The sequence below is a fragment of the Convolutriloba macropyga genome, unplaced genomic scaffold (genome assembly GCF_964194025.1).
Source record: "Convolutriloba macropyga unplaced genomic scaffold, txConMacr16.3 SCAFFOLD_321, whole genome shotgun sequence".
NCBI lineage: Eukaryota > Metazoa > Xenacoelomorpha > Acoela > Convolutidae > Convolutriloba > Convolutriloba macropyga.
Window position 1 is genome coordinate 97,267 of NW_027450301.1, and position 70,734 is coordinate 168,000.

General features: G+C 35.7%; 1 protein-coding gene across 1 annotated transcript; it reads right to left on the reverse strand.

Moving 5' to 3' along the window:
* Nucleotides 1–17,353: 17,353 nt before the first annotated feature.
* LOC142355778 (uncharacterized) lies at nt 17,354–55,544 on the reverse strand. The gene is made up of 5 exons (XM_075407836.1): nt 55,531–55,544; nt 48,312–48,402; nt 27,888–27,952; nt 17,984–18,202; nt 17,354–17,412 (listed from the first exon to the last, which is right to left on the reverse strand). Exons 3-5 carry the CDS (start codon nt 27,922–27,924, stop codon nt 17,354–17,356), a joined length of 315 nt encoding a protein of 104 aa, XP_075263951.1. The 5' UTR covers nt 27,925–27,952; nt 48,312–48,402; nt 55,531–55,544.
* Between the last annotated feature and the right edge of the window lie 15,190 nt (nt 55,545–70,734).

The following is a 70,734-nucleotide window of genomic DNA, read 5'->3' on the forward strand; positions in this document are numbered from 1 at the left end:
TCAAATTTCGGGCTCAAAAAATTGATTTGTGCAGTTTCATAAAAAGCGACTTTCAATCTAAGCAAGGACTTGTTCAAATGAATTGAGGGCCTACGTAGGAGTGTCATAGTCCTAGTGGGTTCTACTGGAGGGCTAATTGTTGATCTAGGTTGTCTGAGGAAAAAGTACTTAATACGTTGTCAAATTTCGAGCTCAAAATTTATTCTTGTGCGTTTTCATAAAAAGTGATTTTCAATATAGCCGAGGACTTGTTCAAGTGAGTTGAGGGTCTATGTAGGAGTGTCTTAGTCCTAGTAGGTTCTACTGGAGGGCTAATTGTTGGTCTAGGTGGTTTGAAAAAAAAGTACTTAATACGTTGTCAAATTTCGAGCTCAAAAGTTATTCTTGTGCGTTTTCATAAAAAGCGACTTTCAATCCAGTCAAGGACTTGTTCAAATGAATTGAGGGCCTACGTAAGAGTGTCATAGTCCTAGTGGCTTCTAAAAGTGAGCTTATTTTTGATCCAGCTGATTTACGAAAAAAGTTCTTGATACGTTGTCAAATTTCGGGCTCAAAAAATTGATTTGTGCAGTTTCATAAAAAGCGACTTTCAATCTAAGCAAGGACTTGTTCAAATGAATTGAGGGCCTACGTAGGAGTGTCATAGTTCTAGTGGGTTCTACTGGAGGGCTAATTGTTGGTCTAGGTGGTTTGAGAAAAAAGTACTAAATACGTTGTCAAATTTCGAGCTCAAAAGTTATTCTTGTGCGTTTTCATAAAAAGCGACTTTCAATCTAGTCAAGGACTTGTTCAAATGAATTGAGGGCCTGCGTAGGAGTGTCATAGTCCTAGTGGGTTCTGAAAGCGAGCTTTTTTTTGATCCAGCTGATTTACGAAAAAAGTACTTAATACGTTGTCAAATTTCGGGCTCAAAAAATTGATTTGTACATTTTCATAAAAAGCAACTTTCAATCTAGTCAAGGACTTGTTCAAATGAATTGAGGGCCTACGTAGGAGTGTCATAGTCCTAGTGGGTGCTAAAAGTGAGCTTATTTTTGATCCAGCTGATTTACGAAAAAAGTACTTGATACGTTGTCAAATTTCGGGCTCAAAAAATTTATTTGTGCAGTTTCATAAAAAGCGACTTTCAATCTAGGCAAGGACTTGTTCAAATAAATTGAGGGCCTACGTAGGAGTGTCATAGTCCTAGTGGGTTCTAAAAGTGAGCTTATTTTTGATCCAGCTGATTTACGAAAAAAGTACTTGATACGTTGTCAAATTTCGGGCTCAAAAAATTGATTTGTACAGTTTCATAAAAAGCAACTTTCAATCTAGTCAAGGACTTGTTCAAATGAATTGAGGGCCTACGTAGGAGTGTCATAGTCCTAGTGGGTTCTAAAAGTGAGCTTATTTTTGATCCAGCTGATTTACGAAAAAAGTACTTGATACGTTGTCAAATTTCGGGCTCAAAAAATTGATTTGTACAGTTTCATAAAAAGCAACTTTCATTCTAGTCAAGGACTTGTTCAAATGAATTGAGGGCCTACGTAGGAGTGTCATAGTCCTAGTGGGTTCTAAAAGTGAGCTTATTTTTGATCCAGCTGATTTACGAAAAAAGTACTTAATACGTTGTCAAATTTCGGGCTCAAAAAATTGATTTGTACAGTTTCATAAAAAGCAACTTTCAATCTAGTCAAGGACTTGTTCAAATGATTTGAGGGTCTATGTAGGAGTGTCATAGTCCTATTAGGTTCTACTGGAGGGCTAATTGTTGATCTAGGTGGTCTGAGGAAAAAGTACTTAATACGTTGTCAAATTTCGAGCTCAAAATTTATTCTTGTGCGTTTTCATAAAAAGTGATTTTCAATATAGCCGAGGACTTGTTCAAATGAGTTGAGGGTCTATGTAGGAGTGTCATAGTCCTAGTAGGTTCAACTGGAGGGCTAATTGTTGGTGTAGGTGGTTTGAGAAAAAAGTACTTAAAACGTTGTCAAATTTCGAGCTCAAAAGTTATTCTTGTGCGTTTTCATAAAAAGCGACTTTCAATCTAGTCAAGGACTTGTTCAAATGAATTGAGGGCCTGCGTAGGAGTGTCATAGTCCTAGTGGGTTCTAAAACGAACTTTTTTTTATCCAGCTGATTTACGAAAAAAGTACTTAATACGTTGTCAAATTTCGGGCTCAAAAAATTGATTTGTACAGTTTCATAAAAAGCAACTTTCAATCTAGTCAAGGACTTGTTCAAATGAATTGAGGGCCTACGTAGGAGTGTCATAGTCCTAGTGGGTTCTAAAAGTGAGCTTATTTTTGATCCAGCTGATTTACGAAAAAAGTACTTGATACGTTGTCAAATTTCGGGCTCAAAAATTGATTTGTGCAGTTTCATAAAAAGCGACTTTCAATCTAGGCAAGGACTTGTTCAAATGAATTGAGGGCCTACGTAGGAGTGTCATAGTCCTAGTGGTTTCTGAAAGAGTGCTATTTTTTGATCTACTTTGTTTTGAAAGTCCGATCAATGATGTTTTTGATTTGGAAAGGTTGAGCTGGGTTAAATTCGGTCTGGAGCGTGTGATCAAAATACAATTGGTCTGGAAAATTGATAAGATTTTTTGATCTGAACCGCAACCTTGCTAGTAAAAGTGGCAGTATAAATAGCAGTATAACTCAGCGGCCTGAAATGCGGCTTTAATTTTGGTTCGACCATATTTAGGAAACCTGTCTGTATGCAAACTTTTTATTTTAAGATTTTTGATTTGACAAAAATGCCGCGAAATTACGTTCGCAAAACGTCCAAACCATTTCAAGGATACCGGTTTGATCTTGCTGTCAACGCAATAAAAAATGGCTGTACAATAAGGATGGCGGCGCGAAACTTTGGCGTTGCGTACACAACGTTGTGGAGGCATCAGCAAAGAAATGTGCCCAATTATGCTTCAGTGAAAGCTGGCCGCTCATCTCTCTTCACTGACTACCAGCAAAGAACGCTTTTCAAAGCCCTCTCCTTTCATACGTTCTCCTTTTCTCAACTGCGCAAGAAAGTGTTTGTTTTTGCCGTTAATATGAACGTAAAGTTGCCTCATAATTGGAAGAGAAATCAGATTTCTGGTATGGATTGGATTCGATCTTTCGTGAAAAAGTTCCCTAGTTTGAGCTTATTTGTGAAGAAGGGTAAAAATTATCGCCAAATGAATTTCACTTGTGTCAATTGTGTGCGGTTGCTTTGTCGAAGCTTAGTTAAGTTTGTATGCGAAAATTGTTGCTTATGTACATGCAAGACTTGTTTCAATCGTAAAGGATATCGTTGTTGTGCAGATGAATAACAAAAGCTATTATATTGTTGAAGTTCAATATTGCGTTTAACTTATCTTTGGAATTGTTTTTGTTGAGCTCTGAGGAGTTTGGGGCCTTTTTATTCAAATATATCATAATGCTCTATTGTTTCAACTTCTGTTTTTTAATTTCAGGTTTGATTTGATTTTAACTTGCGTTTTAAAAACTCGCAGAAGAAATTGCCTACTTTACATCAGTTTTCAACTGCTCTACATCAAGCTTCAACACCTTCATTCAATCAAGTGAGTTTTCTTTTACTATTCCGGTCCTTTGAGAACAATTGACTTATTTATTGATTTTGACTAGTTCTCTGAAGGACCAGTTCTGAACCTTATATTTGTGTTGCTCCTCGCGGTAGTGCGGTGGAGTACGTCTTTTGTTTTTCTTTCAGTCCGTGGTAGCACGGGTTGGGTTTGTTGTTCTACTCGCGGTAGCGCGAGTAGGTTTTCGATGCGTCCTAGGTTTTGATAAATTAATAATCTGAAATATTTATACCTGTGTTTGTGCTTTAGCTCGCCAAAATGAGGTAAGAATTGTACTTGGGCTGTTATTGGTAGCAATAGCAAAAACCAGATAAGTAGGAGTGCTTCTATTTTTCATATACAAATGAACTGATTGAGAAAAAACTTAGATCGGAGAGCACACCTAATAGCAGCAGTGTCTTGGTAGCTTAATAGCCGCGAAGCGATAGCTGGGGCTTTTATTGGCCTTCTCTTGGTTTTTTACAATTCAAAGAATATTAATTTTAATGGGGTGTGGTCTTATTTTAATGATCTGTTCACACATTTTCATGATTTTCTTAGGTCAAATTGGAGTAGTGATTTTGGTCACGCCGAAACAGGAAATGGAGCGAAAAAGCGAGTAGTTTTGCGGCGTGAATTTTTTCCGCTCTTATTTTAAAGTGATGTAAGGAAACGGTGTTTGAATAAAAGTTCGCTTTCTGGCTAGTGATTTTTTGTTTTATGCGGTAATTTCAATTTGATTTTTACTGTTTTAGTCGATTTTTTGGATTGGATTTTTGTAAGTGTTTTTCCCAATCTACTCACAGTCCGTTATAAGTCTAGCTTTCTGTTGACGTCACAATCACTTCAATTCTTCTCTTTGTTCATTCGTTCATGCAGTTTCAACTGAATTGCGTGCGTGACGTCATTGTTCACTCTTATTGGAGCGAGTTTGCTGTTCATTCGCGTGATTAAATGTTCGGTCACGCATAAATTACCTCACACTATAAATGGCTTTCCTTCTTGACTTTTATGTACTTTAAATCAAAGAGATAAGGTCAAGTGATTTGGTGTCCCTCTAATTAATGAAAAAACTGAATTTCTTTATAGTCGGTCTTTTTTACTTTCCTTCTGGAGACTGCGGATTTACGAAGATTTTGTGGCTATTTCTGGCAGTCTGCCAGCTATATTGCTTTTATTGGTTTCATTTTTTTGGGCTTTTCAATAAAAAAGATTTTGATCTGATTTTTTATATTGAACAGTTTTAAATCAATATAAGTCTTACAATTAACCTTATTTAGAATGAATACTCAATCGTCTCAAAACGTCCCCAAAAAAGCTCCCAGTGTGCGACCAAAGTCAGCTCGGCAGGCTTCGAAAATTGATCCAATCGATTTCCCCGCTAACCATGCTTTTCTGGTTTACTTCAATTGCGATGGAAATTTCTCTTTGGTAAAGCCAGATCACTCTAGCTGGCCCGCACACCTTCGCAGCTCTGACAAACTATCTATGCACTATACTGATGTTGATTTCAAGAGCGCTCTTAAACCCGGAACTACTGTCAAGGGCAAAGTCATAACCAATGGCCCAGCGAATGTAATAGAACGCGTTGGTGACTATATGAACCTCCAAATCAACCTTGGAGTTCAAACCGAGGACATGAATTTAACTATGGTTTTCCGAAAAGTTTACGAGGAAATTGAGAGAGAAAAAGAGAACGAACTACCGGCAGCTAAACAGAATGCAAAAGAATTTCGAAAGCAAGCGAAACCAGATGAAGCAATTGAATGTAATTTAGAAAGCCAAAGAAATCAGGAGGATGAGATTGACTTTTTTGATGAGGCATCCGAGATGTCGAACGAAAGTGATGATAGAGCGGATGAACCTGTTTTCCCGAAAGATAAGAAAGTTGGCAGTGAGGAAAAAGCGTCCTACGTTACAACTGCTCAACTGGTTAATCATTTTTAAATTTTAAGAAATTTTAAATCTTGTCTAGAGAGTTCAAAACTTCAGTCAGAAAAGTTATTCAAGTTGTTTTGGATAGTGCTAATATATCTACTACTGGAAATGATGAAAACATCTTCATTTAATCTTTGTGATACGGAAACGGTTTAATTTGAGGGCTGTTCATTCTAGTCGGTAGCGACTGGTCTTCTTTCTGTAGCTTTCTAAGTCCGTTTGCAATATTTAGGATGCGTTGGTGAGTCGCTTCGAAAGGGTCATGGAGAGGATTGAGGCACGAACTGATAAGAGTGATAAACTGCTCGACGATATGACAAAGTATGCGAAGCGATCTCTTGACGAAATTTACCGATTCTCGGAAAGCGCAGTCCCTTTAAAGAGACGAGGAGATCTTGTGGATCAAGAGGTTGAGAATGAAAATCAGCCTGAGTTGCTCTACGGTAACATAAATCTGCTGGCACTAGGAGGAGCGACCGCAACTGATAAAGTGTATAACATTGCTAAAGCTCTTTGGACTGAGGAGGAGCGGACAAAAGTGTGTATAGACCCAAAACGAACGCTCTGCGCAAAGTTTAATAGGGAAGCAGCTGACGAGGCAAGGACAAAATTATACAGAGAGGCCGCTGAAATTGTTCTTGGTGATGAGTTTTCCGAAAAATTGTATAATAAAACTTTGAGATTGGTGGATCAAAGAATGCGGGAAAAAAGGTGTAAATCTTTGGTTTCCACCGAGTAAGCTTATACTGTTGCATCGGCAATTGCTGGTTTGTTTTGGATAGTTTTGTTCAGTGAACTTTTCAAATTCAATATACAAATCTGATTCTTTGCAAATTCACACGTCTTGTTGATTGTGTGTATTGATTGAGTGTCTTGAAATGTTTTTTATTTTCTTCCTGTACTTCAGGTTAATATGAATAATATTAACGAAAACTTGGAACGCGTAATTCTGGCTTTCGAGAGTTTCGAATCAAATTTGCGAAAAAGCAACATCGTCGAAGTTGATGCTATAAATAGACTGCGCCAAGTTTCTGAAGGTCTTAAACATTTGGTGAGTTAAGATTTCTTTGATATTTGTTTTTGTTCAATTTGTGAAAATTGTCAATGTTTTTCTTTAAATGCTTCATTTAGAACGATAAACGGTCAAGAGCAGTGAAAGGTAACGGTAGCACATCTCTCATCTATAAAGGTGTAGACCTTCTAGATTATAAGGGCCCAAACAACTACGCATCTGTTGGTCGCTTCCTCTCTCGAAAGATGCTTTCAAAAGAAGAAAGAATAAAGACCTGCTGGTTTGGACAACGTTCAAACGCCATGTACGCAGGTCGCGTAATGGCGAGCGCTGAAGATGAATATTATTTTAAAGGTTGATTTTTTAGTTTTTTATTATTAGGACTGTTTTAGAGTTTTGTTAAAGAAAAGTAATTTGGTTGTTTTAGAGGCTGTCCGACGTTTATGTGGCGATAGCTTGTATGCTTTGCGAAAAGCGAAAGATGCGGCGAACTCTCTAGGAAGACATGAGCGCAGTCGTATGACTGCTGAACATTAGGTCTTTGATTGCGTCTTGGAGAATTATATTTTTCCGATAGCCATTTTTTTTCTTAATTTTTGTGACGTTTCTTAAAGGAATTATCAATCAAATTTTTCTACTTCAAAAGTGTTTTCAGAAACAATATGTCAATTCTTGACCCTAAAAAATTCAAAGTTTATCTTCCTGTTGCAAAACAATTAGATCAGCTTTCCCTGAACTGGCGCGAAGTGGCTTTTCTTGACAAACGGCTCACAGAAAAGTGGCTAAATTCATATGATGTTGTGGCTCATTGTGTTTGCCTCGATGACGTAGCAGAACAGAGTAGTAGTAAAGACCTTGAAAACTTCTTGGGAGCAGAATATGGGAAAAGTCTACGGTGGGTTAATTTTAGTAAAGTTGGTTACCTTGGAAGTTTAAATTACACACCGTTGGGTGTGTTTGCTAAATCTGATATAAATCATCGCGATGAGATTCCTGGTCTTATTGGATACCTGGCCGAGATAGAACAAGAGGAAATAATTGAGGGTTTTAACGACTTTTCCATCATTTCGAGCGCAAGAGTTGGTGTAAATTGGATGATGCTAGGCCCAATCTCCTTTATAAATGCGTCCTGCAAACCTAACGTAGCTTATGTTTATGTAAGAAAACTTATGGTGTGTGTGCCTCTAAGGGATATTAAAGCGGGGGAGGAACTAACAGTTTTTTACGGCAAACATTATTTTGGGATGAATAATAAAGAATGTTTATGCCCTTATGCAGATAAGCACGGCGATCCTTTTCCGGAAATACCTCCAAAACGAAAAAAGTTAAACAAAGCGTCATATGAGCCTGTTAAGGAGCCAGAAAGACTAAGTAGACGTGATTTTCCTTGCAGAGCTAGAATGGTTTTTCCTGAATTTGAGGAACCTAAATTGAATGAAAAACTTTTAACTTATGAGCAAATTTTTGGGTCCTTAGAGGTTCCCGATTTGATTGGTCCTGAAAAAGCGGTGCCTAGGCTTAATTCAAGTGCCGATGCGCATGCTGTAGAGCCTGCGCAATCGGATAATAATAACGATAACGACTTGACGTTGAATTTAGGTATGGAAAATCCAGGAAATGTAGATTTCACTGAATGTAAATGTTCATCTCCTATTCCCGATAAGAAAAGTAAATTTAGTGACTCGCTTTTGGGCTTTGATAGAACGCCTTCAAATGATATTTTTAATTTAGATTTGTACGAAGGATCGGATATTGCTTACGACAACTTTATGAAAAAATTTGAAGCCATGTGTAACCAACATAAATTCTCTCAAGCTGCGCGAAACGATGTTTTGAAGATGTTTGCAACTACTTTGCCTCGTCCTAATAAGGTTTTCGCAGAGTTGCCTGTAAGCAATATGCCCCTTGTAACAGTCAAAGTTTCGGGTGAAAATAAATTTGTGACTGTTGACCTGCTAGCTCAATTTGAACGTATTGTATCTAGAAACGCAGATTATATTCAAAAATCTTGGTCTGCTGGCTGCTCGTGGGAATTCTCAACTGACATTTTTCTGAAAGCTGAAATCCAGCTTGTCTTAAGTACCGATGGAGCTCCTATTTTTAAGTCTTCGAAATTTTCGATATGGCCAGTTTGGGTTCAAATTTTTAATTTGCCTCCTGTTTTGCGGTCAAGTTTTTGTAATCTTTGTTTACTAGGTTTATGGTACGGTGAAACAAAACCTAATTTTACTGAAATGCTGTCGTGTATATTTTTGGAACTAAATAACGTTTGTAATACTCAAGTTGAAATTAGAGGTCTTGGTTTTGTAAAATTTAAAGTAAGGTCAATTGTCTGTGATATGCCTGCTACTGCATATGTTTTGTGTATGAAACAACATATGGGCTACAACAGCTGCCAACACTGCTTTATCAAAGGTTATTATAAAAATAGAAGAATGCTTTTCAAAATTAATAAAGCTTTCATCCTTCCAGAACGAGACACGTTCGAAAAGTGCGGAAAATTAGCTGACGAATTAAAAGAGAATGTTCTAGGAATTAAATCTTCGACTCCACTTAATAAAATTCTTTCTTTGCCATGGGATTGCCCTATAGACCCAATGCATCAGGTTTTCTTAGGTACTGGTAAAAAATTGTCAAAAACTTTGTTGAATCTTTTGAAAGGAAACTTAAAGTTAGAAATCGAAAAACAAATTCTGAGTTGCAAGGTCCCCTTTGATTTTTTACATCGTCCAAAAAAAATTGACGAATTAAATTTTTGGAAGGCTCATGACTTCAAATTTTTTTTTTTCACATAGGTATTCTGGTTTTTCTGCGCTGCGATTCTTTCAGTTCGTACTACACTAGTTTTTGTCGGTTGAGTATTGCTGTCCGATTACTTTCAGATGCATTTTACACTGAAGAAAGTTTAGAAAAATCAGAGGCTCTCATTAAACTCTTTTTTTCGAATTTTGTAGAACTTTACGGAGAAGACGCGCAATCATTCAATTTCCACACAATGAGGCATTTAGTTGAACAAGTTAAAAGAAATGGTCCTCTGTGGCTCTTCTCTGCCTTCTGCTTCGAATCAGCTAATCATAGTCTACTTTCAGCCGTCTCAGGAACCATTAAAACTCCTGAAAAAACTGTCGAAAGGTTTTTAAAAAATCAGGTTTCATATGACGAGTTCTTAAGCTCTGAAAGACAACAAAAAATGGCATGTTTAACAAGATTCACTCGAGTATCCGAAGAAATTTATAATTTTTGTAAGGAACAAAACGTTGAACTTTTGTTTAGCAGATACCAAGGTGATAGAAAATTTTGCTCGCTCTCCTACACACGGCTAAATGACAATCTAGGTGAATGTATTGTGATGTTGAAAGATGGTAATTTTGTATTGATTGAATGTTTTGCAAAAAAATCAGAATATTTTGCAATATGTAGAGCTTTTAGAAACGTTGTTGAGATCGACCTCGATATTTTAGGAAATCTGCTATCCGGGTCCTATATTTTTAAACTGAGAGATGCTGGTTCTCTGGACATGATAAGCGTTGAGAAATTGCTGTTCAAAACAATTGTGATAACTGAAAATAAAACGCATCTGGTGAGTGTTATGAGAGAAGGATTTGAGCACAATTAATAAATCTATCCAAAAATGTTTCGTTTTTTTTAACCTCCGATCAGCTCAGATTTTAACGTTCGGTGTAGTAACCCGTCTTTTGCAAATTTTTTTATTCTGAAAATGTGACTAGTTGCAATTTTTCTCCGCTAGCCAAGAGCTTGTAGGAACTAAAGATACTGCTCCAGTTTTGTTATTAGGTGTAATCAAGATGTGCACAAGTGTGGCCATTAATCTTTGATTATCTTCAAAAATCAGGTAAAATGTTTTTAATTGGTGTGTTAGTTTTGCGACTTTTGACAAAATTTGACATTTGAATTGTTGCTCCTACTTAACTTTTTGTCTGGTTTTTGCGCTGCTACCACTTTTGCGTTTTGACTGTGCTTAGAAAAATGACTGTTGACCTAATTTTTAGCTCAATTCTTATAATTGGAGATTCAAACGTTAGGAGAATTCGAGATGAAATCGTTAACGACCAGCTGTTGGGAGAATTTGACATAACATTTCTGGCGTTTGGAGGATTGCGTTCCAATGAGTTGGGTCCAATGTTCAGTCTAGCGGCTGCGCAATACGATTACGTTATAGTTGCGTGTGGTAACAACGATTTGGCTCCGTTTCGTAACAGACCTGCCGCAAGTCCTCTTGATGTCTGCGCAAATTTAGCTTCATTTGCCAATGTCTTGAAATCAAAGGGAGTCGAGTGTGCTGTTTTTGGAATGGCCAGAAGAGGCGATAGTGAAATAGTAATTGTCCAAGAAACTAATTTTTTACTTCATTCGGCTCTTGGGAACCGCTATGTTCCTTGTAAACTCAAGATAAAACACATGGAAGAAACTGATGATGTTCATTTTAATTTTAACGGCCGACGTGATTTTCTTGCTCTCCTTTTGAGAGTCATTAAAAACCGCTTTGGCCTTTAATTTCTTGAATGTTGAAAGTCGTTACTTGCCATTTCTTGAAGTTTGTAAGTCCATTACTTCTTAAGTTGAATTCATTTTTAACTTGTTATGCCCTGCTTTTTTGAATTTGAGTATCAACTTTTTGGGCTGTCTAATTTTGTGAGCGACCTTATCTATCTCAATATTTTGAAATCCTTTTATATAGTATTCTTCTGAAAACGGGTTCTTAATTTTAAATGATTCAATGCCTGTTGCATGCTTTATCCCGTTTAATTTTTTAATGTTAAGTTATTTTGTTTGTCAATAGTTTCCTTTTGAGATACCTGTAGAGGTATTTCAACATCCTTCCTTGCTAAAGTTGTTGTGATATTGCTGAAATGGGTCGTTGTTTTTTTTCTCGTTTGCTTTTCATTGTCAGTTTTTACATGTTTATGACGTGCTGTGATGAATCATGATGTACTTGAAACAATGTTTTTTGTTTGGTAATTGGCTGTTGTTTTGTTTCTACGGCCTCAGATTTCTACTTTTCCTTTGCTATATCTTAATTGTCACTGTTTCAATGTTTTTGTTGGCTGGTAATTTTGATTAATTTATTGCTTGGTAGTTCTTTGAAATTCACTTTGTTTTTAAAAAGACGCGCTGTGATGAATAATTTTTATAATTTAATTTTGTCTAGTAAAATCATTGTGCTTTTTAATTTGAAAGGGCCATATGATTTTTGCTCCTCTCTTGGTTGTGATTAAAAACCGCTCTGTCGTTTGATTTCTTTGATGTTGAAAGTCATCACTTGTCAGCTCTTGATGTTTAAAAGTCCATGATTTACTAAATTAGTTCTACTTATAGCTTTTTATGCTCTGGTTTTTGAAGATGAGTTTTAACTTTTTGAGCTGTCTTAAATTTAGTGCGAACTTATATAACTCAATTTTTCTGAAACACTTTAAAAAATGAATCTGTTCCTCTTGCTTGATTTATCCCGTTTTGACTTCGAAGCTTAATTTGTTAAGTTGTGCTGTTCACTAGCTTGCTTTTGAGCTACCTGTAGAGGTAGTTCAACTCCTTCTGCTGATTTTTTTTGTATTATTGAGATGGGTTGATTGTTGTCTTTCATTTATTTGTCTGAATTTTTCATGTTAATGACGCGCTGTGATGAATCACTTTGGTCTTGCTAAAACACTGGCTCAAAATTTAGTTTTGGTTTCGGTATTTATTTTGTTTGATTCCTTTCACCTCGGGTTTCTACCTTTACTTTGATATGTTGCAATGTTTTTGTTTTTGCGGGATTTTCTTTCTTTTTAAATGATTGTAGTTCTTTTTAAATCATTTTTCCATGTTTTGTTTGCCGTGACGCGCTGTGATGAATAAACATGTTTCTTTGGTTTCTTGTCGTTCGTTGGTTTCTTGTCGTTGGTTGGTTTCTTGTCGTTCGTTGGTTTTTTATCGTTCGTTGGTTTCTTGTCGTGTTCTTCATCTGAATTTTTCATGTTAATGACGCGCTGTGATGAATCACTATGGTCTTGCTAAAACACTTGACCCTCTGAATTTATGAAATGCGAGATTTTTTGAATATCAATTGAAATTTTTACTTGATTCTTGTCTTTCACTTGGTTTCTTGTCACTTGGTTTCTTGTCACTTGGTTTCTTGTCACTTGGTTTCTTGTCACTTGGTTTCTTGTCACTTGGTTTTTTTGTCACTTGGTTTCTTGTCGTTCGCTGGTTTCCTTGGTTTCTTGTCGTTCGCTGGTTTCCTGTCGTTCGTTGATTTCTTGTCGTGCGTTGGTTTTTGTCGTTCGTTGGTTTTTTGTGGTTCTTTGGTTCATTTCTCGTTGTTTTGTAATCTCTTTAGCCTTTGTTGTTAGGGTTGTTTGGAACTGAATGTTTGATTTGATCTCTCAAATTTGTTTTCTGCGGGTGCTAATGATGCCTTTTGTATAGTTTTCTCATCTGATGTTGGGATTTTTTTATTTTTTTGATTTGTCCTTCAAAATTGTTGTCTTGTTCCTTTAGTTTTTGATGTTCCCTTTGTTTGTGCTGAAGTGTGATTTCTCTTTGATCTGTTTTAGTGCTGATAGTATTTTAATTTAATTCTGAGCGCGTCATTAACTTTTTTATTGTTTCGACTAGCATCACTTGAGTTCTCAACTAGTCTTAATTGTTGGCTCGTTCTAGTTTTGTTGTGCTACGCTGGAGTTGTCAAATCATTAATGCTTTTGTTTTCTATCTCGTTCGTAATTTGCTTTTGAGTCTTTGTTTTTGCGTTTTCTTGTCTGAATTTGTTCATTGCAATCAAATATCTGTTCTGAGCGCGTCACAATTTTCTGTTACTTTTCTTGGATATTTGCTTACATTGTGTCATTTTGATTCTATTGATGATTATTTATATTTTTTTCATTTTTTAACCTTAACGACAGAGAAGTGCGGTGATGAATTTAAATTTCTGAGCACTGTCTTTCAAATGCCTTCTTTCTCACTTTTTTTCCTTTGAAAATTGGTCTATTTCGTCAGGTCGAGGAGTTGTCCAAATTGATCCAAACTGGGTATGGAGTATCCCTTGTGTACCTAGAGTCAAAAGCAAACAGAATTTTTGTATACCATTCTAATTAGCTACGATTCGAATTAGTTGCGATTAAAGAATTTTGAAAACAGGCCTTTTTCATCGGGTCAAGGAGTTGTTCAAATCAAAACAAACTCGGTATGGAGTATGCCATGGGTAACTAGAGTGTAAACAGAAAAGAGTTTTTGCTATAGCTTGCCTAGGAAAAAAGTTAGGTTTTCATGCGTAAATTTCCGATTAGTTCGAGTAAGTTGCGATTAAAGAATTTTAAAAATAGGCCTTTTTCATCGGGTCAAGGAGTTGTTCAAATCAAACCAAACTCGGTATGGAGTATACCATGGTTACCTAGAGTGTAAAACGAAAAGAATTTTTGCTATAGCTTGCCTAGGAAAAAAGTTAGTTTTTCGTACGGAAATTTGGGACTATTTCAAATAAGTAATTTTAAAAATAAGTGTTTTTGATAAGGTCATAGAGCTGTTCAAAGTGAACCAAACTCGGTATGGAATATCCTATGTGTATTTAGAGTGTAAAACAAAAAAAATTTTTCTATAGCTTGCCTAGGAAAAAAGTTAGGTTTTCATACGTAAATTTCCGATTAGTTCGAGTAAGTTGCGATTAAAGAATTTTAAAAATAGGCCTTTTTCATCGGGTCAAGGAGTTGTTCAAATCAAACCAAACTCGGTATGGAGTATACCATGGTTACCTAGAGTGTAAAACGAAAAGAATTTTTGCTATAGCTTGCCTAGGAAAAAAGTTAGTTTTTCGCACGGAAATTTGGGACTATTTCAAATAAGTAATTTTGAAAATAAGTGTTTTTGATAAGGTCATAGAGCTGTTCAAAGTGAACCAAACTCGGTATGGAATATCCTATGTGTATTTAGAGTGTAAAACAAAAAAAATTTTCCTATAGCTTGCCTAGGAAAAAAGTTAGCTTTCCAAACGGAATTTTGCCTTATTTCGAATAAATAATTTTGAAAATAGGTCTTTTTCAAATAGCCAAAAAGTGATCCGGATCTAACTAAACTCGGTATGGAGTATTCCCTGTATATGTAGGGTCTGAAACAAAAAGAATTTTTGCTATAGCTTGCCTAGGAAAAAAGTTAGTTTTTCGTACGTTAATTTCCGATTAATTCGAATAATTAATTTTGAATAATTTTCAAAAATAGGTCTTTTTCATCGGGTCAAGGAGTTGTCCAAATCAAACCAAACTCGGTATGGAGTGTGCCACGGGTACCTGGAGCGTAAAACAAAAAGAATTTTTGGTATAGCTTGCCTAGGAAAGAAGTTAGTTTTCCATACGGAAATTTGCCAATTTCGCAAATAACGAATTTCAAAAATAGGTCTTTTTGATCGGGTCAAGGAGTTGCCCAAATCAAACCAAACTCGGTATGGAGTATCCCCAGTGTACCTAGAGTCTAAAACAAAAAGAATTTTTGCTATAGCTTGCCTAGGAAAAAAGTTAGTTTTTCGTACGTTAATTTCCGATTAATTCGAATAATTAATTTTGAATAATTTTCAAAAATAGGCCTTTTTCATCGGGTCAAGGAGTTGTCCAAATCAAACCAAACTCGGTATGGAGTATCCCCAGTGTACCTAGAGTCTAAAACAAAAAGAATTTTTGGTATAGCTTGCCTAGGAAAGAAGTTAGTTTTCCATACGGAAATTTGCGAATTTCGCAAATAACGAATTTCAAAAATAGGTCTTTTTTACCGGGTCAAGGAGTTGTCCAAATCAAACCAAACTCGGTATGGAGTATCCCCAGTGTACCTAGAATCTAAAACAAAAAGAATTTTTGGTATAGCTTGCCCAGGAAAGAAGTTAGTTTTCCATACGGAAATTTGCGAATTTCGCAAATAACGAATTTCAAAAATAGGTCTTTTTGATAGGGTCAAGGAGTTGTCCAAATCAAACTAAACTCGTTATGGAGTATCCCCAGTGTACCTAGAGTCTAAAACAAAAAGAATTTTTGCTATAGCTTGCCTAGGAAAAAAGTTAGTTTTTCGTACGTTAATTTCCGATTAATTCGAATAATTAATTTTGAATATTTTTCAAAAATAGGCCTTTTTCATCGGGTCAAGGAGTTGTTTCAAAGCGACCTTACGGTTATACTAGACTACTAATACCCATTAGGTTGTCAGACGTTGGTATTTTTTAGCCTCTTTGGTCTTGAAAAAAAAGTTGTAAGACTTTTGGGTTTTTTTCTCGAAATCGCCAAACCTGTTTTAAAATATAGTTGTTTTCATTTCGGTCAAGGAGTTGTTTTGAAGCAACCATACGGTTTTACTAGACTACTAGTACCCATTAGGTTGTCAGACGTTGGTATTTTTTAGCCTCGTTGGTCTTGAAAAAAAGTTGTAAGACTTTTGGGTTTTTTTCTCGAAATCGCCAAAACTGTTTTAAAATATAGTTGTTTTCAGTTCGGTCAAGGAGTTGTTTTGAAGCGACCATACGGTTTTACTAGACTACTAGTACCCATTAGGTTGTCAGACGTTGGTATTTTTTAGCCTCGTTGGTCTTGAAAAAAAGTTGTAAGACTTCTGGGTTTTTTTCTCGAAATCGCCAAAACTGTTTTAAAATATAGTTGTTTTCAGTTCGGTCAAGGAGTTGTTTTGAAGCAACCATACGGTTATACTAGACTACTAGTACCCATTAGGTTGTCAGACGTTGGTATTTTTTAGCCTCGTTGGTCTTGAAAAAAAGTTGTAAGACTTCTGGGTTTTTTTCTCGAAATCGCCAAAACTGTTTTAAAATATAGTTGTTTTCAGTTCGGTCAAGGAGTTGTTTTGAAGCAACCATACGGTTTTACTAGACTACTAGTACCCATTAGGTTGTCAGACGTTGGTATTTTTTAGCCTCGTTGGTCTTGAAAAAAAGTTGTAAGACTTCTGGGTTTTTTTCTCGAAATCGCCAAAACTGTTTTAAAATATAGTTGTTTTCAGTTCGGTCAAGGAGTTGTTTTGAAGCGACCATACGGTTATACTAGACTACTATTACCCATTAGGTTGTCAGACGTTGGTTTTTTTTAGCCTCGTTGGTCTTGAAAAAAAGTTGTAAGACTTCTGGGTTTTTTTCTCGAAATCGCCAAAACTGTTTTAAAATATAGTTGTTTTCAGTTCGGTCAAGGAGTTGTTTTGAAGCAACCATACGGTTATACTAGACTACTAGTACCCATTAGGTTGTCAGACGTTGGTATTTTTTAGCCTCGTTGGTCTTGAAAAAAAGTTGTAAGACTTTTGGGTTTTTTTCTCGAAATCGCCAAAAGTGTTCTAAAAATTATTGCTTAGTTTCGCCCCCTTCCTTTCTAGCGACTCATTTAATCAAAGTGCTTTAGTTTATTATTGTTTTAGCTTCTTTATGATGTATATTGATGTGTAGTTTTGTCTCAGATATTTGTTAGAAAAAAGAGCCAAAAAAAACTGGTACCTTTTTAGAAATCCTATAAAAAATCTCGAAATCGATTTATAGGTTTCTAATTGGTACACATAGTTACTGAGCTCACGAACCTTGCTTGCTGAGACAATGTTTTATGTGTTATATGTTGTTTAAGCCCCTTATGGGCATTTTGAAGTATGTTTGGGGGTCATTTTTTACGTTTTAGAAAGCTTTTTATAGCTATGTTGGTCTTGCAAGAGCGTTGTTTTTCTGTCTGGAAGCTTTCTGGAGCGACGGATGCCTGGCAAGAGTCTTACAAAGTCAACGGTTATCTGGTAAGAATCTTATAAGAACAACGGTTATCTGCTAAGAATCTTGCAAGATTAACGGTTATCTTGTAAGAGTCTTGTAAGAGCCCTTACAAGATGATGCATAATCATACCAGAGTCTTACAAGAGTCTTGCAAGATCTTAGCAGATAACCGTCCCAATTTGACTAGGGCACGGCACAAATTAATTCATTATAACTATATGTTAATGTCGACAACGCTTTCGACAAACCAAGGAAAGCAATGAATTTGTTTCGGTTCATTTCATATCGTAGGTTCTCAGTTTTGAACAGAAAAATACTATTAGACCTTCTTCAGAAGTCAAATTATCAACTATTTTAATCTAAAGTCAGATTGCCGGCAGTTTAAATAGTCAAGACTCCGTATGAATTGAAATTGTAAACTGCAGACAGCCGCAATAATGGCTACCAAATCAATTTTTTTGGTTGGGTGGGCTATTTTACGATTGATAACTTCACTTTTGTGAAGGAGCAATAGGCTATAGGGATATTGTGGCAATAAATGACCTAAATGACGGAGCAAGCCTTGCCAAGACAAGGGGCCAGCCAGACCTTTGGCCAGACCGAAATTTGGCGTTGTTTAGACGGAAGGCGCCACCCGAGACTTAGTCCACTCTAATATACTGGGTCGTACTAGATCCCCCTTGTTTGCGACCCAAGTTTGACTGGCCAATACTTGTCTTGGGTTTGAGATATCATCTTATTTTGGTATGCGTACCTCCAATCTTGTCAGTGCATATATTGTGCTGTTCGCAAAAGTGAAGGGGCTCAAGAAATGGAATGTATCCCTTTTTCAGGAAGCTGATTGTGAACAGTGCTTCCTGTAATGTGGTACGAAAGAGCTCCTTCTCCCTGGATATGGACCCCATTCCACAAACTCCCATCAAGTCTCCTTGGCGACCGCGGGTTTCACAGATTGGAAGCTGCTTATTTCTATCTGTTTAACAAACAACAAAATCACAGCGAATATTACCAGTTGACACTTAAGAGTTCCAATCATCCAACTTAACAGAGCCGTGAAAGTAGACTTTTGCGTAGCATAAATAAATCATTAAAATCATTTATGTGTCTTATGTAATAATGTAATAAATTTATATAATAAACTTAAAAATCATCCGCACTTTGATGACGTAAAGCACTTCACTCAATATGATGTCTGTTATTGTTAGAAAACCTGATAAGTAGATAAATTTTAATAAAAAAACGTCTCGATGGTACACTGTAGTTCTTGGTTCTGATAAGTGCCAACAAACTCCAAATGAGCCCTGTTCAGAACGGAACTTCTGAACGGAATTCTTTTTAGCTCATGGTTGCGCCAACTTAGATCTCTTTGCCATAAATCTCAAAAAGACAAAAAATGATTGTTTAAACTTGAATGATCAAATTTTCGTGTGCTTCAAATAGATCAGCGTCTGGTCAGGAACGGAGGTATCCACACTCTGTACTTTCTCCACCTGTGAGCTCGAAAATGTCTGATCTCAACTCTCTTTATGAACTTAACCTGGTGTCCTAGATGAAAAGAACAAGCAAAACAGCAGAAAACTTAACCTGAATAATTTTTTGAATCTGTAAACAATAAAAAAAGTTTCATTAGGCGCAAAAACTCGTTTATTATTAGAGCAACTCTTATGCTCGTTATGTTGATTCAATGTCAACACCTTTATAGTGAGAGTAAAGTTTGGGACCTATGTGGGTTGCGACCCCACAATCTCTGAACTGATTGCAATCCTGTGCTCTCTACTGAGCCAACTGCTCCACATTGCGAGAGTCTTACTAAGCTCTCTTAAATTGAGCTATCATTTCAAGCTCCATCTTATGATCACAACTTATTTACTAGAGTGTATACTCTAACATTTATGATTTGAAAATTCAAAAAAAAGATTATGGAGCATAAAGGTTTCGGCCAATTTTAAGTTTTTGAGACAATCTCGCCACTTTTCGGGCTCAATTTTGACCTATTTTGGCTGATATTTTCCTTTGCAAAAAGAATATTTCAAATTTGACAATTAGTACTCATCAATTACTAAAAAAACTGATTCAATTGCTCTAATCATGGCCACATTGCCAATAAATTTGACAATTTTTTTACACAAAATCAAAAACTTCTTATGTAATGTGACGTACCCTAATGTTTTGCCACGATTTCGAAACGAAATCTATAAATAACCTAAATCAAAAGCCATCACTACAGGAATGAGAATTTCCTGCAAAGTCTGGATATTATATGTGTTGCCACAGCTTTCGTTTTGTTCTCAATATTTGAGCTAAAACATACAAAAAATATGCTTAAAGTATTCAATCCTTCACTGTCGAAATTAACTATTTTTATCAATTGACCTTCGGGTAGAAGGTGTATATGTTCGGGAAGCCGCGATACAATCACCTCTATTTGAAATTATGTCTTTCACTTAGAATAACTATGTAACAGAATAGGGTATCAGATTGGTTAAATGGTGTCTCATTTATTTAACCTCGTGCAGTAAGCGTACTACCCTTAAATTGATACTTCATTCTGCTAGTGTATCGTTTTATACAACAGACGGTAATTGAATCTGTCCTTTTATACCTCTTTCCCATGAAGTAAATTATTTAAGAACGAGAGAATATCAAAAAGATTTTTTGAGTCGAAATTAGAAATCTAAGGGAGAGATCTGAATAGTTGATTAAGATAGTGATTTGGATTAGTGAGCCGAGGAAAGCTCAAAAATTGTTCGTCTATACCCATTAACTAAAACAAATCTATATAAAAACCCAATCATATCAGAATCATTTCTAGTGGGAGTCATAAGTCTGATTGATCTAAAACGGCATGTTTATTAAAGGTTGAATTACATCTTTGAATCTATTCTGTTTCGCCCCCCCCCCCAGCTTAGTCGGCTTACATTTTTTACGCCCCCAGGACACGCGCTAACTTTTTACACAGTAACGTGCTATATAACATCATATAATTTGTAACTGGGGGCGTAAAAACCACTGGAGGCCGAAACAAAATAGATCCACATCTTTATACGGAGCAATCGTAACCATAAAAACACTTAAAATGGGGATCAGAAAACTCAATATCAGATAATTAAAGCTATTCATAATTATCTAAATAAAACCAAATGGCCAGATTTTGATCTTCAGAGCTATGCCTAGCCTGCCTCACTTCAATAAGTGAATCAACTTTGTATGACAATAGCAAGGACAGTGAAAGTTTTTAATTTTCTTAAGTTTACGTTTCTATCTCTATTTCAAACAAAATGACCTTCACTTTAGCTGATTGCCTACAGTCTGCTCCTATCCAAACTGATCGTTGGGACTCCATATTTGATAGAGACAATGATTTTCCAAAATATACCTGAGTATGGGTATACCAAAGTTTGGGTAAGAACGTAGTAGAAGGAAATAGTCCTATCTTCTGCATTGTCTGGAAATAAGTGAAATTTGGACCTGATGTATTTGCTCCTATTGTGCATGACCAGGCACTTGCAAAGGTTGATACAACTTCTTCATCAGAAGGCTGTCTTCATCAGAAGCTAACGGGTGCATCTGGCTAAGCCAATCTCCAGCAGGCGCTGTCTTAGATAAAGTGTTTCCAGAACTGCTGCAGCCATGCCCAAGTTTTCTGCCTCTGATGAAGACGTTAAAATCCCGGCCTGTTTTTTGGATATCCCAGCTGAAGGCTGCTCCCAAATTTTTAAACGAAGTGGGTGCCCGTCTTTCTGTCTTCTACATCTCCAAATCAAACTTCGTCACCTTCCCCACTAAAAAACAACAAGCTTCTTCAGTATAGGTAAGTTGCATCTCTTTAGAACCTTTTAGATGTTGTAATGTTAGCTTTTTTACCGCCGGTTTTGTTGTTTGTTATATTCAATTGGCTCCAAAAAATATTAACAGAGAACTTCATCACTGACTTCATCTGTTACGCAAAATGTAATCGTATTAGTCTTCTGTGGATTCTCTGATCTACCTTTTTGTCTCCACCCGCTGTTGACTGAATTCATGGGTTCAAAACGGCTGGAGTACTTGAAAATTTGCGCTCAAGTGTTGTCAATTTTTTGCGCAGCTTGCGCTCGACTGTAAGTTTGCCCTCTTCTTTCCTGAACCGTAGGCCCTGAAACCAAACAGGATTCCCTCTGCCTTTCATGTAGGAGCTGCTTTTTGCGCCATTTCTTGTTTCGGTTCTCAACGCCACCGTAATGCCGTCAAACCATACCATACTATATGTGCGGCTCTTTGTTTTTGCTCTCGCCAAACAATGATTGTTCCTACGTCTGGTGAATCCATGTCGGTAGTAAATTCGACAGCTCTTTGAACAGTTGTATTTTCAAAACACAAATTGACTTGTTTAAACGGCCTGCTAATTTGTCCTCTTCTTTTCTGGTAAAAAAAATTTTTTAGAATGCTCGGTGTACACTATTATTTTAAAAGTTGAATTGGAGAAAACTGTCTTGTCATCAATATTGTCCATAACATTGCCTTCCCTTGCTGAGAGCTGATTTCGCAGGCTGCAATAATAAAGCAAACGTCTCAAAATCAACCTGCTTATTCTGTTTGAAAATTTTGGCCGTATATTTTGCTTGGTACTCTTCAACTTGAATACTAGCTCCCAGTTCTTTTTTCTAAACCCATTTGACCGGAATAAAGACTTTGTCAGTGGGTGGTCTTAGTTGGTTCGAAATGTGGTTGTCTTGCATGGCATTGACTTCGTACTTCATTGACCCGTTGCCATTGGTCGCACATATCACTTTACTTGGCTTTTTTGACCGATCTCAACTCTACATACTCAAACTTAGGTACAAAAAATGGGTATCTATTGAATTGCAAAAGGTTTCTTATTTGTGTCCCTCGTCTTGGCTTACTTCTGTCCGTGTGCTCTTCTGCTTAATCACTGAAGCAAACCGCCTCAAAGAATGAAAAGTTATCTGCACCACTGCCTGCAAATGATCTTGCGGTTCGTGAACTCTTGATAGCTAAAGATATTTTGTCTACTAGTTGCCTCTCAACGTCTGAGCTCTCTCGTTGGTGATCACAATTCGAACGACAATCAAATTGCGTGATTTGGGTGTATGTACCAGGTGTTTTTTATTCCCAGTATGTTAAAGCACATTCTTGGTTTCATTTTTGCTGGCATCTGCATCATTCACTTCTTCATGAAGACTACGTAACCAAATATAATACCATGTCTAGATTAATTTTCGAATCTGAAAATTTGGTTTTCGAAACTCTCATCACTTATGCGGGGCATCTTTCTTCTCCCCGTCTCTCAATCAACTTCTGACTCTGGCTGCATGGAGATTTGCTGCTCCCTACATCATTTTGGAAAGACTGAATCGATGAGCAAACAACTTTCCAAATCCAGCAATCACCTTCTGCACGTCTCAGCTAACCCATTTTGTTGCAGCGTTTTGGGTATGTTCGTCTTCTGTATAACGCCCCGTTGAAACAATTTGTTTGGAATAGTTCTAAGAAAAACTCATTGTACTGTCTCAGGTTATAGGGCGTCTGCACACTATGAAGCAGTATTTTCAATCTGGATAGTACTTCGCTCCTTGCTTTCCGCAAGTCCACACAAACAAATTTTGTCTACAGATCTGCAAAGAAGATACAGAATCGGAATCTTGACAGCAACTCAACTCAGAAATGTCTTCTCTCATCTTTGAATACGTTCTCAATTTTTGTTTGTCTGCTTGAATCTGTGTCATTGATGTCTATGTTCTTTTGGCGCAAAATTAACGCATAATTCCCGTATGTCCCCCATTATCCTTGGTGCACTCCTGATCTAAATCGTTTGATTCAAACGAGCAATTTATTTGTACTACTTCCTGCACTTTTTTTGTCAAGCTGTTGAAACTCATCTTGATTTCTATAACGCTGAAGAACAAACAAAATAAATCCACCTCTTGTTTTTGTTTTACCGAGTGTGCTTGTGTTGTGGAGTTTCTCTTGTGTGAGGTGGTTTTAGGAGTTTCAAGCAGAGGCTTCCTTTCTGGAAAGTGAAGCCACGTCCCCACTCCTTGCATCCTGACACTGAGCAAATATTCGAAGAAAAGTCAGTACAGGAAGAGTTTTTTAAAGTTGACATTGGAAGTCCCCTCTGCTCTGATATTTATTGATCCTCAAACAGCCTCTGTCCGCTACTTTAGGTAATTCCGCTTTAGTTTTCGAGCACACATTGAGTGGACACGAAATCCATGATAGCATTACTGTTTGTTATTCTGCGATCTGTTCAAATACTGTCCATTAGTATTCCCTCTGTTTTCCAAAGAGTATGAGTCGCCGGGTACTTCTTGCTAGATGTATTCAGTGTGAGTCTCTTGTAGCAGGGGAAGTTAGACACTCCCTTGCCACTGACTCACGGTCAATAGCTCCTTTAAGCTTTTTGCATGCTTTTTCTAGGCGTTCGTTTTCATAACACTTGCGGCATTGTGATCTTTCTATCCTCCAGATTGCAAATCTTGGCAATGTGGCTGGAGGTCTGAGACACCTGGTAACGTCCTTGCTTGCTTCTTTCATCATGTGACGCTTCACTGATCGTGACAATGAAACAATCTGTCTCTGTCGTCTCTGTGCTTTGCTCTCATTGAAGTTCTGCAAATTTTTCTGTAACTCTTTGAAGTTTTTTGCACAGTTGAAGCTTTCTTTAATGACGAAGCTTTCATATCACCTTGGCAGACCATTGAGCAACAAAGCGTTGAAGGGGGACTCTGAGACTGTTTCTCCTGCTTCTTGTATCCAGACAAGCAGTCTCTGATCTTTCATGAAGAAGCTCTCTAAATCCCCAGATTACTCTGGTTGCAGTCAAGTCACTTCTGAGCATTATTTCCACTGTCGTTGTTTCCACACTGTGAAACTCTCTATCAAAAAAAGTCCAAACATTTGAATCAACTATAAGTCCGCCATCTCCTACATAGTCAAATCTCATTCGCATGAAGGTTGTTGAACGGCAGCACACCATGCTTCCTTTGTCCCTGATTTCTGCAACTTCCTGCTCATATGCATATTTCCTCTTTCTTTGGGCATTCCTATCTTCGTTTCTGTTCTTTGACAGTAGCTCGGGTTCATCGAGTTAATCCTCTTTCCTCAGTACTGATTTGTTGTGCCCCTTCTTCTGCATAATTGCCACAACTTTTCCGGTGTAGTTCACCATTTTCATTGTCTTTTGGTGTATTGTGAAACCAGCGTGCAAAATAATTTTGGGAAAGAAAAGAACACAGCAGAAAAAAATTGAGACAGACAAGAAACAAAAAAAGGTTTCCGAATTTACTTTTTTTACTGCTGACCATTCACTGTTGGTATGCGAACTTTTTAAACTGAGTTAGAAAAAGATATTTTTCGAGAAAGAAAAAATAACAGAAAAATTTAGAGGTCTATAGGTGAAAATCTGAATACTCGATGCAGAGAGCGATTTGATTTGTGAGACGAAAAAGGCCGATGAACAGCCTCTGTTCTTAACCTTTATCAATGAAAACTACCAAGATGTAAATCGTACCAGAGCATCATTGTTTATAGTGAGAGTCCTAAGATGACTTAATATGGTAATTTTTCTGTGAAATGCCAGAATTAGATGTTTTTCAAGAGATATTATTCATCAAAAAAATTTACAGCTATATATTATTCTGTAATTCAGTTCGCATGAAAAAATTATTGATCTTTAGATTGGTTCATTTCAATATCATTGTTTTTTTTTTAATTAACCGCGTCTAACTTTGGTTTTGAAACTGACAATTCCGAGGAATCCGACGCTCCTTACAACATTACCGACGATTTCAACAAAAACGACAAAAACTGCCAAAAACCGACGCTTCTTACAAGAAAAACCGATGAAACCCGCAAAAACCGACGCTTCGTACGTCATTATCTCCGGTCTGTCTCAACGCGAGGACCTTAGGATTGAAAAATATTGAATTATCTTCAATATATTTGGGTACAACTTCTTTTGTGCTAGATAATTTAGTTGGGATGCAGATTGGCTTGTCATTTAAGGCGCAACTTTCGAAATACTTTTTCTAAACAATCACAGCGAATTTAATTCTCATTAAATTCTTAACGAGATAGCAGTTTTGATTGTGCAACTCTCGCGAAGTCAAAAATGACCAACTTATTTGAGAAATCAAATCTCTCAGGAAAAATTTTGCACAATAAAACACACACGGGCATGTGAGCTCAACAAATGCTTTAAATTTCCTTCAAGATCAATAAATTTTGAATGCGCAGAAACCCTGGTCGCAATTGAGTTGTTTCAGTTCATGATAACAGAAATGTTTTGTAATTAAATGCTACAAAGCTTATTTTTTTAAATTCGTAATAAGATCCGTCTTTGTTTGGGTACTCATTCAATCCTATGTTTCCAATACTGAACTGATTTATTTTGTTTTTAAACTATCCATATGCACACTATAATTCGTGAATAGATGAGACAATAATGTGGATGAGTGGGTTCGAAACATTATACGCAAACGCGCATTACCTTGGAAGAGGATGAGCCTCCATGTTGGACTGTCTCCGAGGCTGAGGTCCCAGACCGAAATGACCTCTGATCAGACCGTCTCAGACGAAAACCGCCTCTGCCCGGGTCGAATGTCCTCCCTAAAATCCTCCCATTTTGATGTAAGAATGGGGGGTAATTTGTCTATGGGGGGTAAATTGACGTAAGAGTGTGGGGTAATTTGTTCAGAGGGGGTAAAATGATGTAAGAGTTGGGCTGCAATGGGAGGACTTTTAAGGAATTACCCCCCCCCCTGACTGAAATGTAAGAGTGGGCTGCAATGGGCTGCAATGGGAGGACTTTTAGGGAATTACCCCCCATGACTGAAATTGCCATGTAAGAGTGGGCTGCAATGGGCTGCAACGGGAGGACTTTTCAGGAATTACCCCCCCCCCCCCCGACTGAAATTGCCATGTAAAAGTGGGCTGCAATGGGAGGAGTTTTCAGGAATTACACCCCATGACTGAAATTGTCATGTAAAAGTGCGCTGCAATGAGTTGCAATGGAGAACTTTTCAGGAATTACCCCCCATGACCGAAATTGTCATGTAAGAGTGGGCTGCAATGGGCTGCAATGGGAGGGCTTTTGAAGAATTACCCCCCTGACTGAAATTGCCATGTAAAAGAGGGCTGCAATGGGCTGCAATGGGAGGACTTTTAAGGAATTACCCCCCTGACTGAAATTGCCATGTAACAGTGGGTTGCAATGGGCTGCAATGGGAGGACTTTTAAGGAATTACCCCCCTGACTGAAATTGCCATGTAAGAGTGGGCTGCAATGGGCTGCAATGGGAGGAGTTTTCAGGAATTACCCCCCCCCTGACTGAAACTGTCATGTAAGAGGGGGCTGCAATGGGCTGCAATGGGAGGACTTTTAAGGAATTACCCCCATGAATGAAATTGCCATGTAAGAGTGGGCTACAATGGGCTGCAATCGCAGGATGGGTGAAAATGAGGTAAGAGTTGGGCTGCCAAGGGGCGTAAAATGGTGTAAGAGTGAGGGGGTAATTTGTTCAGAGGGGGTAAAATGATGTAAGAGTTGGGCTGCCAAGGGGGGTAAAATTGTGTAAGAGTGAGGGGGTAATTTGTCCAGAGGGGGTAAAATGAGGTAAACGTTGGGCTGACAAGGGGGGTAAAATGATGTAAGAGTGAGGGGGTAATTTGTTCAGAGGGGGTAAAATGATGTAAGAGTTGGGCTGCCAAGGGCGGTAAAATGGTGTAAGAGTGAGGGGGTAATTTTTTCAGAGGGGGTAAAATGATGTAAGTGTTGGGCTGCCAAGGGGGGTAAAACGATGTAAGAGTGAGGGGGTAATTTGTTGTGATGGGGCAATTCTAACAATTATTATTTATATATATATATATATAGACCGTCAAGAGTTGGACAAGCATCGATGGTCTGGAGGATAAGGCGACGCAGCTCAGGGTACAGAGGTTGTGGGTTCAAGACTGGCAGTCTTCAGGTATGGGGGCTAAAAGAGTGAGGGGGTTAAATGATGTAAGAGTTGGGCTGCCAGGGTGGGGGGGGGGGGGTAAAATGATGTAAGAGTTGGGCTGCCAAGGGGGGTAAAATGACGTAAGAGTGGGGCTGCAATGGGAGGATTTTTTAGGAAAATGCAGCTCAAAACTCTTACTTCTTTTTGGGCTGCATTGGGCTTCCAAGGGGGGTAAAATGGTGTAAGAGTGAGGGGGTAAAAGACAAATTAACCCCCCACTCTTACATCCTTTTTGGTCTGCCAAGGGGGGTAAAATGGTGTAAGAGTGAGGGGGTAAAAGACAAATTACCCCCCAACTCTTACATCGTTTTACAAATTGGCAGACCAAAAAAGATGTAAGAGTGGGGGGTTAATTTGTCTTTTACCCCCTCACTCTTACACCATTTTACCACCCTTGGAAGCCCAATTCAGCCCAAAAAGACGTAAGAGTTTTGAGCTGCATTTTCCTAAAAAATCCTCCCATTGCAGCCCCACTCTTACATCATTTTGGGCGGAAAAATTCAACCCGGGTGATCAGACTATCCTGCGTTCTTGAGGTCGCCAGATCAAGAAATTTTAACCTCAGAATGTACAGGTGTGAGCTCGACTGAGTCTAATTAGAAGTTGTTCCGGTCTGGGACCTCATTTTTGGTTAGGCTAAATCAAATATGTCTCTACTTACCTACGATGGGCATGCTGAGCCGTAGCAAGGCAACCATGTTCACATCTCCTCGTGAATCACCGTAACTGAAAAAAAATTGTTTTCCTAGAAACCGTTTTCTGCTGATGAAACACCTCTTTATTGAACAACTCTGCCATCGAACAATGAATGTCATGAGCAAGATTTGCTGATTTGCAAGATTTGCAAGATTCCACAATGAGTGTTTTTCAGAGTGTTAGTTCCCACGCAAGTAGTAACGTTTACACCATGGAAGATCGGGGGGGTTGTCATCCCATGTAAGAGATAGGGTTGTCCTGAGGACAACCCTACCTTTTGCATTGGGAAGGACAACCCAACCCGATACATGCGCTATGACAACCCAACCTTTTGCATGGGATAGGACAACCCAACTTTTACATGCAGGGACGACATAACTTTTACATGTAATAGCCGAATTATTATCCAAACATTTTACCCCTTTATTGAGGGAGACTTGACAAAGGGATTAAGGGGATTGGGTTACTGTCTAGAAATTACCATTTCTGAAATAGTGCGCGATGACAACAATTGCTACGGTGGATTTGGATAGGATTCATGAGATATACAAGAAAGTGAAAAAAGAATATTTGCAATACGGTGAAAGATTTTTGTATATTTTAGCAACTTGCTTGTATTTGGATCCTGACCTCGATTTGGAAATTGCATTGAAATTGAGACCGTATGGTGGATTGATTGGGATTGACAATTCTTCGTTAGACGTTTATTTCAAAAATTTTAAAATTTTAAGACTACATGCAATTCTTCATGATGCTTGTGGTTTTGTTTATGAGTACAGTGAAAAGGGACCCGGTTATTCATACGTTTTACCCTGTCCAGTCACAAATGAATATGTGGGTCATGTGACTGGTATTGCTTTTTATTTTTACTTAAAGACTTTCAAAAACCGTTTATTCAATCGATTGGAATGTTGACTGCAAGAGTGGTTGTTCTTGACTTTGAAGGCTTAAAATGAAAGCAAAAAATCTGATTTTATTGTGAAAGAGCTAGCCATAACTTGCAATAACTACACGGATACAAATTCATTCTCACCTCCGCACTCATTCAATTCTCTTACTTTGAGTGAACAAAAATCTTATCAGTGGGTTTCAAAATACCTTCATGGTTTGGATTGGGAAAAGGGAGATTACCCATATTGCTATTTAAAACAAATTCTTCAAAGTGTAGTGCTTCAATTTCCTCTATCAGATTTTTATGCGAAGGGTGTAGAGAAAACTGATACGTTGCAAAAATTGCTTCAGAGAAAAGTTACAAACCTTGAGGATTTGTTATGCCCCAAAATTGAACATTTGAATTTCTATCGGGAGACCCCAATTTGTGACTTGCATTCAACAACTTGCCCAAAACGACAGAAAAACAAACACTGTGCGAGGAAAAAGGCCCAATTGTTCTACTACTGGCTGATCCATGAACAACCGTCGATTAGAAAAGACAGCACCGTCTGTACTCCAAGTGAATTTGTCTCCAAATTTGATCGTTTACAGTTGCTTAACGGCTGAAAATCAATTGACTGTTACACTAGTCAAGGAGGAAAAAATTGACAGTCGGGGACAAACTGTATTGAGGAAACAGCAAGTTGTTTGCACTGGAGCCGAAATAGAATCCTTCAAAAAATATCTTTCACTCTTAGAATATTTTCAACTGTATCATGTCTATGAAAGAGAAAATGCAAAGAATGAATCTAACCCCTTTACCTATGCCCAAGCGGTCAGTTCCAGTGCAAGTGCCTCTGAACGATGACAATCTGCCTAAGGAAATTAAGCAGCTTGTAGAACAAGGATGTGTGGATTCAGTTACGTATTACGGGATGGAGTATGGCATGAAAGCAAGCTACACAGTTGTTTACAAAAAAGAGGGCAAAAACTCTCATTATACAACTTATGAATTTTTTATAGTAGACTAACAATATTCATGTTGATTTTTAAATTTAATTATTTTGTTTGAAATCATTTTTGAAAAAAAACGTTTTCTCCATGAGTTCCACTGCGGATCAGTTAGATTCGGGAGGTGGCATAACCGATTTGGTTTTTGATGAGAATCAACAGGAAAGGAGATCTTGGAGATTTTGCAATTCAAGAGTACCACGATCAGAAGTTGTTTATTTCACTCAAATTTTCATTATAGTTTTTCTTATTGCAGTATCTCTTATCAAGTTGGTATTTTTTCAATTGGATTGCGAGGAGTCAACATTTTGGTTTTCACTCCTCTCTTGCACAGTCGGCTACAAACTTCCAAACCCAAAGCTATGAATAAAATTATTTCAACGAGCGATCGACTCTTTATGGCAGTGTCTGGTCCATCTTGCTGTGGAAAAACTGAGCTGATTTTCAAAATGTTACTTCGAAACACTTTTTTACCAAAATTTCAATCCATTTTTTATTTCTATCAGCATGAACAACCAAAATTTGAGTCCTAAGAGAGAAAATTGAATATACAGTTTACAAGTTTTGAAATTATCTCAGAGTTAGAAGACTGTCTTCTTGTTTTTGATGATTCATGCGAAGAAATTTTTAACGATAAAGAGTTTTCAAAACTTGCGACTGCAGGTCGTCACAAAAATATAAGTGTTATTTACGTTAAGCACAATTTATTCCAACAAAGCAAGTGGTCGAGAACAATCGACTTGAATACAACACAAATTATTTTATTCAAATCACCACGTGACGTTCAACAAATTGGTTTAATTGGTCGATAGCTCAACAACACACAATTTCTTAAAGAAAGCTACGAGCTAGCTACCAAACAGCCTTTTGGTCATTTATTAATTGATTTAGACCCAAAGACGTCGGACGTTTTGCGATATTGCTCAAACATTGTGCCTCCAGGACCATCAATTTTCTACTTACCGTCTGCGAAAGCTGTAATAACAAATCTAACAAATGAAACAGAGAGAACTATGTATGCTGCGGCAAATGCTTCAGTCAAGCGACATCAACTTAAAAAAACTGATAAAGACAGCTTCTAAAAACTCTATTCGATTTCTCTGCGAATGTTTTCTCAACGTAGTCAACGGTAATGTTGAAATTAATAAAAAAAACTAATCGAAAATCACGAAAAATCATTTCGAAAAATATTATCCAAACAAACAGGTTTGAGGGAAAAGAAAAGAATTCTTGGCAGAGAATCAGAACTGTTAAAAATCTTTGGTCTTTCCTGTTATTTCTACTTGATGAAATCATAATGCATACAGAAGAGTTCATTTTAATTCCAAAACGAATGTTTATAACAAAGCAACCCCAAAAGAGCGAAATTATTGAAAACCCACAATATAAAAACAAAGCTAATCAGTTATCACTTATGCAACGAAACAAGCTAATAAATGACGAGAATGTAGAACAAACAGATAGAGTGATCCAAACAGATCCAACAAATATTGAACGAGATGTAGATAAAGCAGATAGAGTGGTCCAAACAGATCCAACCAAATTTGAAGATGAAAAAATGGAGGCTTCTAGTGATGATAGTGAAATGGATCCAATTGTTACAAAAAAGCCTACAGTTGAATCATTTGAGTCGATTATGAAAAACGTTAAATTAAAAGAAGCTCACAAAATCAAACGTGCAGAAATAGTACTTGATTTTATTCTCCAATCAAACCAAATCACTATTGGGGAAGAGAGCCAATTAATTTACATTGACAATAAACCCACGGATGTACAAGTTTCATCTTTTTTGTATGATTTGCAACAACCAACCAAGAAAATTGATCAAGAGGCATCTTCAAGAATCTTGTTAGTTCATCGACTTGAGCCTGATCTCGTCTCAAACACTTACGCCAAGCAAATATTGGAAAGCTATGAGAGCGAACAAGAATTTTTCCCAACGCAACAAAGTCTGCAAACAGGACGCGGTACTTCAAAACGAACCACAACAGAAAAAAAGAAAACAAACGAAACGACAAAGCAAAAAAAGGCCAATCATAAAAAGTGGTCTCGTTTCGTCTTCTGAGAGAAAAACTTTAGAACAACTGTACTCGAGAGGTCCTGCATCGTTTGGAAGCTCAAAGCGATTACAAAAACACAGCAAAATGTCATTAGCAAAAGTCAAGTCTTATTTAGATACCAAGCCGTCCTTCACAAAATACCGCTCGCATCGAATGCAATTTCCCAGACTAAAAGTGATTGTGAAAGATATCAATGAAATTTGGTCATTGGATTTAGCATATGTTGACAACCTTGCAAAATACAATCGCGATGTTAAGTACCTTTTGGTAGCAGTTGATTGTCTGTCACGGTACCTTAGAGTAGAGTCAATGAAGGCAAAATGTGCAACAGAAGCAGCTAATGCATTCAGAAAATGCTCAAACATAAACAACCCGAGAAAGTATGGGTTGATGATGGAACAGAATTTCTCGGAGATTTCAAAAGACTGTGCAACTCACGAGCAATTCATTTATATAGCATTTTTAGTGAAAAAAGACTGTTTTTGCCGAACAGAATATTCGTTCACTGAAAAATATCATTCATAGGTACCTTGAAGAAAAATGGACATATTCCTACATTGACCAATTAGACGACTTTGTGAAAACAATAATTTCACGTGTTAACCGGATAACTAAGCTTGCACCAAGCAAAGTTACAAAAAAAGACGTACCACGGCTTGTGTCCTTGAGCGCTGAAACAACTGTTTCCCAGAAAACTCGTTTCTTTGTTGGAGATTTTGTCAGAATTGTCAAAAAAGACAAAGCTTTCAGAAAGGGCTACGAACAATCGTTTACTGAAGAAGTTTTTGAGATAACAGATATTCCGACATTATTTCCGCCATCATATTCCCTCATTGATGCAAACAAAGAACAAATAGAAGGAAAATTTTGTCAATCAGAATTGCAGCTTGTTCTTGTAAAGGAAAATGAGAAATCGTTTTGACGATGAGTTCACTGTGCATGTTATTTCATCCGCTTCTATGCAAATATTTGGGTCAAACACTCTGGTTTCTTTTCGCAATTTTTTCAATGATGAAATCCAACTCTCTGGTGACTGGAGGGTGGCTCTTAGTGAAATAATTTTTCCGACAAAAATTGAGCACGTCGTGAATGGAGATTTAATAGCATACAGTCTTAAGGGATACGAAAACTCGCAAAAAATTCCGTCTGATGCTAGTGTCATTTCTCGGCCTTACAATGGAGAAAAACTGTCCTTCATGACTGGTAATTTTGACAATATTAATCAACTTCTGGGTACTATCAAGTTCGAACAGTTGGATTACCCAATTTTTCGTTTCGAGAAATCAAGAGTACTGGAAAATACGAAATAATTTTTGGTAAATATGAAGGAATCACTTTTCCTAGTTGATGAAATACCTAGCATTGTGGGCTTTACTGGAATTCCAGATGGACGCGGTGTACATATTGGTTACAAAATGGATTCAGTTACATCAAACAGATTAATGAAGAGTGATGAGACAAAAGCATACTTTGGAGAATTTCCTGCTGATCTTTGCGCGGGAAAGCACCTAATGTTCATTTACACAAACATTATTGAGTATCAGTATGTGGGTGACGCAAAAGCTCCGTTATTGCGTGTCATTGATTCAAAACAACGTCTGAAAAACGGTAGCGTTTGCGAACTTGAACCAACACATCGAATTGTTTTTTCAAATTTAGACTATGAAAAACTGTTATCAAACACTATACAATCAATTTCAATTGAGCTTCGCACTAAGACAGGACAATTGGTTTCTTTTTCGGGAACAGGTAAAGTTATTTTAACTTTACAATTCAAGAAGTTTTCTGACTAGCATAGATTCCTATTATGCTAATCAGGTAACATCATTGCCGCACTTCTCCGGACACTATAGACAAAGGGGAAGTGGGTTTGGGGCTTTAGCAGCGGGAATTGGACGCGTTGCTTTACCATTGGCTCGACGTTTTATTTTACCGGCTGCAAAACGTATCGGGAGAGAGCTTTTAAAACAGTGTGTTCCCGAACTTGTAGATGTAGTCTGAAAGAAAAAGTCACCAAAACAAGCCTTGAAAAACACAGCCTCAAACACTATCAAAAAACAAACAGGTGGACGAGCGCCACAACAACAACCAAGGAAACAAATTGGAAGCCGTTCAAACAAGTTAACAAAACAGCGTAAAACCTCGTTCATTTCAAAGTCAAGAGCTCCAAAAAGAAGTCGATCAGATTTTTTTGCAAAGGTGAAAGATGATCGCTAATTTATTACCATCTGAGGCAACTCACAGTTCCCTCGATCTGTTCGAGAAACCATCCCACTTACTATCATTTGATGGAAGTTTTTGTCAAAAACTGGGCCCGGTTTATAGCCCCAATGGTCCAATGTTGGAATTTGAAGTTGCTGGCGATAGAAACAACTTTATTGATTTACAAAAAATATTCCTCGAAGTCAAATGTAAAATTGTTCAGTCGTCCGAAGCAAAATTAAAATATGACGGTACAGCTGCTGCAGATGTGACTAAAATAGACGCTCCCCACTTTTGCAATAATGTGCTGCATTCACTGTTCTCTGACTGCACAGTCTCAGGCAACGGACTAAAAATATCGAATGCAAATGAAAATTATGCTCACAAGTTTTACTGAGACTGAGTTTTCACACAACAAAGACGCAAAAAACACTTGGTTAGCTTGTCAAGGCTATTCGTATGAGGAAAATCCGGGAGCCTTATCAACTACTGAAGTAAATAGAAGAAAAGCTTTAGTCAGACAGTCAAATGAATGCACGTTTTACAGAAAGGTTGCAGTCGACTTTTTCACATTGACAGGCATCTAATGAGTGGTGTAACTCTTCGGATTGCTTTTCGAAGATCAATTGATGACTTTGTTTTTATGTCAGATGATGCCGCTAAGCATTATAAAGTGAAAATTGTCGAGGCAAATTTGTATGTGCGCAAGATGACTTTGAACGATGACGTCGTGTCGGCCATTGAAAAAACCTTGCTTTCCAGCCCGGCTTCCTATCCGTACCTTGAAACCCTAACAAAAACATTTTTGGCTTCTACTGGTCTGCACAGTTGGAAACAAGAAGACATATTTGCCAGGGAACCAATCCGAAGACTAGCTTTATGTCTGAACACAAACGAAGCTTTTCTCGGTAACAACAGACAGAATCCATTTCATTTCCGAAAATTTGATTTGGAACAGATTTATATCTATCGAAATGGAATGCCAGTCGCTGATAGTCCAATATCAACAAATGATGACAAACGTCTTTACTTCAATACAATATCAGACTTAGCTTATATTGACAATGGTCAAGGCATAAGTTTGACGGACTACACGAACCATTTTATTATGGTTTTTGACTTGACCAGTACTCAACAAGCTTCTCACGATTTTATTCATCCCGAGCTAACAAATTGCTCAATTTCGATCGAGCTGAAATTTTCGGCTGCCTTGCCCAACAATATCGAAATATTCATTGTTGGCGAAAAAGCTAGCACAATTTTTGTGGATTCTGCGCGCCGGGTTTCAAAAAATCACATTTTAACCAACTAATGGATGAAGATTACATCAATGACCTAATTCAAAAATGTAGAAAACTGAAATACAAATTTTGTGGTGTATTCGCTGCCAACAACTTTCCCCAAAAACAGTTTTCTCATCGTAAATGCTTCACCCTCGAACAACCCTGGTACACACTGGCTTCTTCTATGTAATCGAAACAAAAAAATTATTTTTGCGGACCCCTTGGGACAATCGATTATTGCCTATAGAGACTTATATCGCAGACTCTCTGACACTAATGCACAAATATGTCAATTTCTCGAACATCAACCAATTCAGAGTCAAAACTCAGAACTGTGTGGACTTTTTTGTATTTATATTGCGCATATTATATTTAGCAAAAGACAAATTGTAAAAATTAATGATGTTCAATTGCTTCGCTTTGCACTTCATATGATGTTTTAATATCTGTTGAATAAAAATTTTTTTTTTCAAAATTTTATTTTTTCTTCAAATACAAGACGAACAAATAGTAACTCAGAATCAACATCTAATTTTCCATAACCACTCACAAATATGTCCATAACTTTACAAAAAGCACCAGAATGAGGACCACTTAAAATGTTTTCAACTCGTTTTAAAGTTTCTGTACAAATTTGATCAGTTTGAGTTTGTTCATGGCCGGTTTCTGCTGAGATGGTATTGTGGATTGTTTTCTGTGCGATTCCTGTAGTTTTTGTGGCCGTCGTTTTTGTCGTCGTCAACATCTTTGCTGTGTTTGAAATTGGAAGACGCTTGTGAACCGTTGCTGGGTCAATTTTTTCTCCTGTTTTGTCATTGAAGTCAACGGCTAACTTCAACTTTGTAAATACTTCTCCATTCGTTTCCAGTTTTGAAGAAATTGAAAATAGGTGTTTGAAAGTGGTGAAAAGACAGGGGACAGCAAAAGATTTGTTTTGCTTTGTACAGCCAATATCAGTTGAGCTATCAATCAAAAGGTGAAAATGGTTAGTTGCTATTTGGCAAAACTCAGACTCAAAGTGAGGACAAACTGCATAATTATTCAAACTCGTAATGTCTGTTGGCTTTTGATCAACAATTTTGAATCTAAATTGTTTCTGAAATTGTTTGAAATAACTTGGAGAACGTTCATACATTGCTTCCATCATCCTTGCTCTCGAGCTTAGGCCTTTTATTTGGTGGCGGTTTTGTTGAACAGTCTTTTGATGATTTTTCTTCTGATTCAAGTATCTTCTCTGCCGTATTGACCAAACTCCCAAATTCTTGCAGAGTTAACGAAATTCTCTGTTCAAACTCGTATTCTTCTGCTGCTTTTTTTAAACAAGTTCAGAAACACATACGATCCTGTCTTTTCGTAAGTTTTCAGCGTTGCCCTTATTAAACGCTTATCAGTTTTGGAAATATCAAAATAACAATCTCCAAATTCTGTATCTTTAGTGGAAGTGAAAGGCATAGTGTGCAACTTGTTTTTATCACTTTCAGGTACTCTAATGTGTAAAGATTCAAACTAATGGCGGCGGCAAGTTGGGATTAAACCAGTGTAGTCATTTTGTCTCATTAAATCCAGCTGACATGTGAATACAGAGTCAAGTACGCCTATGGCGTACTTGATTCTGTCTCTTGCATTCACATTGGATTGCATAATTAATTTCAGATGTGACCTTAGATAAGGTTTCCCTACTGAAATGGTTGGTGGTACCACAAAAACTGAAACAGATGTGACCCTAGGTGTGACGACCACAGGTTGAATTTAGCGTGAACGTGCAGAAAATTCAAAACAGATGTTAAACTAGATAAGAATTGAAACCAATATAATTCAACTGGTTATAACGTTATAACACATGAAAATTAAAAACAGATGTGACCCTAGGTGTGACGTGAATAAAACGTTGAAATTACTGGGAACGTACAGTATTAGTAATTCAAAACAGTTGTTAACCTAGATAAGAAATGCAATGCAAAGTTAACTTGGTTTCTACGTTATATTAATTAGAAATTAAAAACAAATGTGATCCTAGATAAGCGGTGTGTTAAAAACGTATTTGCACCACTAAAATTATTGCGTTCATTTCCTTTGGTTCTTCTTGCTAAACAGTCAATCTCTACTTGAAACCTTTTGGTTCCTCTTGCTAAACAATTTCACTCTCTACTTGAAACTAGTGTTATATTTTGATCCTTATAATGTCTGTAAAAATTCTTTCTGAATCTGCAATTTCCCGAGAACGAACTCTTGTTTATCAGACATTGTACGAAAACTTTGTTGTCTTGATTCAACAGAAAAAAATTGGCGATGTTTGGACAGTATACCAGCATTGTCTAATTCCAAAACTCTTTATCAATGCAATTTCAGCTCTACCTAACAAAACGGAGCCTTCTGAGAGCAGCATTACTACTTCGGGTGGGTTATTGCCTCCCAAAACTACGCCTGCTTTCGAAAATCACGATGTTGATACCTTGACAGACGAAGTGCGGAGGATATTCTATCGCTACGATTGTGAGTGTGTTCCACTTTGTGAAAATCAACTCGGAGTTTATCGAGCATGCGACGAATTAGCAGATATTTGGGGACTCAAGTCTGCGCCCGATTCTCCCACCAGTCTCACAAGTGTGCCAGTGACGCCTGCAGTGGACCCTAGTCCTACAGTTACACCGACTCCTAGCCCATCCCTGTTTGCGGAAATCAGTAAAAGTTATCAAGAAAAGTTTTGCAACGGAAATCAAGATTTCGACTTGAACATTTTATCCGGGACAAGCTTTCATACCCCACATCAATCGAATTCAGCCCTATTTGAAACGCCGGAAAGCGGTGAGACACCGCAAGTTTGTGCTGCTCCTAAAAAACGAAGACCAGAAAGCAACCTGATGGATATATTTGAAATTTAAAACTAAAACTATAAATATATGCGTGCTTTAGATTGCTCAATAGTTGTGTATATGACATTCATTCAATTGTGTATCTGACATTTATTCAATTGTGTTGATTGCCATTGTACAATTTTTGATATAGACTTAATTCACAAAAAAGATCTTCAACCTTTTCATAAGGAATTGAACAAGTTCAATCATGTCCCAAAAGAACACTGCACTTTGAAGAAATTGTATATGGTTGAGCAAGGTCATTAAACAAAAAAAATAGATTTCTACGGCTCTTTAGTTATTAGACTTGTCTATTTAATGTTTTAAGGTTTGTTCAAATCATAGTTCAAAAAATGAAATTTTTTGAAATATTTCAAAAAAATGAAGAATTTACGAAAACGATAAATATTAAGAGAAAGAACAATAATTAATCAGGAAACCGAAGAATACCTTTGCTTCAATTAGGTTTGCAGTGAAAAGCTCTTGTTTGGAGGAAAAGTTTGCAAAAAAAAACTTTGAATATTAAGAGCGAATCTAAAATTCAACAAAAAGTGGTTAACAACTGAAATTGTCATTCTGGTGGTTTTGTGGTAAAACAAGGAGCTTTTGCCAGCATTGAAATTCCAGTGAGATTGGTCCAGTGTTTGTTCTTTTACTGTTTTCACTAAACAAAAGTTTAAAACTTTCAAACTTGTGTTCTTTGCATAAATATTTTGACCGTTTTCTTGAAATCAAAAAAACTTTTTTTTTGCTTTATATCAGCTAAAACTCATGATCATCCAGAACGAGAGTGACTTAGCGATGATTCCAATGAGTAGTGTGCTATTGATCGCTGTAACAGGTACCATATTTCTATCAAAAACAGTCTTTTTTTCAACAATTTTTACAAAAATAACAAAATTTTTTTTTTGTAATGATCCGAAAGCAATGAAAAATTTATCTCAAATGAACGGGGATAGGCTCATACGATGGACAATTGTCCCCGCTATCAAAGATCTCAGAAGTTCCAGGTTAAAAATGTTACTGCAACATGGTTTTTTTGCATTTTTTTATTTGTTATTTTAGTTAATCCCTCTTAATCCCTAAAAGTGAAAAAATGCCATTTTTTAACATGAAGGAGACATTTTTACCCTTACTAAACAGAAGTTTTTCTGTAATGGGAACTTGTTTGAGAGCTGATGAAGTAACATGCGTATAACGTTTTTCTTTATTCTTGGAGAAAAAGCCTAATCCCCTTAATCCTTTTGATCAAAAAAATTGAAAAATTTAAAAAAAGTGATGTTTTCTTTCAATTGTTTACACAAAAGTTTCATATAGGAACACTCCATCAATAAAGATGTCCTCCTGTGCTTCTCAGTCATATTTGCCAACACATGAACCCCTGGTAAAGTCCTTTATTTAGAGGTTAAAGTCTTCTGAAAAAACTCGGCTTTCGATGCAGTTTCAACTGATGTTTCCTGATAGCCTTGGTGACTCCAGGACTTGTTTTCTTGTATGATATACCTTAATATAGACCCTTATTGTAGATGCCTTTATATGCTCCTTAGCATGCATGCTTCCGCGACATGTAACAAGAACTTTATCAATTTCGAAATTTTCAACTTTTACTAAAGTTATTTTTAATTGTATATTAAAACCATAAAAATGGAAGGTACGTTCAATCTGCATGCTTTTTAAACCATTTTTTTGGTTGTTTAACTTCTGTCTCTGCTTTGACTGAGTGATAGTCATTTTTAAGCTGGAATTTGATTTTTGGCGCGCTTTCAATTTTACTTCAATTTGATTGGCTAATTTCAAATTCAAATTTGCGCGCGCAAACTTTCAAATTTTGCACAGCATAACAGTGAGCTCAAATTGAAATCAGCCATATTTGAGAACTCTTGCATTGAGAAACCGTTTATTCAAACTTATCTTGAAAATGCCAGAAAAGTGTAACTTTTGTGACAACGTTTACAGCAACAAAAGTAACCGTGCTCGTCATGAACGCACTGTTCATGCTGATGAGAAAGGTATACCCGTATACCGCTGTTCAATTTGTCCAGCTACTCGCCGTCAATTATCTGAAATTCAAATTCACCTCTCTGACTGCCATGGTGGATTTACAAATCTTTGTCATTATTGTAATCTTGCTTTCAACGACAAAAACTCGTTTAACGAACACATCAGAAAACAACACGTGTTACCTGTTCTTGACAACTCGAGAGTTGTCAATCCAATTGTGCATCAACAGGGACAACAACAGCAACAACAACAACAACAACAACAACAACGAGGTACCCTCACAGAGTCAGCCTTTAGAAAGAGTCTCCAGTCTTATCGTATTGTAGATAGTAACAACACCGTTGGCCTTCTCGATTTCATGACTGCTCAGAGAGATGAAATCAGTGACATTATAGAACAAAAAAACATTGAACGAAGGTCCACAAAAAGTTCAATTCAGTGCGAAACTATCACTTCATAAAGAAGCGCGCGACAGCGGAGAAGCATCGGATATTGATATCTACGCCAATTCTGAAATGACCCCTGTTCATCATCGATTGTCTAACGAAACGTTTTTTCACATGGTGGAAAAAATGCTTACTGTCCTCTTCGTGTTCGCATCTAATGGAAGTGGTTGGATTCTTCAAAAAATTCTGCGGGTTGATTTAAAATTCGCTAAATTTTCGCCACTACGTGGTTCATCTTTTATTGAGCTGCCCCTCTGTCTTCGCAATCAACGGTATTTACTGAATATACGCAACCATGATGATTTCGAATGTTTCAACTACTGCTACACCGCATGAAACCACGAACTGCATGGACCAAACTTAGCTGACCCTTCCCGAGACATCAGAACACAATTGACTAACCCGGCTACATATAGGAAACCTGAGGCTACCAAACCCCGTGGTGAGTTTTCTATGCCCATGGGCTTTCACGATATACATCAGTTCGAAATCATGAATGACGTGCAGGTCAATGTGTTTCAATTTTCAAAAGGAGACCTCCTTCCTATGTACATTTCTAATAACAGAAACATCGAACCAACGATTGATCTTCTACTCCTGTTTAACGAAGATGTACATCATTATGTTCTTATCAAAAACCTCATTAAACTGGTATGCACTGTGAAAGAAAAACAGTTCACAAACAGCTTGCGTCTGTGCAGGAACTGTTTTGCTTTTTCCCACTCTGAAGAGCAACATCAAGTTCACGATGATGCATGTCGAAACCATGCACCAGCAACAATAAAGATGCCCGGCGATGATAAAAATTCTTTCCGGTTCAAAAATTTTAAGGCCCGATGGTTTGCTCCATTTACTATTTACTTCGACTTTGAGTCGTTTCTAATGCCAGTCTCATCTTGTCCAGCTAATCCGGACGCGTCTTCAACTGAAGTTATCGAACAACACATACCCTTCGGCTTTGCTCTAACTTTGATTGAGAACGGTTTTTCAACACCAAAAGAATTCGTTATCGACAGCTCCAAAAACTGCATGACAAATTTCATTAAAAAACTACATGAGATGGCGCGAGAAGTATACTATTCAAAGAGACGCTTTCCGATATATTTGGGACAACAAGTACCAAATCGAAGTAGTATAGTTGACTGTTGGATATGTGAAGAACCTTTCGGACCCGAAGATACAAAAGTGTTGGACCATTGCCATCACCGCGGGGATTTCCTTGGTTTTGCACATGAAAAGTGCAACTGGATAAGACGCACAATCAATTTCACTCCCGTAATTGGTCACAACATCGCTAACTACGACCTTCATCACGTATGCTTGGCACTTCGAGAAATTGAGCCATCAACAACAATTAACGTCATCCCATCTACAGATGAGAAGTACATATCGATTACATTCGGTGTCCTAATCAAAACAGTCACGGGGAGAGATGGAAAAGTCAGAAAAATTTACGAATATTTACGTTTCATCGATTCTTTCAAGTTTTTAACTACTTCCCTTGAAAAGTTAGTTGCTAACCTACCCGCTTCGGCTTTCGCAATTTTCGATTCAATGTTCGATAGCGATCAGTCAGTTGATGCTCTAAGTTCGATTAAAGAGAAAGGAATATACCCCTATTCGTACATGACTGACCGTTCAAAGTTTGCAGAAACAGAACTTCCCCCACTCGAAAAGTGGAAAAACAGCTTAGACAATGGAAAATTGCAAATTACAGAGGAAGAACTACAAAAAACAAAAACTGTTTTCGAGACTTTCCAATGTCGTAACCTTGAAGACTACCATAACTTATATCTGAAGTGCAATACACTTTTGCTTGCGTGCGTGTTTGAAGAATTTCGGAGACTGTGTATGAACACCTATGGACTGGACTGTGCACATCACTACAGTGCCTCAAACCTCGCTGGTGATGCATTTCTCAAAATTTGCTGGGCCAATATTCAATTGTTGACAAATCGAGAACATCTGGAAATTGTTGAAAATATGATTAGAGGAGGTCTCGCCTCGGTGTACGATGAACGTTACTTCAAGGCGAACAACAAGTACATGGAGAATTATAACAGTGCGCTCGAGTCTACTTTTGGTTTCATGGTAGATGCTAACAACCTGTATGGTGGCATCATGAAAACAGAACATCTACCCGTTGGTGACTTTTTGCTGGTGGAAGTCCCACTCGAGCAGGTACTCAATACACCGACTGATTCTCCCATAGGTTACATCCTTGAAGTAGATTTGACGTACCCACACAATATACGAGACCTCCATCGTGATTTCCCTCTCGCGCCAACAAAGGAAATAGTACCCGATGAGTGGTTGAGCACTTACCAGAGAGAGTTGAAGTTCAATGTCAGCATGCCGCGGTCATCTGTCCCCAAGTTACTACAAACCGTTACGGACAAAAAGCGGTACACGCTCCATTACCGGAATCTTCAACTTTATGTACAACTTGGTCTGGTTGTTGACAGAGTACATCGCGTGCTCCAATTTTCACAAGAAAACTGGATGGAGCCATATATCAGATTAAACACGGAAAAAAGACAGACCGCGCGGAACAAATTCGAAGAAAATTTGTTCAAACTTATGAACAATAGCGCTTATGGTAAAACCTGTGAGTCAAAAAGAAGGAGAATGAAACTTACCTTAGCGCAGAATGCAGATCAAGTGCTCCAGAATGTCTCACGCTTTAGCTTCAAGACATTCAAAATTTTCGGCGAAAATTTAGCTGCTATCACGCACGAGCCAAAGAGAATCTTTTGGGATAAGCCAACAATTGTTGGCGCGACAATTCTAGAATTAGCTAAATTTCAAATGTATAGGTTTCACTATAAAATATTGAAGCCGCATTTTGATTGTCGCTTGCTATATTCTGACACAGACAGTCTTTTATATAAAATTCGATCTGACGATTTCTACAAGGAATTAGCAGCAAAACCCAATATTTTGTCGGAGTTTGATTTTTCAAATTACCCTAAGGAGCATCAACTTTTCAACAACAACAACAAACTCGTCGTTCTCAAATACAAAGATGAATTCGCCGGAAAACTCATCGACGAGTTTGTTTCGCTGAAGCCGAAATTATATTCCATAACTTCAACAGGTAAAACAGATTTATGTTCATTTATAACTTTTGTGTTATTATGGTTAGTCATTATCACACATACATCACACTAAACTTTAAGAGAAGCAAGCAAGCATTTCTTTGAAAAACTTTCTGAGGACAAATTGATAAAACTTCTCGCAACTTTTTTGTATTTAGATTCCCGAAAAATCTCTGCAAAAGGTGTTACCAGAGCTGCCAGGGAACAATTAACGCACCAGAAATACAAAGACGCTCTGTTCCTCTCATCTACACTACGAACACCGAACAACAGATTTGTGTCAGACCGTCACGTTCTACAGACTGTTTCAATTAATAAATTGTCCCTGAGTCCCTTCGATGACAAACGTTTCATTCTTGAGGGCGGTATAAAAACTTTGCCGTACGGTCATGCCGACGCACTGATCTTGAAAGTGATCCAGAGTGGGATGCACCGACGCGAGATGAAATCGAGGATCTCTTTGGGGAAGAATGGGAAACGGATAATGAGTCGGACAGCACGCTCCCTGCTTCTACTGAAAGTTGGCAGCTACCCGATCCTGCCCTTGAAGGTTGGGAGCCACCTGATCCCGGATTCAACAGAATAATAAACGAATCGGACTTGGATAGTAACGATAATGTCGATTTCGAGGCAGTAATTGACGAAGAATCTCCAATCAATTGTCCATTCATAGATTATGAAGCTGTTGAATCTGAGGACGGAAGAGAAATAACCGATTCGGAGGAGGAAGAAGCAATACCACCGCGTAAAAGGGGTCGACGCACATAAAAAACAGCAATTTTCAGCCTTAATTTTACGTCTGTATTTGTTAAGATTGTGTTTTATGATTTATATTTCAATTAAAACTGTTTAACCTACTCTATTTTATCCCCATTTGTATATATTTTCCCTATGACACTTCAAAAGATTTAAATATTTGCATTTTTTCGTTCATTTCGTGCTAGTTTTGTTGTAATTTTTCGTTAAAAATGGATCAATTTTTGTTCAAAACCCATTTCAAAACTCTAACCTACCCGTGCTTAACACTGGTTTCAGTAACAACGCGTTTTGTCGTGATTTGTAACCTTTCGATTGTACAGATTTTGTGTTCAGTTTTGGTTCAGTTTCTCAACCCAAGTTTGTGTTGTTTAGCTAAATTTCAATTGCTAGATTTGAGCAAATTGCGTGGTTTGGTTCTACAGTAAATTCACAGTTTATATCCAGTCTTTCTGATAAGTCTAAATATTTCACTCTTTGATAAGAATAAATAATTCCCTCAAAGGAGGGGGGAAATGTTTGGATAATAATTCGGCATAAACTGAATAATTCCCTCAAAAGCGGGAAATGGAGGGGGAATAGGTTTGGATAATAATTCGGCCGGAAGGGAGCTGTCCCTGCATGTAAAAGGTTGGGTTGTCCTATCCCATGCAAAAGGTTGGGTTGTCATAGCACATGTATCGGGTTGGGTTGTCCTTCCCAATGCAAAAGGTAGGGTTGTCCTCAGGACAACCCTATCTCTTACATGGGATGACAACCCCCCCCCCGATCTTCCATGGTGTAAACGTTACTACTCACGCATTAAATTTTTCCGGGAATACTAGTTACAAGTTGTGATACTTTTTATAAGCTATAAGTAAATTTTACAACGTTTCAGGTAACTACTATATTTCATCTTTGAAATAGGATATGAGATGTTAAAAGAGGCACCAAATTTTGTCACTCGTATCCAACACAAGAGTTGTTGAAATTGGTCTTTTCGAACATTGCCCACCTAATAGAAATTGCCTATATCCAGACTTTCGTGCGCTAAAAAGTTCTTGTGCAAATTTTCGTGTGATCTTTTAGTTACCTGATGATCTAAAAATGTTAGGTTAATAAGGTAAATCAAGATCATTTTTTGTATTTGAGCCGACAATCCACTTTGCAAAAATTTAGGCACATCATATCTGATATAAATAGCGTCTCCATCTTTTCATTTAATCGTGCGACAGAAAAAAAATGCCTTGACAAAAACTTCATTTGGGACCATCTTAACCTTATCAACAAATTGTCAATTTATACTCATGAAAATTGTCGCTATGTTTTTTCCGTGACGTAAGTTAGTTTTTAAATGTATGAAATTGTCGGTATGTATGGTTTCGTTCGGTTTGAATGCAAGAAACTGTTAGTGCGTACGTTTGTAAACTTCAGAAAGCTTCCGCAGGTTCAGTTTCAAACACCAAGAAAACACCAAAACTTGTGAATGCGAATTGGTGAACATAATCGTCATCAGTGTTCAACAAGCATGTTACATTTTCGATTTTAAAAACAAACGAGCAATATATGTTTCATTAACCAGTTTTGTCAACGAATTGAAAAAAGACTTTCAACAATTTTGCAGATTCTTTCAGAAATTTTCCCTGAAAAGCATGTTTAAAATTTCTGCGCAAAGAACGCTATCACAACGTTACATCATAAACAAAAACTCAAAACTGACAGTTGCGCTTCAAAAAACAAAAATGCTTATACGGAAGTGCAATACGGAAGCTTTCTTACGTTCCAAGCAAATACAACCAACAATTTCCTACAAGTACAAACAAACAAGCAGAAAAAATTGAGCACACCGACGATTTCTTACGTCGCGTTCATTCGGCCTTCTGGACTAGGGAAAATTGGATCCCGGATTGAGATCCTAAACTTGAGTGCTTTTTCCTATGTTAATTTTTGTGATAATTGAAAAAATGATACAAATGTTTATAGAAATGTTTGGATGCGTTAATTTTTTTCTTTTTGCATTGGGAATTTTTTGTATGCATTGTGACGCAATGAGATGCAAATTTTTCTTTTACTCTTTCAGGCTGTTTTATGACAGCAAGAAAGATTTTTGCAAATTAGATAGGAGATTTTTTAACAGGTGAGAACAAATTGTCTCATATCAAACCTTATTACGACAACTATCAACCAAAAGTAACAGATGTGGAAAAATGGGGAACATTTTCACTCCAATAACTTTTCTCTAGAACAAATTTACAGAAAATGCGTCGTTGATTAGAATAATTATTGAAATCTTCTCGTCACTGTCGGGGTCGACTTCAAATTCTTAGTAGGCAAGAAATTGCAATATTCTGGAATAGTCTTTCAAGACGATACATCGTTTTTAAGAAAATCCACAATCTTGCAAGATAGCCATTCATCTAGCAAGTATGCAAATAATTGGAAAATACTCAAATAAGACGCAATTCACACGACTAATAAACATTTTCTGTTATTATGGAGCAAAAAACGTACAACCATTGTAGCTTTAATTTTTTCTACATTCCTCGCAAAATAAAATATGGTATATCTAAGAAGAAAAAAGAGTGACGCTTTGCGAATTGAAAATTGTGATGCAAAAAAGTAGAGCAATGAATATGTGAATTAAAATTCGAAAATTTTTTTAACGTGCCAAGATTTCGAGGTTTATTTTCACCCACTTTCTCGGGGTCTTGAAACGTCATACCAGGCTGGTTCGAAATGATATCAAACAGGACGATGGGAACCCGGGAGGTAACAATAGGCCATTTCAGGTAGTTGAAGGCCGTTTTCAACCGTTTTCAACCGGTTTTCAGCCAAATTAAACCAAACATTAAGGAAAATTCACCAAATTTTGAAGTTTTGACTTTCCAAAATGTCGAGCGTAGAGAACCGTGGCAAAGTTCTCAAATGGGGAACCCTTTGATGACCCGATGACATGTAGTACAAAATCCAGTCCCAATAGACCGAATTTTGACGTTTTTTGGCTATATTTGACGTTTTGTTGGCTATTTTGGTCGTTTCTATCAGCTATTTTTGGGGTTCATTTAGCTTTTTTTTTACATTTTTTGGCTATTTTTACGTTTTTTGAGATATTTTTTACGGCCAAGACTTGGATTAAGACTTGGCAAGTCTTGCTCAAGACCTAGATTAAGACTTGCAAATTTTGGCCGAGACTTGCACAAGACTGACAAATCTAAAATGTGTTATGATCATATCTTTGAAGGATTACTGATACCAAGACTTGCGATTAGATTCGCCCAGAACTGATATTGGCTTGGCATTATGTACAAGGATCTTGAAAGATAACCAATGGTGTTGCCAGATCTGGTAAGATAGCAGTCAGCCTCTTGCAAGGTACTGCAAGATAACCATATGGTCTCAGCTAAGCTTGGTAGTCTGCTTGATTTAATTAATACTTATTTATGAAATTATTTTTTTAGCTCAGTTTTCACGAGTTTTGCTATCTAAAACAAAGTGTTCATAAACTTGGTTATGAATTAAAACTATGTTTTACTATAGGTTCAATCAAGCATTAAACATCTTTAACAATTCATTTGTCTGCAACCTGTTTATTTAGTTGAACCTCCACAGATGTTATCCGTCAGATTTTTGTTGCTTCCAGATAATCGAATCTAGTTTTGAAAAACTAATAACTTGTGAAAACTGGTCTTTTCAGTTTTGAGGCAAAAAGCAATTAAGTACATAAATAACCTAATACTGGCCTCATTTGCTATTGTTATTCAATAATTAAAAAGTGCTGATGTTTTTAGTGAAAGTACTGACTCAAAAACTGCTATTTCTACTTACTGACGGATGAATGCAATGTCTTGGATATTATGATCCCGGTAGAGCCGAGCTGACTGTGGCAAACCGAGCTCTTCCACACGCACCAGATTTGCTGAAAAGTTTAAGTACCAAGGCTCCAAATATAGCTATTTGCAGTATCATATCTATTTGACTGCCAATGAACAGTTGCAGCAGTTTTATAAAACTCTGGCCGTTAATTATTTTTTAAAAAATGCTCACAGTTGGAATAAAGCCCAAGAACACCTCAGACTTCGATATTAATCCCCCTAATTTTTCTTGATTTTTCTTGAAATTGAGTAATTGCGGTTATATTACGTAAAAAGATCGCTATATGCCGTGAAAACAAGTTCAACGACTTCTAACGTTGATATTGCACAAATAAATTTGGCGTTGATTTAATATGAAGTTGTGGCTGCATTTTCAGCGTTGGTCTTTCATAAATACATAATTTCAACCCAATCACCGAATTGACTGCAAAATTATCTTTATTTTTTCAAATTTTAAACGTTACATGTCACTTATCTTATATATTTTTACTAAATATATTTGGCCTGGGGAGTAAAACAATTTATAAAACTGAAGCTATAAGAGTAAAAGTACTAAAAAAATAAAATTTTCAAAGTACAAAGTTTATTTACTTTTCACAGATCATTTCAACAATCACCCTTCTTTACTACCTAGTAAAGAGTTTTCATCCCTAACCTAGCTGTCCTTGTTAACATTTGTGCCGCCAGTTGAAGTTTTCTTTCTTTATATGTCGCAGTTCGTCTAATTGCCACGGCATGGCTTACCCGGAAGTTGGTGGCAGAGAAAATCAGCCTGAATGAGAGACATTTTGCTTTTTCTAGATGCCCGGTGCTCTGTTCATGTCACAATTTAAACGGGCTGGTCTTGATTTTTGAGTAAAATTTGCTACATGAAAAATAATATATTCAACTTGATTTCCGCCAAAAAGGCTTGCTTTGTTTGCTATTCAAATATCAGCGTGGATACTTGTAACATTTTATTTCCATAGCAAGTCGTAACCACCAAGCTAAAATGGCTTTTTGGTAATAACCTACAAACTAGCTTAAGTATCAAGTGTGCATATTACTATAGTAATTCCTAATTCCCAGTTGTCAGCTACAAGAGTATGACATTATTCTGCTCACAGTTAATTTCGGCATGTGAGTAATTCTCAGACTCTTCAGGTCTAATTTATCCTGGGTAAACTCTATCACGTAAATATAACCAAAATGAAGAAAACATACACATAAAATGAAACTTTAAATATTCTGCGATGCAATTGCAATGTTTCAGAAAAAAAACTAAATTCTTTCTCTTGAATTATGCTGGTTCAGTGCTCAAGTCTGGGTAAATGTTCCAACAGTTTTAAGGAAAATGTAAGGACTATATTGCATGTTTATTTTCTTCCCACCATTTCCAACTCGCTCTCAATTTCTCCTTTCTCTCTCTCTCTCTCTCTCTCTCTCTCTCTCTCTCTCTCTCTCTTTGTCACTTTCTCTCTTTCTCATTACATAAAAAAATTATAACATTTAACACTTTTTCAAGAAAATTTTAGGCAAATTTTCATTTCTTTTAAATTTCTATAATAAGTTTTCGGTTGGTGTCTTGTATGGCAATTCAGTTTATGGTGGCCGTCAATTCGAGATCTTTATCAATTGTAGCTAGAAACAGAAAATTCTAATACAAAAGTAAAACTAAAATTAAGGAATTTTCCTTTTTGCAAGTTTTTTTCTGAGTATGTTATTGGGCTTGAAAGGCTCAAAATTAATCCTCATAACATAAAATTTTCTTGTTATCTAGCAAAAATGAGCTCTTTGCAGCCTCAAAACTAATTCAGCTAATAAATTAAAGGTAAAATCCTTACATTTCTATAACTTATAATATAGTTTTGTTTCTCTCTATCTCTCTTCTTAGATCCGTGTTAACAAAAAATGATGTCGCTAAATTTCGGTATTTTGAACTTGCATTTTTTAGCAAGTTCAACCTTTGTGCTTAATATACTTTTAGCTTTTGATGAGATTGTAGGTTTTGACAAAGTTTTGTGGTGGTTTGTTTTAATTTGTTAAATCTTTCCATTGCCAGTTTTTATGTCTCCGTAACTAACAATTTTTTACTGCCGTGTTTTTGTTCGTCTTTCTGCAACCGTTTACGTAGTGTTCTAACTAGCTTTTGAAATTTTTGTTATGAATATTTATAAACAACAAGTTTCATATATATTTCACAATTTTGATTGTGGGAGCTCAGTTTAATGTAATAACAAAAGCTTCCAAAAAATTTAAGTAGTACAGTTAGAATAGCATGAGATGCAAACCTTAAAAGCCTATGTAGCCTTTCACTCTTTTCAACATACTTTGTAACAGTTATTACTACCTGATTATCATTCCATGTGTGACATTGAAGCGAGTTTCAAAAGAAATTGAAACTCGAATTCGATTTGCCTGGCAAACACCAAACCATTTTTGACAATTATTTACAAATTACGGAAAAAATACCTGTTTGAGAAGTTCAATTCAATTGGAGTAAAAGATTCTAAGCTTGTGATGCCAGTTTCAGTGTTCTTTCTGATAGTTTTTCCGATTCAGAGAGCTCGGGGCCATATATAAGCAATCACAAACATTTAACTGAGTGAATTCAGAGAACTTTGTCGACATAGTTATGTACAAACAGCAAACGAGGCAATTTTGCCATATAAAATCAGGTAACTACCAGCAGAAATAGAACTTGAAAAACTAGCAAACATCAGTTCAAACTCCTTGATTTCGTCCTAACAAATTGACTCACAGTGTATTGAAGCACAGCTTTTGAGCAGAATATTATTTGATGCTGGTTCATATTTCCGTAAGTCAACTTACGTGACTGAGCAGAAGAACTGAACTTTCATTTTTTGAAAAAAAACAGTCCTTTTTAGAACTTCTCAAATTTCACAATGCGGAAAAAAATTATTAATTGAGTTATAACATAGATAAAAAGTGGCAGCCTCGTAAACATAATTTAATTTGTTTTGTTTGTTGGTACACCCCACACTGTATCTACTGAACAATCTTGATCAAATATTTCTTTAATTGCGCTATCAAAAGCTGTTTAGGAGACATATTTCAATAACATAAAAACTTGCAAATAATTGAGTTTTTGAATTTCTGAACTTCTGCATAATTAGAGCGCATTGTTGTGGTATTTGGCAATGCTAAACAATTGTTGGGAATATTTCAGAATCAAGTAATGCAACTGCCCTCTGCAGTATAGTAGACAAAATAGTTCACAAACTTTAGCAAAATTTTAATTAGCCGGCAGACTTGAAATCATTGATAAAGGGAGGTGTAAAGTTTTCCATGTTACTGATAGGAGAGCAGATTTTACGACCAGAAAAAGTATTTTTTTTACATTGTCCCTTTTATTTCCTTTTTATTTTAAAACCTACTGATCGTTTGAAGATGGAACAACGCCTTTTCACCGCCCGGGATTTTGTAGATAATTTTTTTCAGCTCATTTGGTTAATTTTTCGAATTTATTTTGATTCAAACTTGATGAGCTGCGTTTTCCTATGCCCAAATTAGTATCGGACTGGAGAAAACAGAAAGAACCTCAAAATCTGAGTTGGGAGTTAATTACCATTTTTATGATCTCATAGGTATGAAATTTTCCGTAGCCGATGATATCGCATGAAATTACGGCTGAAAATGATAATTATGTTGGCTGGGGTATAAATATATGGTGTTTTCTTCGTTGTGATTTTCACAGAATAGTTTTCTAAGGCCCCCGATATCTGAGTGGGGATTGAATCCTCATTTTTAAGTTTTCATTAGTATCAAATATGCCGGAGGCAATGAAATGGCATGAATTTAAGGCTGAAGTTCATCTGTTTGGATCAAAAAATTTTCTGATTTGTCGAGATTTTGACAGAGCTATTTTATATAAACTCTGTATTCTTTCAAAAAAAACTCTGTATATAAAATCTTTTTGGTTTTTTTTGAGGACTAATTGTTGTTGAAGCCAATTTGATCAACAAATACTTCTAATTTTTTTGAGTTTTTTAAAGAAGTTGGTTTTGTAGATTTTTCTGAAGTAAGATAATGAAAAAATTATACTCTTTTTAACAGAAAAAAGGAGGACAACGTATTTGAAATAAAAAATTATTGATAATCTCTTGAATCACAAAAACACAATATATTCTGAAAACAGTAATATGCTCGGACACATGATCTAATAGAAAAAAAGTTATGCAATATGTCTAAAATTTTGTTTCATTTTTAACCAGATAATGAATGAATAAAAAACTTCAATTTTCAGAGCAATGATTTTTTAACCACACATTTTTAGTTGCAACCAAGGTTCATAAAATTTCTAAACTGCTGAAAGAAATTGAATTTGAATTTAAACAAGACTCTTACAAATATCAGTGTTGCTAATAAAGATTCTTGCAAAAATTCTTAAATCACTAATTAAAGCGAATTGCCCAAAGTTAAGCAATAGTAAAAAAACGCTAAAGAAACTAAATAAAAGATTTTTTCGAACCTTCTACTGATAGCAAATTTTGCAGCAGGGCTCTAAAGCATTCCTTGTTGGTTTCTCTACTCGGTGCACAGTGTGTGACAACTGGAGGAATTTTTTGTTCAATCTATTTTTACCGATCGAAACGTTCATTGCAGAGAGTTCCTAATTTAACTCTAATTTCTTTGTTTTTGCGAAAATTTGCTTGTTAGATTTGAAAAAAAATGGTGCTGTTGGCTTGGCTTGTAATCACAGTGGAGGTTTTCTGACTTGTTTGATCCGAAACTCTTGACTCAGCATTTGCTGAATTTTTTAAAAAATCAGTCATTTGCAATTGAATAACAATGATGGAAGGACCAAACGGCTTCGCTAAATGGCATAAATTTACCTATGTGGTTTCTTTGTTTGATACCTAATGGTTCTTATGTTTTAGACATGTGTTTAAGAGATCTGAGCTATCTTTTGCAATTGGCCTTTTGTTTCTAATTTTTTGCTTAAATTAAGTTAATACATGTTGCATTTTTTGTAGATATTGAATCCTTACCTTTTCTAGTGCTTATAATTTTATTTTAAAGGCAATTTTGGCTTCTATACCCAGAAATTTAAAACAAAATGTATGAGTTTTAGACAGTTTCCTAAGCTGTTTCTTATTGTCTTGTGATACTATCGCATTAAAAACAGGTTTATTGGATTTGAAGCAAAACACAATCGAACATATACAATGTTCTTAGTGAAAAGAGTATGTATCGTTTTGACGGCTTCAAAACAGTTTCTAACTCTTTGCCTTTTATTTTCATTCTTCTTTCGTATCAAAAATTTCCGAGGTTAAAACGTTCCTGTGCCAATTTCTGAAGATATTAACACATGTATTCATAGATTTGATTTCAAGATGCTCTCACGCAACTTGAAATAACATTGTTTTTGAGAAGTTTGATGCTGTTCTTGAACTCGCTCACTATTTTTTTCTCCTTTATAACTATCCATAACCGTTTTTTATTGACAACTTGTTTCAAACATTTTTTCGTGAAACAAACTTTGACACTGTTTTTATGATGCAGTTCAAGTTTCTTTGGTTTTGACACTAGGTTTTTTCTTGAAATTTTTTTGTGTTTTCGATGCTGGTCATTACTTTTGGTTATTTACTGTTTTCTTTTTTGCAGAAACATTCTAAAATGAGGGACTAAACATGTTTAAAGTGACCCAATGAAACACTCGTTTTCATGATTTCAATTTGAAACCTGGTTTTAATGGTTATGGCAATTTCATAAAAAGGTTTTCTTGAATTTTGAGTTTTGGATATATTTGTTGTTAACTCTCAGTATTAAGACTTAGCCTCCACTAATGTGATGAACAATTCGTTTTATTAAATTTTAAAATTATTCTATTTGTTTTATATAAGATCAAAATTTGTTATTGATTTAAAAAAAACTGGTTTTTAATAACTCAGTGAAATTTGGATTTTGCCGATATTTTTGACTTGTGGTTGCTTTTTATGTTTAGTTTTTAGGCTTCGATACTTCGAATTTTCTTTGAAAATTTTGCGATTTCTGAAAGTTTGCCCATTTATAGTATTTTTTGTTTTTTAACACAATGATGACAGTTCTCCTTGGCTTTCAAGATGAGAGTAGTTGAACATAAATGAATCCCAGTCGATAGTTTACAGATTTTTCGCTTTGACACCAGTTTCTCCCAAAGTTTAACTGAATTTTTTATATTTGTATGTGGGTGTCGTTTTTTGTAGTCACAGACAGATTGCGGATTAGGACAGGTTTTAATGGCTTCCTAAGCTGGTGCAGAAAAACCGTTGAAGCACTCTCAGTTAAAAGTTTTTTTGCCGTTTTTATCGACTTTGAATGTTACTATTTTCGTCAATATAAACGTATTTTCAAATTTTGCCTATTTGTTCCTTTTGTTGAATTGGTATCTAGTCTCCTCAAGGACCGGTCTCATATGGTTTCTTGAGATGTACAGGTTATTTTTCACAGCTGGATACATTTTTATCAGATGCTTTCTCTGACACTATTTAGTCTTTTGTCTAGTTTTATTTGATGTCATTTTGACTTCGTTAAGTGTTTGTAAAAAAATTAAATTTTTTGGTCATAATTAACATTAACCAGTGTCAGTTTCTCCGATGGAGTTACATAAGTGTCTGTCTATCTGTCTAGTAATTTTAGTTTAAACCTGATAGTTGTGATGACAATACTCCTTTTGTTCCTGTTGTGCATGATATGTTACTGGATATCGTCAAAGACATTTTTCATTTGCCTTGATATGAACTTTAGGTATAGTTGTGACAAATTTAGATTTATCTGATGCTATTGTGACTCTGTTAGTGATTTTTTTAAAGAATAGGTATTGAGTTCGACCCCAGTTAGAACTTTGTTTTGGTTTTGCTGTTTGTCTTGTCTCGTAGTCTCATTAATTCCATGTATCATCAGCTATGCAATGCAGCATTATTTAATTCGTTTAGTGCTTTGCGTATAAAAAAAATTCTACTCATTAACAAATTAAAATCGAATAGTGTGTATGTTTTTGAAAATTTTTTCGATCTTCATTTAGTAGACAATTAAGTCAAAAATGTGGATGAGCGGGTTGGAACATTGTGTGCAAACGCACATTACGAATCCTCCTTGTTGGTCTTTAGTAATAGAGGGTGTCTGCAATCGAATCAATTACTTACAATTTACAAAATCATTAAATCAATAGCTGTGAAATTATTACTCACTGGGAACTCTGAGGCACAGACTTGCGACTCAGTTTCTTATATACGTACACAGTTTTCTTCTTGCAACTTCTTGAAAAGGTGTTTTTTAATCTCCCCTTCCCCCCTTATTCTCCTCCAAAACAAACATAGACGATAACCGCATTTCAACATCCCCGATTCTAGTTTTGTTCCATTAAATGAAAAACAGCTCTTCATTTTCAACAGCTTTTTTTTTATTTTTTCCAGGAACTAAAAAATGTTAATGGACCTCAACAATTTTTCATTTATATGCACAGTAAGCAAACGCGATTCCGTAATGAATATGAAATATTCGGGAAGTCATAAATCATTTTAGGCGTTCTGTTACATTTCAGATGCTTCTTTGGAAACTTAAGCATATTATTGTGAGTTTAGCCAGTTTTATAGTCACATAATGGCCTATCGGACTAACACTTATTTCATATTATTCTTACTCAGACTCTTCTCAGAGTACAACTTTGCAAATGTTTGATTGAATTTTTGACATCTTTTTCGAAATCTGATGCCCAAAAATTAGGAAGGTCTTCATGCTAATTTTAATACTATGTTAATACAATATATAATTTGATCATTACGCAGGTTTGTATAGCTTAATTTGAGCCTAGCATTAAAGAACATCATTTGCCTTTTTTAAAACATTGTTGATAAAATGAGCCTTGCCCTACAAAAGTTGATTTTCTCATTTATTCATACCAATATGCGGTTTATGGCAGTTCACTTTAAACAGCGCCGTTTCCGATTGTTTTTTCTAATTGGTCTTCTTAATTTTTTTCCTATTCTGAAGATGACTGAAGGGGAAATTATTTTGAGTTTTTTTCAATTTGTATGGAGCGGCCTAATAGCAGTAGTTTACAAGTTTGGCTAAACTTTCTATCTACATTGAGGTCTCTGACTTACCTGTAGGAAATAAAATAAGTGCAATATCTCACAGTTTTATTTCTCACTAAATTCGTCAAATGTCTGTGACAAAAAATTTTTGTTAGCAAATTCATTGTCAGCTTATTTTGTCATTCACTCAAATTCTGTCGGACCGACATTAGCTTTTTGAATGATAATTCAGCCTCTTAATCCCCTGGAACACTTACAAAAAGCAGTCTGTCATCTCTGTAGTTCTATCAAAATGATCAGCACGTCTTTTTTATCTATGAAAAACCTTATTTTATGCCATGCAACTCAGCGCTTTAAATTCCTAGCGTAGCTCCGAATTTGTTAAACTGTTTTTGGTATGATTAAAGCAAAATCAAAAATATTCAATTAGAAAATTGATGGGACCCAGCCATTAGAAAACCCAGAGCTACCTAATTGAAATGGCTGTTAGCGAATTTTTCTACCTATATGAATTCGTTTACTTTCCATAGGTGAATGTTATCAGACCTTTTATTATGCCAACCCCGGGTTGAAGTTTCTTTGACTTTATACAAGGATCATATACGATTTCATACTGTCCATACTTGATTTCTTAGTACGATCCTTGTATGAAACCAAAGAAATCATATATGATCCTAGTATGAATACCGAGAATCATACATCTATTTTTCGAAAATCTTTTACCATTTATGTTTTTTGTTTTTATTCGGTAGGGCATCACCTATATGTTTTCCTGGAATCATATTGTGATCAGCCAAAAGACCCTAACGTAAAATATCATTTGCAAAGATGGGCAATAAATGAAAGACTAAGTACAAATAAATAACTAATTTTTTGATATACTCTTAAGCCAGTTTATACTTATAAAAGCTCATTTATAAGAAATAGACACAAAAAAAATTGCATGTGACCTCAAATTCGTTTTCTGAATATGTTTAAGCCACAAAGTTATTCTTTTAGCGCACCGAAAGAATCAAATGTGGATCAAAAATTGCTATATAAAAATTTAATAAGTCCTCTGACTACATTATAAGAGAATTTGTGGCACCAGTCAATGTTTTATGTCTCATATATGACCTTGTATGATTTCCAAGAAATTTTTCCAACTACAATAGAAAATTAAACTGTTTTCAGCCTTTGAACCTTTTTGTATGATCCCTCTATGATTTCTAGAAGATCATATGTGGTCCTTGTATGACTTCCAAGAATTCATACAAATCATATACGACCTAGTATGATTACTAAGAATCATATATGACCTCGTAAGAAATAAAAAAAATTGCATGATCGTTGACCCGGTATTGAAGCAAAAAAATATATATGATCTTTCATCGTATTGCTACTCATGTATCATAAATAATACATTTATGATTATTAAGACCCCACAGCCCAATATAAAGAAGTAAACAGCAGAGGAGATGCAATTACAATGAAATATTGCCTGTTTCCGAATGTTCCCCTTATTGGTTATTAGTCTTCGAAATTTGGCGAAGTAAAAGAAAATTCTTTTAAGTTTATCAAAAATTTACAACTATTCATTCAAATCATGGCCTCTTTATAGCTTTCGCTAAATAAAACCATGGTTTAATTTATTGTACATACGATCCAAATACACCAAAAAACTAAGAGCAGCAGCTTGTGCTCTCTAAGCGCTATTTTTGCTTTATTTTACTTTGAGATTTAATTTGCATTTTCTCAGCTTATATAGAAAAGATGATTAAACTGCTTTGTTCTTTTACTTTTTGCCACGTTTTTGCAAGCCGAAATATCATTTTTATGCAAAAACAAGATCTAGTGCACATCATGCCTGCAAACGTTACTGAAAAATTAACAGGTTCAGTGACGCGAACATTAACAGGTTCAATGCATCTCCAGCGGCGGATTTGTACTAGTCCTTCAACGAAGAGATGGAACGGATTTCGGACAAACAACCTGATAAATTTCAAGGAAAGAATTTAAGTTATGGTTTTAATTTTTAACATGATACTATTCCTGTGCATAAATCCAAGACTGTGAGCTATTTTATCAACGTGATCAGGAGGTCCTAGAATGGTCTTCTAATAGTCAACATCTGAATCTAAATATAATTTGTAAAACTAATTAATCTCAAACTAATGAAACTTATGAATCTACGTAAAACCTGAAAATTTCGGAGCAGCAATTACAAAAATATACAGTCCTCTGTGAAAATTTGTAAGAGAAATAGTCGAAAATTCTGAGTGTTTTTGACTATAAGGTAAACTTAAGGAAACAATCAATCATTTTGAATTTTATATTACTAGTGTTTTGGATTGCTTTTCCCTCATTTTGGCGGGATGTCTGCATTTTACCATCTTCTTTGAGAGTGACTATTTCTAACGTTTTCTGAGTACCACCCAAAAACGAGCCAGATATATTTTCTTTCGACCTTTAGCGTTCCTTATGAGCAAACATACAAAACATGTGCCGTTTTATACCACATTAGTGTGTAAAAAAATAGCACGTGCGACTGGGGGCGTAAAGGTTATATGCCCTTTAAGCATGGGGGGATTCAACTTTTTTCGATGGTTAAACTTATTGTGGTGTCGGTTTAGACAACTAATGATTCGAATAGTCGCAAGTCGTGAATTATTCGAACCCGTCAACACATTGGGCAGCTGTAAGAACCCAATATTGGTCTATTATGACTCCACCACAATTGAAAATGTCACCCACTCGACGAATTCGAACAAAAAACTTTCGATCGAAAATTGGATGCCCATTCACAATATGTTAAACACTAGTTTCCCACGAATTCTTTCATTGTCCAATAAAACAGGAGGCGTATTATCGAAATGAGCAACAGTTTGCGTAGACGGAATGTGGTTCAAAATTAACAATAAAAGCACAGTTGTAGCTTCTGAAAAAACCATCGTGCAATGGAGCTTTTTAAATTGAAGCCACAAAAATTGTGCGTTTTGATGGAGAAGTCTCTAAACTTGCCCAGCTTTAGTGAATTTTGATATTATATAACGGGATGTAATTTAGAAAGGAAGAGTTTGAGCAAATTGTGAATAGTAGCCCTCAATTCCCCGTCGAAAGTTAAATTGCTGGCATTGCCCTTTCGGTCGTGTCACTCAATGTTGTCTAAATATTGTTTTGCCAAACATAAATAGGAATATCACGTGGAGCCCAACGATAATGTTGGCATATCGAACAGATAAGTAATTGGAAATCGAATTAATTGGTTTCCTAAGCAAATATGAGATGACGTTTCCAAATCGGTCAAATTTTAGTTCAAGTTCTCCAAAAATAGTAACCAAAGTTATATGTCATCTGTAGTTTTATCCGCAAAATGATCTTGAAAACAACCTTTCTCAGCCTTAAGTTCAAATTCGAGTCCCGAAAACAAATTTAGTTGACATGGCGACGGCATAAATTAAATTGCATATAACGCGGAACCATGAAATATCTACACGAGGGAGGGGGGGGGGGGGGGGTGTTCGTATTAATGTGCTTACAAATGTAGAACGCTTTGATCCTATTTGATAATGAGGCATGTTCCGAAAATAGCGACATGGATGAGCATACGTTCTAGACTTCTTTGCCCCCACAGCATTTAGTGGGAGGAGGAGGAAAGAAACTATACGCCCCAAGTGGTTTTTGTCGCGGAGTCAATTTTGACTGATTGATACATTTCCAAAATACAGATGAATTCAGTGGATTCATCATCAAATGTTAAACAGAACTATCACTAAGCATTTCCCATACTACAATTTCTAGAAGATATTTGTGGCTTGATGTTATGCCAAAATGCAGTTAGTCTGCTGGCGATTACATTCATAAATCCGGCTATTTATAAATACTAATTTACTATCTAATTTTAACTATCTATAGCTCACACTCTGAAACTTGCCCAAACTGCTGAGCCTAAATGTGTACTGTACACATTCTGACTAGTTTCAACAAGGAGGCTCGGTAATGTGCGTTCGCACATTAAGTTCCGACCCCGCTCATCTACATTTTTCACTTAATTGTCTATCAAATGAGGAAGAGATAAAAATATATATCAACATATCGTTCAACAAACCACTAAAAGAATAAAACAATCTACTCTAGAGGGCCTGCCTATGAGACCTGTGGCTACCATAATATGACTACCAGAAAAGACGGCAATTAAAATCAAATAGTTACAAATATTTATTACGACCAAAACTCCTTGTCCATTCTTTGACACGATAACCAAATCAAAATGGCATCAGATAAAATTTATACTCAGAAGATTAACCGGTACTTTTCCTTATGGGACCGGTAAAATATGGGATTTTCTTCAAAGCGACTTGGCAACAAGTCGACTAGAAATGAGCAAAAGCGGCAAAAGTTTATTAAAACATTGCTTTCTAAAAAAGGATCAAATTCGAACTGATTGGAAACATTACGCATCAAATGAAATCATTGAGAGAATCTTTTATTTCTCAATAGAGAGCCACTGAGGCCTTTCAATATCCAGGATATGTCATTCGACTACAAAAAGAACGAGAATTACAGGCAAAAACGAAAAAATTGCACGAAAAATTATGCACGAAAACCATGTCCCTCCAATCAATTAAATATTAAGTTGATCACTAAAACAATATAACTCATCGTTTGCATTTGTTTTAGGTGACAACATTTGTAAATCAAATGACGCCCATTATTGTGATACTGTGAACAGAAAACAAAAACCTACAAAAATAGTGCAAATTTGCAAAAATCACGAAAAATGGTTTCATGAAAAATGGTTGTTCCAAGAAGAAAGACCATTTGAGGAAAAATAAAAAGCGTTATGAAGAGCAAATTGTATTTTAAAAAATAAAAGATGTAAATTGTATATAGAGATGCTTAGCTACAATTTAAAAGAAATAAAATTGGCAGATCTCAAAAATCTATCTCTTTTTTTATTAAAAACAAATATTTTCAAAATTCATAGCCTACAAAAGCGTTCGACTAAACGAGTTGAAAGTTTGTCTTGCAACAACTCGGAAAACTAATTGCGACTGTTATTATTGAGACTAAATCATAAGACTATAAAACAATTTTAAATACAAGCTGAACAAATAATTTCAACAAACAATTTCACGAAACCAGAGTTTTGAAGTCTTTAGATTTATAAGATATTAACTGCGAGAATATAACATCTTCATTTGCGTCTTTTTTGATCATCATAACATCTTTTTGTGAAACGACTATCACAAAATGGAAACAAAAGAACCACAAAAACTGAAAAGTATCTAAACTTCACAAAATACTTCTGAAACAAATTGTCTAAGCCCTGAAGACATCATTTAAAAAGCTTGAACAACAGAAAAATTATTGTTTGATTCAACAAAACATTAAAAAGAGCTCTAAATAATGATGCTAATTAGCGAAAATGATGCAACATTGTAATATACAAAAAAAAACAGAAACCGGAACAAAAAGGGATAAGTTGAAGAATAGTATTACCCTTTTTTATAGAAATTTTGATTCGAAAGTCAAAACTGCCCTTTTTTATTTAGCAACATCAGCTATTTAAGTTCATTTCTGTATCTAAAGTTGGCCACTGAGACCTTTAATTACACAATATTTGGCATATGACAACAAAAATTAACAACAAATAGAGGGCAAAAGAGCTCTACCAATTTCTGCAAGAGAACGGAGTCGCAGCCCTTCAAACCATGTTTATGAAAGCAAAATTTATGTTCAGTTTCAAATGTTGTAAAGTTTTTTCAGTTAGATTGTTATATAATGTGACAATTTACAAATGAAACAAAAACAACAGCAAAAATGGGCAATTATGCAAAAAAAATCAGAATATTTTGTATAAAAAATCGTAGTTCCAAAAGCAAGAAAACCTTCCTTTAATACAATCCGCCACAATATTAGCTTTCATTCTACAGGGAGGAAAAGTTGACCTATATTTACTGAGAATAAGCAAAATGTTGACTAAAATAATATAAAAAATTGACAAGTTGAAATAATCACAGAAATTTCCCCAAAACAAATACATTCAATAACATAAGAGACATTAGGTAACAACCGAATGAATATAAAAGGTTCACCTGCACGTCTTGAGGAAGAATTTTAGAACTTTGAGTGGTTAAATTTCAAAATCAGACTGCCAAAAGAATAACAATTGAAGGCAAAGGACAAGAATTCAGTTAAATTTTTACTAAAACGCTTCCTCAAAGCCATAAAAACCTTTTGGCTCTCTGAAAACAAACTGTATCTAGCTTAGGCCTCAAATTTATGTAAATTGGAGCTGTCATTAAGGAGATCATTAATCATATATGATCCTAGTATGAATACCGAGAATCATACATCTATTTTTCGAAAATCTTTTACCATTTATGTTTTTTGTTTTTATTCGGTAGGGCATCACCTATATGTTTTCCTGGAATCATATTGTGATCAGCCAAAAGACCCTAACGTAAAATATCATTTGCAAAGATGGGCAATAAATGAAAGACTAAGTACAAATAGATAACTAATTTTTTGATATACTCTTAAGCCAGTTTATACTTATAAAAGCTCATTTATAAGAAATAGACACAAAAAAAATTGCATGTGACCTCAAATTCGTTTTCTGAATATGTTTAAGCCACAAAGTTATTCTTTTAGCGCACCGAAAGAATCAAATGTGGATCAAAAATTGCTATATAAAAATTTAATAAGTCCTCTGACTACATTATAAGAGAATTTGTGGCACCAGTCAATGTTTTATGTCTCATATATGACCTTGTATGATTTCCAAGAAATTTTTCCAACTACAATAGAAAATTAAACTGTTTTCAGCCTTTGAACCTTTTTGTATGATCCCTCTATGATTTCTAGAAGATCATATGTGGTCCTTGTATGACTTCCAAGAATTCATACAAATCATATACGACCTAGTATGATTACTAAGAATCATATATGACCTCGTAAGAAATAAAAAAAATTGCATGATCGTTGACCCGGTATTGAAGCAAAAAAATATATATGATCTTTCATCGTATTGCTACTCATGTATCATAAATAATACATTTATGATTATTAAGACCCCACAGCCCAATATAAAGAAGTAAACAGCAGAGGAGATGCAATTACAATGAAATTTTGCCTGTTTCAGAATGTTCCCCTTATTGGTTATTAGTCTTCGAAATTTGGCGAAGTAAAAGAAAATTCTTTTAAGTTTATCAAAAATTTACAACTATTCATTCAAATCATGGCCTCTTTATAGCTTTCGCTAAATAAAACCATGGTTTAATTTATTGTACATACGATCCAAATACACCAAAAAACTAAGAGCAGCAGCTTGTGCTCTCTAAGCGCTATTTTTGCTTTATTTTACTTTGAGATTTAATTTGCATTTTCTCAGCTTATATAGAAAAGATGATTAAACTGCTTTGTTCTTTTACTTTTTGCCACGTTTTTGCAAGCCGAAACATCATTTTTATGCAAAAACAAGATCTAGTGCACATCATGCCTGCAAACGTTACTGAAAAATTAACAGGTTCAGTGACGCGAACATTAACAGGTTCAATGCATCTCCAGCGGCGGATTTGTACTAGTCCTTCAACGAAGAAATGGAACGGATTTCGGACAAACAACCTGATAAATTTCAAGGAAAGAATTTAAGTTATGGTTTTAATTTTTAACATGATACTATTCCTGTGCATAAATCCAAGACTGTGAGCTACTTTATCAACGTGGAACAAAAATCAACGTGGAACAAAATCAGACTGCCAAAAGAATAACAATTGAAGGCAAAGGACAAGAATTCAGTTAAATTTTACTAAAACGCTTCCTCAAAGCCATAAAAACCTTTTGGCTCTCTGAAAACAAACTGTATCTAGCTTAGGCCTCAAATTTATGTAAATTGGAGCTGTCATTAAGGAGGAGCCGTGGAGCCGTGAAAAAATAATTTTGTCAGTAATGAACATTAAAAAAACAATAGCAAATTATTTTGAAAACAGGCAGCATCAAAATAAAAACAAAAAAGTCTCTGATTCTAAGAATCCATGATATTATCGAACCTCTCCCTCGTTTTGTCGCTTGCCCAGCAAACCGACCAAGTGTTCCAAGTGTTTGCGAATTAGACACATTGTTGAGTGAAATTCTTCAAATAATGAAACAAAAGATGCATTTTGTATAATTATCGAGTTAAATCTTCAAAAAACGGCAAAATTTTAATTACAGAAGACTTTCGTACGGCGCCTAATTAAAACTAGCGCTCTTTTTGAGATTCAGGATTCTGTGTTAAGGTTTCTAGGTCACTAAGTTTGGCAAACTTTAACAAAAAGGACCAAAAATGCATTTTTTGTGCCTTTTTTGATGAAAAAAGTTTGAATTTTGAAAATTTTATCAAAAATTTTAGCCAAAAAAAAACTTTAATCAAACCAATCAGCAACGCTCTTCTCTCTCTCTCTCTAACGGTAACAACTACACTGCCGTTAAAATTTTAACTTATATTAGTGAAATTGTGCCAAATTTTAGCAAAAATTACTGAAAATGTGAAAAACAGCCGAATGTTCACAAAACTTTAAACCTCTATAACTCCCTGTAAAACACGAAAATCATAAAAATCTTTTAAATTCCATATTCTACGCTGGACGGGCTTTTTAATGATACCACTCACAATTCTCTACGATGAATATATCGGTCGGCCAAAATTGGATGAACAAAAAAAAACCAGTTGAGTATATAGTTCCTCCCTCCCCACTAAAGTGGGGGTCGGAACAATTATGTCACTTTTGTTTCCTCAGTGAACAGTACACACATTAATATCAAAATGACTCATCTGAAGAGTCAATTTACATAAAGTTCTTAATTTTTTTGAGTTTTGCGTAATTTTTACTGAGAACTGAGAATAATAAACCTGTTTTATTGTTTTGATACCGACAACACTATTTCTATTAATGAAATAAATGACAGATAGTATAACCCTTCAACATACTTGAGCAAATTTAACCCCGGTTGCTCATTTAATTTCTGAACGAATCTTCAGCTATATAGCTCCCTGGACAATAAGCATTTATTAATTTATTGTCCGCTTTAACAACCGGGGTCTGTACAAATATACTTATAGAGAGTTATCTACAAGTGATTATAAAAATTTCCATATCAGGTATAAGTGTTGGTACAGCTGTGTCATAGAATTATTCGAGAATTTACACAAAGTAACATCGAGACAAACAAAAAATGAAAACATAGCAGGACAAGTCCAGACGTACAATTCAAAGAATTTTCATTGACTAAAAAAACTAGACCAAAAACGGACTATGAATGGATTGGAAAAACCAAGAAAAAAAATCCGATCCAAAAAATCGAAAAAAACAGTAAAAATCAAAGTGAAATTGCCGCATGTGAACAAAAAACCACTAGCGAGAAAGCGAATTTTTGTTCAAACACCGTTTTCTCAATCTACTTTCAATTTAGAGCGAAAAAATTTCACGCCGCAAAACCACTCGCCTTTTTGCTTCATTTCCTGTTTCAGCGTGACCAAAATCACTACTACAATTTGACTTCAAAAATCATGAAAATGTGTGAACAGATCTTAAAAAAAAACATAGCCGGAAGAATTCCGGAAACGACTCGAAGTAGGAATCTGACTATTCTCACTAATCAGATGCGTCACCAGCATATTACCAATCGACAGACAATGTAACCAATTCACAAAGAAAAGACTGGAGAACTGGAAACTTGACAAAGGGCAAAAGCAAAAAATAATATCCTCTAATAATCCGAACAAAATTCTCTACAAAAAGACAAAATGCAGCTTCCCATCAATATCTCATAGAAATCAGTTAGTTATATATTTGGCTAGATCAATCGCCCACCTCTTACTTGCAGAGAAACGTTAAACAACAAACTGAAAAAGAACTAAGAAAAACTCTTTAACGAATTAGAGTTTTGTACAATTTGTTTAAAAGAAAACTGCCCTGCTAAGCCTTCAAGTGCAAATTCATAGAATCAACACCTACAAAAATTCTCCTTATTGAGAAAAAGTTACCAACAAAAAAACAATAAATTTGAAGAATTAGGCAAAAAACTTAGAAAAAAGACAAAAAGTGGCCAAAATTTGCTCTGATTTACTCGATTTTCTTTAACAAAAACAACTCAAAACTAATATCAATCAAAATGAGAGACATCCGAAAGAGCTACAACAACTGAATTCCACAAGAAAACACCCCAAATGCTATCAAAGGTTCTGGAAGAAAAGAAACGACATTTAAAACCAAATTGAACAAAAAAAAAACGAGAAAAATTAAGGTATTTTTTAAATTTTACAAGAAAAAATAAAGCCAAATAAAGTTACATTGAGCGAATAGAGCAATGAAATGCTCGCAAAATAATGGGCAAGTCATAAAAAGCTTAAAAAAAATGTCTACGATTGAAAAAAAAACGAAAAAAAGCAAAAAATTAAAAAAGTGGTTAAAAAATTCTCTACTTTTCTATCATTTTTCTTCAGAAAAAATGTTTTATACCAACAAAACTGTAATCAAGTTATATTCCTGATGTTCTTTGAGTAACGAGTTTCTATACTTATTGCACTAAAAGCAGTAAAACAAAACAAAAGGCCAAAATACGTTAAATTTCGTCGAAAAATCAGCAAAACTGATCAAAAACCTCCAAATTTGCATAAAACTCAAATTAACTACTTGAAACCTTCAATTTCTATCAGAACGAGCCCAAATCCAATACAATATCATAATCAGACCTCATAAACAAGAAAAATTGCAATAAAACTGCTTTTAAAAGCCGCACGTGAACAAAAAATTTCGCTCGCTCAGAGAAAATTTTTTCACACATCAGTTTCTCGCTCTCTCAAAAACAGCGGTATGAACAAAAAACCACTCTCTTTTTGCTCCGCTCTTCACTTTTGTTCAGCAACCAAATCACTCCAAATTTTTTCACGCGTTTCATTTCCCGCTTCAAAATTCACTCCAGTAAAATTGATTAAAAAAAAACATAGCAGGACAAGTCCTGACGTACAATTCAAAAAATTTTCATTGACGAAACAGAAAACTAGACCTAGAACGGAATACGAATGGTTTGGAAAACCCATTCAGAAAAAAAATCCGATCCAAAAAATTGAAAAAACAGTAAACATCAAAGTGAAATAGCCGCATGTGAACAAAAAACCACTACCGATAAAGCGAAATTTTGTTCAAACACCGTATTCTCACTCTACTTTAAAATTAGAGCGAAAAACCTTCACGCCGCAAAACCACTCGCTTTTTCGCTCCCTTTGCTGTTTCGGTGTGACCAAAAGCACTACTCCAATTTGACTTCAAAAATCATGAAAATGTGTGAACAGATCTTAAAAAAAACATAGCCGGTAGAATTCCGGAAACGACTCGAAGTAGAAATCTGACTATTCTCACTAATCAGATGCGTCACCAGCAAAATACCAATCGACAGACAATGTAACCAATTCACAAAGAAAAGACTGGAGAACTGGAAATTTGACAAAGGGCAAAAGCAAAAAATAATATCCTCTAATAATCCAAACAAAATTCTCTACAAAAAGACAAAATGCAGCTTCCTATCAATATCTCATAGAAATCAGTTAGTTATATATTTGGCTAGATCAATCGCCCACCTCTTACTTGCAGAGAAACGTTAAACAACAAACTAAAAAAGAACTAAGAAAAACTCTTTAACGAATTAGAGTTTTGTACAATTTGTTTAAAAGAAAACTGCCCTGCTAAGCCTTCAAGTGCAAATTCATAGAATCAACACCTACAAAAATTCTCCTTATTGAGAAAAAGTTACCAACAAAAAAACAATAAATTTGAAGAATTAGGCAAAAAACTTAGAAAAAAGACAAAAAGTGGCCAAAATTTGCTCTGATTTACTCGATTTTCTTTAACAAAAACAACTCAAAAACTATTATCAATCAAAATGAGAGACATCCAAAAGAGCTACAACAACTGAATTTCACAAGAAAACTCCCTAAATGCTATCAAAGGTTCTGGAAGAATAGAAACGACATTTAAAACCAAATTGAACAAAAAAAAACGAGAAAAATTAAGGTATTTTTTAAATTTTACAAGAAAAAATAAAGCCAAATAAAGTTACTTTGAGCGAATAGAGCAATGAAATGCTCGCAAAATAATGGGCAAGTCATAACAAACTTAAAAAAATGTCTACGATTGAAAAAAAAAAACGAAAAAAAGCAAAAAATTGAAAAAGTGGTTAAAAAATTCTCTACTTTTCTGTCATTTTTCTTCAGAAAAAATGTTTTATACCAACAAAACTGTAATCAAGTTATATCCCTGATGTTCTTTGAGTAACGAGTTTCTATGCAAATTGCACTAAAAGCAGTAAAACAAAACAAAAGGCCAAAATACGTTAAATTTCGTCGAAAAATCAGCAAAACTGATCAAAAACCTCCAAATTTGCATAAAACTCAAATTAACTGCTTGAAACCTTCAATTTCTATCAGAACGAGCCCAAATCCAATACAATATCATAATCAGACCTCATAAACAAGAAAAATTGCAATAAAACTGCTTTTAAAAGCCGCACGTGAACAAAAAATTTCGCTCGCTCAGAGAAAATTTTTTCACACATCAGTTTCTCGCTCTCTCAAAAACAGCGGTATGAACAAAAAACCACTCTCTTTTTGCTCCGCTCTTCACTTTTGTTCAGCAACCAAATCACTCCAAATTTTTTCACGCGTTTCATTTCCCGCTTCAAAATTCACTCCAGTAAAATTGATTAAAAAAAACATAGCAGGACAAGTCCTGACGTACAATTCAAAAAATTTTCATTGACGAAACAGAAAACTAGACCTAGAACGGAATATGAATGGTTTGGAAAACCCATTCAGAAAAAAAATCCGATCCAAAAAATTGAAAAAACAGTAAACATCAAAGGGAAATAGCCGCATGTGAACAAAAAACCACTACCGATAAAGCGAATTTTTGTTCAAACACCGTATTCTCACTCTACTTTAAAATTAGAGCGAAAAAATTTCACGCCGCAAAACCACTCGCTTTTTCGCTCCATTTGCTGTTTCAGCGTGACCAAAATCACTACTACAATTTGACTTCAAAAATCATGAAAATGTGTGAACAGATCTTAAAAAAAAACATAGCCGGAAGAATTCCGGAAACGACTCGAAGTAGAAATCTGACTATTCTCACTAATCAGATGCGTCACCAGCATATTACCAATCGACAGACAATGTAACCAATTCACAAAGAAAAGACTGGAGAACTGGAAATTTGACAAAGGGCAAAAGCAAAAAATAATATCCTCTAATAATCCAAACAAAATTCTCTACAAAAAGACAAAATGCAGCTTCCCATCAATATCTCATAGAAATCAGTTAGTTATATATTTGGCTAGATCAATCTCCCACTTCTTACTTGCAGAGAAACGTTAAACAACAAACTGAAAAAGAACTAAGAAAAACTCTTTAACGAATTAGAGTTTTGTACAATTTGTTTAAAAGAAAACTGCCCTGCTAAGCCTTCAAGTGCAAATTCATAGAATCAACACCTACAAAAATTCTCCTTATTGAGAAAAAGTTACCAACAAAAAAACAATAAATTTGAAGAATTAGGCAAAAAACTTAGAAAAAAGACAAAAAGTGGCTAAAATTTGCTCTGATTTACTCGATTTTCTTTAACAAAAACAACTCAAAACTAATATCAATCAAAATGAGAGACATCCAAAAGAGCTACAACAACTGAATTCCACAAGAAAACTCCCCAAATGCTATCAAAGGTTCTGGAAGAATAGAAACGACATTAAAAACCAAATTGAACAAAAAAAAAACGAGAAAAATTAAGGTATTTTTTAAATTTGACAAGAAAAAATAAAGCCAAATAAAGTTACTTTGAGCGAATAGAGCAATGAAATGCTCGCAAAATAATGGGCAAGTCATAACAAGCTTAAAAAAAATGTTTACGATTGAAAAAAAAACGAAAATAAGCAAAAAATTTAAAAAAGTGGTTAAAAAATTCTCTACTTTTCTGTCATTTTTCTTCAGAAAAAATGTTTTATACCAACAAAACTGTAATCAAGTTATATCCCTGATGTTCTTTGAGTAACGAGTTTCTATGCAAATTGCACTAAAAGCAGTAAAACAAAACAAAAGGCCAAAATACGTTAAATTTCGTCGAAAAATCAGCAAAACTGATCAAAAACCTCCAAATTTGCATAAAACTCAAATTAACTACTTGAAACCTTCAATTTCTATCAGAACGAGCCCAAATCCAATACAATATCATAATCAGACCTCATAAACAAGAAAAATTGCAATAAAACTGCTTTTAAAAGCCGCACGTGAACAAAAAATTTCGCTCGCTCAGAGAAAATTTTTTCACACATCAGTTTCTCGCTCTC

Bases quoted from the DNA above. Each gene is read 5' to 3' on its own strand.
- LOC142355778 (XM_075407836.1), bottom strand. From the start codon at position 27,924: ATGGTTGCCTTGCTACGGCTCAGCATGCCCATCGTAG. The intron at 18,203-27,887 runs GTAAGTAGAGAC...TTTGTTAAACAG, and splicing joins GCTCAGCATGCCCATCGTAG to ATAGAAATAAGCAGCTTCCA. The intron at 17,413-17,983 runs GTACGCATACCA...GCCGTGCCCTAG, and splicing joins ATGCACTGACAAGATTGGAG to TCAAATTGGGACGGTTATCT.